We start from the raw sequence: 72,089 nt of genomic DNA on the forward strand, positions 1-72,089 counted from the left end.
AATTTGTCCTCATCTTGACATTTGAGAGGAGGTTGCCACCTAGAACAAATTTTTTGCCGAAACAAAAAAAACACGTATTTCTTCATTTGGGCCCATTTATTTACACACCTGCCAAGTGTCATGGAAATCGGAGGGACACAGGGGTCAGATCCTCACTTCAATTTGTCCTCATCTTGACATTTCAGGGTGTTTTGCCCCCTAAACCCGTTTTTTAGCTGAATCAAAAAAACACGCATTTCTTCCATTGGGCCCCACTATACACCTGCCAAGTTTCATGGAAATCGGAGGGACACAGGGGTCAGATCCTCACTTCAATTTGTCCTCATCTTGACAATTGAGTGGGTTTCGCCCTGTAAAACCGTTTTTTAGCCGAAACAAAAAAAAAACACGTATTTCTTCTATTGGGCCCCACTATACACCTGCCAAGTTTCATGGAAATCGGAGGGACACAGGGGTCAGATCCTCACTTCAATTTGTCCTCATCTTGACATTTCAGGGTGTTTTGCCCCCTAAACCCGTTTTTTAGCTGAATCAAAAAAACACGCATTTCTTCCATTGGGCCCCACTATACACCTGCCAAGTTTTATGGAAATCGGAGGGACACAGGGGTCAGATCCTCACTTCAATTTGTCTTCATCTTGACATTTGAGGTGGTTTTGCCCCCTAAAACTGTTTTTTAGCTGTAACAAAAAAAACACGTATTTCTTCATTTGGGCCCGTTTATACATACACCTGCCAAGTATCATGGAAATCGGAGGGGGACACAGGGGTCAGATCCTCACTTCAATTTGTCCTCATCTTGACATTTGAGGGGGTTTTGCCCCCTAAAACTGTTTTTTAGCTGAAACAAAAAAAACACGTATTTCTTCATTTGGGCCCGTTTATACATACACCTGCCAAGTATCATGGAAATCGGAGGGGGACACAGGGGTCAGATCCTCACTTCAATTTGTCCTCATCTTGACATTTGAGGGGGTTTTGCCCCCTAAAACTGTTTTTTAGCTGAAACAAAAAAAACACGTATTTCTTCCTTTGGGCCCCACTATACTGCCAAGTTTCATGGAAATCGGAGGGGGATACTTAGATAACCTCCCTTGTTAGTCTTACACTTTGTAATTATTTAACACTGCATATATTATAATGTTTTATTTTAATTTGTAGAACTGTAACTGTAGAACAATTGTATAATTTTTGTATAACATTTCTATCTTGTTATATGTGTTAAAGGTTTCATCCTGGAATGGAATGTCTCACATTCATGTGTGTTTTCATTTCCAATACATTCGAATGAATACATATTCTTTTCAATGGCATTTACAAAATCACCTCTGACATGTGTGCACGAGTGTGTTAGTCGATGCGTAGCAAAGTATTTTAGGAACAACACTTGAAAAAAATTCTTTTAGGACTAACGAAAAATTTCTTTGTAATCGAAGATCATAATACCTTTTAAGGTGTGGTAATATTATAATGGGATTGAGATACGAAACTCTCGGATCCGGATCCAGATCAGGAACTTTCGGATCCGGATCCAGATCCGAAACTTTCAGACCCGGATCCGGATCCGCGGATCCGGATCCAGATCCGGAGCTTTCGGATCCGGATCCAGATCCGAAACTTTCAGATCCGGATCCGGAACTCTCGGATCCGGATCCAGATCCGGAACTTTCGGATCCGGATCCAGATCCGGAACTTTCGGATCCGGATCCAGATCCGAAACTTTCAGATCCGGATCCGGATCCGGAATTTTCGGATCCGTAACTTTTGGATCCGGATCCGGATCCAAATGGATCCGGATTTTTCGGATCCGGATCCGTTTGGCCATCCCTAGTGTAGAGACGTGTTGTTTCCCGTGTTTCTTCCACAAACAATAACTCCGGCTGTAGGCGACGGAAATTCATGGGACTTGGACAGTCAGGTTCAAAATGTCGTGCCCCATCTTATGATGAACCTTAAAGTGGCGAGTTTTATGGAAACTTCTTGCGCGCAAGAAAAATACAGAACACGGCGTTTATCTCGCGCGCCGCAGTCTCCTAACTGTACAACGTTGCACTCCTGCCATTGGCTGGTCGCCACGCACACCCTCTGCGTCGCTCCGCCCGATATCGCTTCTAAAACCGTGCGTCGTATAGTTAATGTGAAATTGACGGTGTTGAAAAAATATTTCAAATCGTTTGTTCCAAACAAATGCTTTAGCACAGCCTTCTACCCCCTTTATGCGTAATTTATGAGGATAATAACGTCTTTGATACTACTACTACTACCACATGTAATAATAATAATAATCATTATTATTATTGGTACGTTTATCCTGGTACTTGCCTCCCCCCAGACAAAAATTCGTGGTTGCACTTCTGGTATTATATTTTTCCGCAAAATTTGCCTGACAAAAATATTTTGGGTAATTAATTCGGCACGGGAGGAGGGGGGCAAAAGTTCTACTTTTTGGTGGGGAGTGCATCATGGGACTTGGGGGATGGGCACCCCTGAGAAATCTCTCTCTCTCTCTCTCTCTCTGTGTGTGTGTGTGTGTGTCTATATATATATATATATATATATATATATATATATATATATATATATATATATATATATATATATCAGATGCCATAAACAGATGTATGTAATAATTTCAGCGAAAATTGGAAATTGGAAGCTCAACCAGGACTCTAAACCAGTCTCTCTGGCATACGTTTCAATTGCTCTACCAAAGAAGTACTGAGCCAGCCATGGTTTCGCCTGATTGTTCACTGAAAGTATTGCACATAGTACATCTCCAGTATGCAAATAGTAAGGTACATAATTTATAACTCTACGCTGGGAGAAACTAGGCACCATTGATGCCGTCAGTGTTTCAAAGGAACCAGATCCTGTTGCAGTAGCATTGAGACTGCTTCACACTGGTTAAACAGAAACTGAAAAATCAGTTTAAATCAGGGTTGATTTGGTAGCTTAGTTGGGCATGGTATGCCAGAGACCCAGGCTTGAGTCTTGGTTGAGCCTACATTTTTCACTGAAATTATTACATCTTATTTTTCATGTTTGCTTAAATTTACTATAATTACTAAAGCAGTTTAGCCTACAGTATTGCTTGAATTGTCAAATTTCTGAGTTTGACCTGGGTGGTTGATTTCTGTGATTTTAATTTGATTGCTCATATTTTTAAACCATGCACCATAGAGGTACATCTACATTTTAGAATGCCAGTGCTCACTATGACAAACAGATCAGTAGATCAGGAATCAGTAGGCAACCTAGTGTGTTCGACATCAGAATTAGGTTGATTTGGTTTATTTTATTTTGCTTTTCTGCCACTTTTTGCTAATCGCGAAGATGGAAAGGAGTGATATGATGAAGGGACACTCGCAAAGAAAATCCATGCCCAGGACAGGATTCAAACCTGGGACTCATGGCATTGTAGTGTGATGTGGTAATCACTATGCTACAGAGGTCGCCAATCAACTATTGCAATAAAACATGAGCAAATATGTACTTTCTTGAATAAGGTGAAAAGGCTTGTAGATGATGCTACAAGAGAACTTACTGGGTGATCCTAAATGAGTGCTAAATGCAGACGAAATCAATTTTCAGCTTTGTCCCAAAACTAGATCGGCATTGGGGCCAGAAGAGTGGAAGAAACTCTATGAAATAACACCAAAGGTTTTAACATCTTTAGTAGCCTGGAAATGGAAAATATAAAACAAGAGCAGACTAAAGTTATGAACAAAGTTCCATTTGATGTATCATGAGAAGAATGGACTAGTCAAGAAGGAAGTAGGAATTGTATATTTCCTGGCAACATGATTGGAACCTATGTTCTCGGGTTAGCAGCCAAGTTAAATCGTCATTAGCTTCCAACATTCCGAGCGCATACATTGCTCTCATCATCAGGAAAGACGAGTACACTTGAAACCTAAAAAGCTAGAAAGGATCCTTCTTCTTCTTCTTTCCTGGCACTACAGTCCATCACAGACACTGGCCTCCTTCAGAATGTTCCGCCATCCATCTCTATTCACAGCCTTTCTTCTCCAACTCCTAATTCCCAGCACACTCAGGTCCTCTTCCATCGAATCAACCCACCTTAAAGGTGGTCTTCCTACTTTTCTTCTCCCATCAATATTCGTAAATGTGATCTTCTTACACACCATGTTGTCTGGCATTCGGTATATATGCCCCAACCACCTTAGCAGTGTTAGTTTAATTTCCTTCACAATTTCTATATCCTGATAAAGCTGATATAGTTCATATTATATCTTCTTCTCCATAATCCAGGCCTCCCCGATGGCGCAGTGGTAGCGTCGTCGCCTTGTAATCAAGGGGTCCCGGGTTCGATACCCGGTGGAGGCACAAGTGGTTCGGATCCCACTTTAAACTATAGGTCCAGTCCCGATTAGCCTTATTGTGCATAAAGTGGACCTAAAACACCAAATCAATCCAAATTCTCCATAATCCATTTTCATGTATCGGCCCATAGATCCTCCTCAGAATCTTCCTTTCAAAGCTTCTGATCATTGACTCAGCCTTCTTGGTTATTATCCATGATTCACATCCATACATTAAAATAGGTCTTATTAATGTTTTGTATAGTTTAACTTCTGTTTTCCTTCTGATGTACTGAGACTTCATATGTTTTCAGAGTCCAAAATAGCTTCTATTTGCCATACTTATCCTGTGTTTAATTTCTGTCAGAAAATCTCCCTTCTCCGTTATATATGCGCCAAGATATTTAAATTTCCCGAACTCTCTCAAAAGAGAACATATTAACTTCCAAAGTTGCAGTATTAGTAGGCACTTCAGTTATTTCCATATATTTTGTTTTAGTTGCATTTACTGTGAGCCCCATTTTTTGTGCTGCAGTGGGAAGGTTAGCTACAGCTTCACATAATGCTCTTGTTGTTCTGGCTATTACTGCTATGTCATCTGCATATGCCATAATTTGCACTAATTTGTTTATTATGGTTCCACTAGTTTGTATATCTTTATGAGGATAAAAGGTGCCTGCTATGATCATTTGATGTCTACTTGCAAAAAAAAAAACAGTTTTATTCTGTTATCATTACTCTCATGGTACAGGCTTTGCATTCCAATCAATGGTCTACCCCAGGTTTCCTGGCCTACCTTTGCATTAAGATCTCAGAGGATTCATGGACGTCCACAGGATTTTTTCCAGGGAGGGGCAAGGAAGGTATTTTTTTCCAGGGGGCAAACTAGTCACGTTTTCCCCCAAAAGAGTGTTGTTACCTAAAAAAAAATGCTTAAATTTGAATTTATGGTGTTCATGCAATAATTAACACATATTATTGTGGCTAAAATGAAATTGTATGTGTGAAATACATAATTTTTGGTTGACTTTCATTTTCCAGGGAGGGGGGCACGGTCCCCTCTTCCGGACGCCCATGAGAGGATTATTTTAATATCATATCAAGAACAGGAATCATAGACCCTCTCCAATTTATCATAATAGGCATCCCTTTCATCCTCAGTTTTATCCTCCGTTGGTGCATGGGTTACAGGGACTGCGAACCGAATTTGAACTCGAACTGAAACATGCTCCAGTTCGACATAGTTTGCACTCGAACCTGAACTGAAATGTTTCGCTATATTCCGGTGCACCATAACCCTCCTTGTACTTTCAGTTTCAGTTCAGTTCTGGAATGAAACCTCATTGTCAACACTTTCGGTTCACACCCGAACTTGAACTGAAATGTTTCGCTATATTCCGTTGCACCATAACCCTCCGTGTGCTTTCAGTTTCAGTTCAGTTCCGGAATGAAACTTCATTGTGAACACTTTTGGTTCGCACCCGAACCTGAACTGAAATGTTTTGCTACATTCTGGTGCACCATAACCCTCCGTGTACTTTCAGTTTAAGTTCAGTTCCGGAATGAAACTTCATTGTGAACACTTTTGGTTCGCACCCGAACCTTAACTGAAATGTTTCGCTACATTCTGGTGCACCATAACCCTCCTTGTACTTTCAGTTTAAGTTTTGTTTCGGAATAAAACTTCGTAGTGAACAATTTTGTATTTTGGGGGCTGCCAGATCCGAATATTTGGAAATAGATAAGATCCGAAATGCCATTAAGGCAGTGTTTCTCAATTTATTTGCCTGAGAGTCCCCCTTGACATAATTGAATATTTCTGTGTACCCCCTGAATTCTCAATATTTTATATACCTAAAAATTGTATGAAATAAGTGTGAAAAATGACACCAAACACGAACTCATTGCTTCCAATACGCTACATAATAATATGGATACGTAGTTTTTACTTCTGAGTGGCAATATGTTTGTAATTCGTATATCTTGGTCGTGTTTGGTGTCATTTTTCATATTTTATAGCCCAGATTTCAATTATAACAAAATAAATGTAATATTGTTACAACATAAAAAAATAACATTGTTGATTCAAATAGTCAGTAGGTGACTCACTAGTCACTACGTCCGTCCGGTCCAGTTTCTATTGCGTCACCACGTGTAGGAAGGGAACAGGAAGTATGTAAGATTTTCCAACAGTGCCTTACATCACATTGCATTCCCGTTCCCAACCAATCACGTGGCCTCCTACCTGACTGCCATGCCATCAAACTGTTAAAATCCAGGTACTATAAATAACCCTGTTCATACAAGATATTAGTCAAATCCACATTGGAATCGTGTTTTTCACCACAACTGCAGCGCAATTCAAGAAACAATTCTCATATCGGCATTGTCCAAGAGTGGTGGTCATTGGTTCTGTGGTCACGAAAGAAGTTTGATCGACACACTGTCGGCTTAAACCACAATACATTTTCTTTCAATGGGTAACTGGGGAAGGCGAGTGCAATGCGCATTTTCCCCACTTTTCATTGTAGTTACTCTTGGGAGGGTGCATTTTTCCCACTTTTATTGCGAGAGCGCACTTTTCCCGGGTGCATTTTTCCCGACACCGGTGGTTTTGGCTGCACCAGCCAGCCACCCAGGTAAGCGTGGAGCGGTTGTTCTCAAGTGTGAAGTTTGTAATGTCAGATTTGAGGTACAACCTTTCCTCTCCAACACTTGATGATCTCATGGTCTTGCGGACGAATGCTTTATTCCAAAAGCGTTCTGATCAGCACTTGTCAGCCTTAAACCAAGATGAAAATTCTTTCAGTTTCTCTATTAGCTCCAGTAGCGTTTACGAGTTCGTCGAGGAGGAAGGTGAATAGTCATTGTCTTCCATGCTCACATGTTTGCTGTCGTTTTTCATAATTCTCGTTTGGAAAGACATTTAAAAGATTAACATTGTAAGATTTATGTATGACCTAATTTCCTTTTTTATTGAAAATTTAAATAATAGCTGTTAAAGTGCAAATACTATGTTACATACGAGGAGGAGGAACTCGTACTACAAAATTATAACATGTATCATTTACAATCAACCAAACTTTGTGAAGCATATTTTTAAGTGCTTTTTCTTTAATCCATGGTTATTTGTAGGTGTGAAAATATCCATCGAGGATAGATGCTTATTGCGTTTCTCATAAATTAACAGTTCATACACTATTTTATTTTAATTTTCTATTTTCAGGAATTCAGAAAACCAAACAAAATTATGTAATTACATACAAAAGAGTAAATGCTATTTTCCATGAATTGGAAAATTTGCTGCCATAGGAAAATCTAATGTGTATTAATCTTATTGATGTAGTTTTGCGGGAAAATGGACACACTTATGAAGCTAGCCACAGCTCACATAGAATTGTATCCGTTTTATTAACTACAATTTGGTTGCTGTACTGTGATGACATACGCTACTTTCATAAATGTATTTGTTTAACTACAATTTGGTTATTGTACTGTGATGTCATACGCTACTTTCAGAAATGTATGTTTGATTAACAACAATTTGGTTACTGTAATGAAGATACGTAACTTTTTCCACAGTTAATTTTCATCCCATTGTTTGATGCCATTTTGAACTGAATCAACTGAGGTAAAAGTGACGCAGCAGATTCATATAAACTTTTAGTTTTCATTTCACAGATAATTACAAAAAAGTACAATTGTCAGTACAATGTGAGATACAGTTCTTAAATGAAGAAAATGTAAAAGTTACTCAGTATTTTTCTCGATCTCAAACATAGCAAAACGCGCCCAGATCCTTAACATTTGGGTCTGGAAACGGTTTAAGTTCGAGAACTGAAACTGAACTGAAAACTTTCATTCCGGGCCAAACTGGAAGTGAAAGTTCAGACCATCCAATTACAGTTCGGGTAGATATACTCCGGTTTCGTTCCAATTTTAGTTCGAGAACTAAAAATGAACAGAAGGGTTTCATTCCGGGCCGAACTAGAAGTACAACCTCAGATCATTCTAGTTACGGTTCGGATAGATATGCTCCGGTTTCATTCCAGTTTCAGTTCGAGAACTGAATGTGAACCGAAATGTTTCATTCCGGGCCGAACTGAAACTAAAACCCCAGATCATTCCAGTTCTGGTTCGGACATATATACTCTGGTTTCATTCCAGTTTCAGTTCGAGAACTGAATGTGAACCGAAATGTTTCATTCCGGGCCGAACTGAAACTAAAACCCCAGATCATTCCAGTTCTGGTTCGGACATATATACTCCGGTTTCATTCCAGTTTCAGTTCGAGAACTGAAAGTGAACCGCAATGTTTCATTCCGAGCCGAACTTAAACTGAAACTGAAAGTAGGTTTCAACTGTAGTCCCTGGTGGGTTATCAAGCTGTAGTTATGAAATTTTCCTCTATTAAAATACAGGTTGTGTCATCTATTGCCTTAAAATCCATTACAAGATTTTTCAACTTCTTCTTTATTAAAAACCCTGTCCCAAATTCATGTCTTTCTCCACAGCTATAATATATTACTGTATCTTTTTGCTCCAAATCATCCTTCCCAGTCCACCTTACTTCCTGCGATGCAAGAATATCAAGCTTGTATTTTTTGAACTCTTAGATAAGGTTTCTTAGGGCCCCAGTTCTGTATAGGGACAGTGGCGTACGCAAGGGAGGGGTTACGGGGTTTAAACCCCCCCTTGAGCTTGTGAAATATTATGAAAAATGCTGTGAAAAAAAAATGAAATGGTCAATTTTTCACAGTCAAAGATCTGGGACAATAATATTACTATTACTACTTCTACTACTACTACTACTACTACTAATAATAATAATAATAATTTGAATTATTATTTCCATGCAGCATGGAGAAAAGCACATCATTCAAAACACAGGCGTCTTTCAGAGTGATGCCTTGAAAATAATCACGAGTTTATGAGGTTAGGTTAGGGTAACTATGATTTAAAAGAGAAAAAAAGTTGTTTTGTATCTCAGTTTCAACAATGTTCAATACACTGCCGTACGCAGGATTTGTTTTCGGGAGGAGCTGGAATAGTAAATGTGGATAGCACATGGCTTCGTTTTGGAGAGCAGGATGCATAATAAAATATTTCGTATTTTTGGAGCTTTTCAGTCTATTAAAATTGTATTCAAAGACAAAAATGGTAATCGGGATTCACTTTAAAAGAGGTTTCGCATTTACACATTTTGATTTTTTAAAGTTCTTAACGGATTTTTATTTGAAAATGCTGATTTTCTCAAAATTTCGGTAGGGGCTGGAACACCATCGGGCACCCCTCTACGTACGCCAGTGTTCAACGAACATGTATTTTTTTTGTGTGAACAATGAGAATTAACTAAATAAAGTTATTGGTACGTTGTAAGAGTCTAATGTATAGACAAAAGCTAGGCGGACAAGAATACAGTCACCAATTTGCCTTCCCATTGCATTGTTTACCGCAGCACGTTTGAATGTCTCTCTTTAAAATGTCTCACCTTGTTGACTAGACAATTATTCAAACGACAATAAGGTTAACTATTGTAAAATGTTTTATTGGTAAGAACAGGGAGACAATCCAGATGTGAACTATCGGGAACATTTATGCGGGGAAAAATCCGGAAAAATTCCAACCAATTCCGGGAATCGAATCCGGATCTCCCGCGTGATTGTCACTTGTCAGACGCTCTACCGACCAGATTACTGCAGCTCCTTGGATGAGTTCCATACTTTGATTATTTCAATTTATTTTAATATATTTCTTGTATTTATGGATCTTCTTCACGCGTGAAATGTCTCACCTCGTTGACCAGACAATTATTTCGTAACAAAGAAACAAAAAAATGCTCCCAGGATTTGATAAAAATCGAATGACTAGAAAGTAATTTCGTTCTAATGTTTTCATAAATACTATATTTATGTAGATCTCTACTACTTAATAGTAGTAGTAGTGGTATTAGTAGTATTATTAGTATTAATTTAGCTAATTAATTAATTATAAGTATTATTAATTAATTGTGATTATTATTATTTAATTAAAGTATAATAAAACAATGGTAATGTGAATTTGGAATTTTTTTTTAGAAATAACACCCCCCTTGATGAAATCCTGCGTACGCCACTGTATAGGGATAATATGTTCCATGTTCCTATTCTCATAACCTTTTTCGTCTTACATGTTCCAGTCTGGCACTCTGATTTGAAGGCTTCTCAACTGTTTGTGTTTTTACTGGGAGGAATGGTCAGTCCCATGCCAAATTCCCAAACTTGGGGGACCAGGATTTTCCATTGGGGTTTAGTCCCCTAGGAAGGCTGGCTTCACTACGCCTTAAAGAGTCCCCTTGGTTTTCTGTCAGGGTATCCCTCCCCTCCCTGCAAGTCAGCAGGGGCAGTGCTTATTTAATGGTGGTACTTCCTCGCCATGTCAGTGTTGTCAGTGGGCTTTTCTGCCACCAGCCAACTGCCCCAGACCCTGGTAACACTGCCACCTCAGTCCGGGACTGCTTATTTGGCATTGTCTTATTCGCAACTAACCACCATATCTCATGACCCCCCACGCACACATTTATTTACTTTAGATCCATGATGCGTATAGGCCTCCTTGGCTTCTCGTTTGGCAGATGCAATAGATGCCACTAGAGCAGCTGGCAGTGTGACAAAACTCTTAGATAAATGTTTTCACCTTCTCACATGCAGTATTACATAATGTTCCTATTGCATTGAACATTATGAATTTGTGGTGCTTCACAAGGTATATTCGAAGAAGTTGTTCATAACTTGTACAAGTGAATATACACATAAAATAAGAAAACACAAATAAATTTCATCTAAGATTTATTTCAAAATTATAAAATACATTTTACAACTTTTCTTTTTGTTGTGTAAATACACGTAATTGTATTTCATTTCAATAAAGACAAGTAAAATTTCTAAATGTAGGTTTTACAAATAATGAAATATGATTGTAAAATAATAATACAGAGGATTCCCCGACATTCGCTATGACACTCAGTGGCAAGCGGCCCTGCGTCAGCGATTGTCTTTCCCGGTGTACAGGGTCTGCGACAGTCGCACGCTACAGTCTCTTGTTTTCGCTCTCCTTCCTCTTCTGCTGACATTGCAGACTGACGCCAGTATAATCCTCCCTCAGAAGTTGTGTTGTGTCGTGTCCGTATGTTGAAGATTGTGGCTTAATGTGGCACCACAAAAGTTTACATTACAACAAAGGATTTATCTTGTTGAGTGTTACTTCGGAAAGAGGAATTGTGGAGAAGTGCGACGACATTTTGCAACGAAATTTCCTGGTGTTCCCATTCCACATAGGACCACTATATTAAACTTTGAAAAAAGTTTGGAGTAACAGAGTCAGTTCTGAATAAAAGTGAAAAGAAAAACCCACATGTACTTACTGAGGAAAAACTCGATGAGATAGGACAAAGGTTAGAACAGTCTCCTCGGAAATCTATCCTCCGCCTGTCACGAGAAACGGATGTTTGAAAAACCCTCTGGGTCTTCCAATTTGACAGCCTGCGACTTTTATTTATGGGGAAATCTAAAACATAAAGTATACAAAGACAATCCGTGCACCATCCGTGAGTTAAAAGAGAGTATTGTACGAGAAATCAGGAGAATTACAGTAGACGAACTTGCACGTGTAAATGCCAATTTTCTTCGGAGATGCCAGGAATGTGTTGCAGCAAAGGGACATCATTTTCAACACCTTCTGTAGTCAAGGTTAGTACACAATATGAAAACTGTAATTTTAATAGCCGACTCTACCGACTGTCGTGGACCCCGTTTGCCGGGAAAGACAAGTGCTGACGCCAGGCTGCTTGTTGTCGAGTCTCGTAACAAATGTCAGGGAATGCTCTGTACAAATAAATGTGTGTTAGTGTAGGATATAAACAGAAATGGTGAAGTGTTTTGTAAAGAATTAAATTTAAATTTTGGAAAAGAATAAATTTAAGACAATAAGAAAAATAATGCATTATCAATAATAAAAAAGAAAAATGCAATTCATTGTGAAATATCATACTGTTTCAAAGTGAGAAAAGGACAAAAAACCTGAACTGTCCACCTCAATATCTCTGTTCCCAGGTTTTAATGCTTATTAAAAGATTACACAAATACCAGGAACAATATTTTCACTTCAAATAATCTTGGTAAAACAGTAATCTTACAGTACCCCCAAAAAATTCATGCGTACAAATTGTTTGAATATTTCCATTTATCAAAGTCATTTCTTCCTTGCAGTGTTCCATCTGCAACTTTACTTGAAAAATCTGTGTTCATGTTCAGCTTATCCTGCAATCCCAGATGTGCAAAAAGGTCAAAATATGGCTGTGCACTCAATGAATCAACACTCGTGGAGTAAGTATAATTCACAAACACTACCGCTGGTCTTTTTCCAATCTGGCACCAGGTAAACACTGAAAAAATGTTAGATGAAATATAAATATAGAATATCTCTTAAAACTTTCTGAGTATCAATGAACAGTAAGTTCATAGCTTATAAAAAGGAAGCTCTGGAGATAATTTAACTTTCAAGAGCTATTGCCAGTTCCCCCATAATCTGAGCATTTGAGTAATAGCTCTCGAAGCCTCAGAATTTTCTCCAGCGCTTATCTTGTTCATAACCTGAAAGAAATTATTTACCAAAAATACTTATTAAAAGTAAATGGTAATCATGCCCTACACAGAAAGTTAAAATCTAATCAACCTGGCTAATATTTTCACAGAATTCAAAATACTGGGAATTATGCAAAATGTACATCATGCAATCTATGCTAATTTTGTGAAGGAAAAGTGGATTTTTACAATTCAATGACAGCTGTTTACCACATATGCAAATCTACATTATTTTAAAGCAAAGCTCTGAGAGATTGAAGTGGGAAAGTGAACTTTAATATTGTCCATATATCAATATTAATTTAATTCAGTAAAAGTATTGGCTTCAAAGTGATGATTAAGTACAATATATTGTACACTAATTTTTATTACCGCACACAAATCATGTGTAAAATCGTATGCTTATTTGGTATAAATGGCATATTCGCACAACTGTTTTAAAAAAATATTTATGTTAAAAGATTTTACTTTTTATCAGACTCTCCATTCTTTACATTACTTTTCTAAACAGTTTTGATATTTATACAACATTCATGTGTGACACCAGGGGTGCCCCCGGGGATGTTTTCGGATGCAGGTTGCATCCACCCAATTTGGGGGGGGGGGGGTAATTTTTAATTTGCTATTTTGTGATGGGAATTTGACTGAATAAAAATTCAGCATTGGACAGAAGTTGAACTTCGATAGCATGTAATAATCACTTATTTTACTGCTACCATACTGCTATGGGACAAGTAATAAGTATTATTTGTGGGGGAAGACAGTGCCCAGTTCTTATTAAGTTTTAAATTGTCAGGTGAATTCTTGTGGGGAGATTAAGCATTATTTTGGGGGGACACTATAAAATTCATGACTATCAAGGATAACTCTTAGATTATCACAGAAATACTACTAGGGAGGGGGGGAATGAGCAATACATTGGGGGGAATATCTAGATGTAGATATCAATGTTAGGTCTTAGATTGGCACAGAATTTCCAAAGGGGGATCAAACTTTGAAGTTTGGGGGTGGGGGGGGGGGGGGGGCAACATTTAGCACTTTGGTATACAATTCGTATGATGATCATTATTTAGACTGTCATTTTTCTATACCATTTGGAAGTCGTATGAAGTGGATTTTACTCTGAAAGCAGATTGTCGGTGGGTGTCATAACCATCCACCTTTGTTCCTGCTCTCCTAAACAAACATGAGATACATGAAAAAAGTAGTAAAGTAAAATATAGCACAGACTACTAAACAAAAAGTCCAGGCTAACTATTTTTGTTATTTTACGTCGCTTTTCTGACACTTTAGGATAATGAGGATGAGTGATGATTAGACACAGCATTAGCTGAGCGCAGAGGCAAAGTAGGTGCTTAAGGATCAGTTGGAAGGAGTAAAGGCCTTGCGAAAATATTGACTCCTTATTCCTTATATCCAGTTTTGTGATATATACCCTAAAACTTTTTTTCCTCACTTTGCTTCAAATACTACTCATATTGTACTAGGGCAGACTGAAGGAAGGGGGCATAGGGCATGGAAGTGACCTCTCCTGAAAACCTGTATAATTTTCACGGTTCACATTTTGTGATATTATATACAAAAAGATTATATTTTTATTGACCTTTAGAATGTATACACACATACATATTCATTCACATATACATATACATATACATATCTAAAGGGGGAAACCTCCCGAAGTAGCCCGCCTCCACCCACGTACTTTCGAGGGTATGCTCTTAATGTCCTGGTACCTTTAAATAAACCAGGACGTCAGTTTCCTGGATTTAAACGGTTCCCCCGCCTTTTTATCCTACTTCTTCTCATCTTTATTTTCATACATAAAATACAATTACAGAAAAAATAATAATAAAATACATGGAGATTCTATACATAGCTACATTTAATAATTTTTAGTTTGTATTATTTTAATAGACCGTTCTGGTGACCGGAACAAGTCTTAAAGATGTCTTGTAAATTTACTGTGAATTTGTATGATTGGTAGTTAATTAAACTTGTTAATAGTAGTTATGGATTAGTTTATGTTAGTTTATTGGTTAGTTTTAGTTATCTTATAGATAGTACTATAGGAAATGCTATGTACAGGAGGGACAACCATTCTGGTATCCAGAACTGTTTTAAGCTTGAGGGGAGAGTATGATGGGGTGAGAGTTTAGATTGGGGTGAATGATTGCTTGGATTAGTCTGCACGGACGCAAGTTCCCTGTCTGGTTTCCAGATCAGGCTTTATTGTAGTGTGTGGGGAGAATTTGCTATTTGGAAGTTAAATGCACTGAAATACTGGGCTAGTTCATTAATTTTAGTGGATGTCGATTCCTAATATATACTTACTATAAGAGGTTTTGTAGTTCCTTATTTATCTCGCCGTTGTTGCATTTATGTGTTGAGGACACACGCCCGATAAGATACCGGCGTCAGCACTCCGTGTCAACTTGGTTATGCGACATGAAGCTGACTCTGCATTCCACGCGAGCGACAGTGGCCGTGCGAGGTTCAATGTCCGTGCAGACTGAGGCTGCTATGAGATCTCAGAATGAAATCACAGCCGCACAATTTAACGTGAATTAACGGGTACTAAGTTTTGATAGAATGCTAATTATGCGGAAACTGTAATTGTTAGATATGTAATAGATAAATAAATATGACATAAAATACGCAAATAATTATATGTAGACTTGATAATGATAATAATAATAATAATAATACAAAATTTAAAAAAAGGGAAAAGATAAACAAACTTTTATATTAGATTATATTAATTAATAATAAGTATATAAATATATGTCCATGGTTTTTACTACACTTACATTGTTAAAAAATTAATTTTAATTTAATTTGTTTGTTCGAAATTTCCTTTTATATTAAGTCTCTTTGGTGCCTACTGGATTCCAGCAGATTCCAAGTCTAGCAATTTTCAAGTTAAATTTTTAAGAGTTTATGGCCCCTCATCTTGGATGTATTATTAAAGAAACTTTAGTCACGATTTAATGTGGGGTTCTGATATTACTTTTAAAGTTGTTGTTTTTTTGTTTTTTTCGTTATTATGCTATTGTATTATTTTATCCCTAGAGATGGTTTTTATGTCATTTTCATCTTCGACGACTTCTCTCTGGGCAACCTTCATGGCTCTCTCCAGGCTGATTGGACGGGGGTAACCCTCTCCTGGCGGCGGCTCCTCGTCTCCCAGTGGACACTCTGAAGTTTCTCCTTCGGGTTGAATCTTCCGGTGCCGACTCCTCTTCTTCCTGTGGTATCTGCTCCCGACGCGATTGTGACGGTCTCCGGGGAGGGGGCGTGGGGACTTGGTTTCGTATCCTGCTGCTTCTGCGGGGCTCCTGTTGAGGAGGGGAGGCTGGTGGGCGCCGGGTTTCCGGTTCCGTCAGGTACCTCCGCAACTCGATATTGGACACTAAATCTGCGAGGTCGCATAACTTCTTTAAATGTTCGCTCCTTATCAGTTCGAAGATGTTGTTATTCGGCAGGTCTCTTCTGGCCAATATTATCTGTTCATCAGAGGCGGGGCAGGAAAAAACTCTATGTTCTGGCGTGTCTCTTTCCATCCGGCAGTCTCGGCATACGTCGGTTTCCCTTTTACCTATTTTTGTGAGGTAACTCCCGTATGGTCCGTGCCCTGTTAGAAGATGTATCAGCCCTCTGGATGGCGTGACGTCCCTGTTAAAGACGTTCTCCAGCGTGCAGGGGAGGAAGTTATACAGTCTTCTACCCTTCTCGCACTCATCCCATTCTTGCTGCCAGTCTCGATGAATCTTCGCCTTGATCTCCTGGACGGTGGGGAGGAATTCTCCCATTTGTTCGGTTATCTCCCTCTCGTTCCCATGTTTGACGTGATAAGTCATTGCCCTCAGCTTAATTTGATAATCAATTGGCAAAGTTCCCATCATGACAAACAGCGCTTCCAACGAAGTAGTTTTAAAAGCCCCGGTAACTCTGAGAATTACTTTCCTGTAAGAAGATCTTAGCTTACGAACGTACGTTATTTTATGCAATGACGATGAGGCCCACGCCGATGCCCCGTAAGTGATGATTGAAAAGTAGATGGACACTAGATAAGTTTTAATAACTGACGGAGGAAGTCTGTAGCTGTTGGATGCAATGGTAGCTATTTTGTTCATGAGAGCTTCCCCTTTGGAAGTTATGTTCTCAATGTGGCTTTTGAAAATTAAGCCCTCTTCCAGCGTCACTCCCAAGTATTTAATCTCAGTTACCCTTTTTATTGATTTGCCTTTCATTCTTATTAATGGATTCCGATGTTGGCTAAATTTTCCTTTCAAAACTATGTATTTGGTCTTTGTATCCGATAATTTTAATTTAGCTTTATCACACCATTGTGTCAATTTTTGTAACGCGGTGGTAGTATTTTTCTCGATTTCTGCTCTTGAGTTTCCTGTGGTGATAATTATCAGATCATCGGCGTAGGCTATGCACTTAACTACTTCCAGTGTTTCTTGCAAGGTCTTGATGCAAGGTTCAAAGTTTACGTTCCATAGATGGGGTCCCAAAACGGAACCCTGTGGGCAACCCTTTGTCATTGTTTTAGCGATATCTTGGTCCGGAATATGTAGGGTGACTTTTCTATCCCTGAAATAGTCCTCCAGAATTCTATACAGGGTGCCCGGGCATTTCATTTCTCTGAGAGTACAGAGTAAGTGAGGCCACCACAGATTATCAAACGCCCCAGTTATATCTGCCAATGTTGCCACCACATATTTGTTTTCGTTCGAAGCAACCGTGTTTAATAAAGTATTTACTGCATCCTCCGTGCATCTTCCTTTTGTGAAGCCGTATTGGAGTCCTGTATTTGGTTTCAAAGCAAGGAATTCTAATAATCTTTTTGTTATCATTTTTTCAAAGACCTTTCCCAGAACATTTATGAGACAGATTGGGTGGTACTGCGTTTCGTCACGATCAGCATCCTTTTGTATTACAATAACGTTAGCCTCCTTCCAGGGCGTGGGAAATTTTTGAACTTCCAAGCATCTGTTAAAAAAGGACGTTAGGTTTGGAATGAGCTTCTGCACCGCCATCTGGATTATTTCTGCTGGAATATTATCTGGACCCGGCGATTTTTTTCTTTTCAACGTCATTATCTGGAGAGCTACTTCTTCCTCCGCGAAAGGCAGAATTGGATCGTTGTTGTAAGTCTCCTGGAGTTTCAATCTTGTATTTGTGTGGTAGTCGTCCTCATTCTCCATCGCATCGTCCGGCAGGAGTCCATGCAGTAATTGTTCTGCCGTCTCTCGCAAATCTATTGTGTGTGTTCCATCTTCATTCTCTAGTGTTGAGAGAGCTTTTCCTAATTTAATTTTCCCAGATGTGATTTTATACGGCAGTCCCCATTTATCAATTGTTAATTTGTTTGTAACGAAATTTTTCCAGTGTTTACATTTGTAGGATCTTAGTTCATTTTCATATCTTTTTTTGGCCGCCCTGTATAATTCCAAGTTTTTAATTCTCATTTCATTAATGTTTGTTTTTTGATAAATTTTCCGTGTTTTTCTCATGAATGCTCTGAGCTTAGTTAGCTTTTTATTCCACGGCTTGTTGTTATGTTTAATCTGTTTTTTAGGGGTTGCAATTTCTATTGCGTTTTGTATAGTTTCTGTCACCGCTCTTGCCCATTCGTTTATCGTTTTCGTGGAGTCCGCCTGTTGGGGGAGGTGTATTGATTCAATTAAAAGTTGTTGATTTGTTCTTCCCCAGTCATATCTTATTTTTGGTGATCTTTTTTCTTCAGTTGAATTTTTGGATATTTTAAAAGTAATCACATTGTGATCGCTGGTAGTTTTCATGTCATTCACTTTCCATTCTTTTACTTTTCCCAGTAATCTATTGTTGGACAAAGTTACGTCGATGTTACTGGATGCCCCCCCCCCCCCCCCCTTCCTCTATAAGTTGGAGGATTGTCTGGTAGATTCTCCACAAACAGATTATTTCCTGCCACGAATTCCTCCACCAGCTCCCCGTTGGGATTCGTCTCACGCCCGTGCCACCACGGGGAGGAGGAATTCGCATCCATCGTTATTAGGAGACCTTTGTTGCTATAGACGTTGCACGCATCGCCCATTTTTTCCAGAAACTGTTCGATATTATGGTTATATTGGCAATAGCAGTTTATAATTATGAATGATAAATTTTCCAAGGATAATTCTACACAGTTAATGTGACTGGTAGAAAATTGAGCGATTTTAATTGGTACAATCTCTCTGTTTAGAATAACTATTGCAGATTTGGCATTTTGATGATGCATTATAATTCTCGCCCCTATCGGTGCAGATGGAATTTTGTTTTTAAAAATATATGGTTCCTGCAAGGCCAGAATATCCAGTTTTTTGTTTTTAGCGAAGTCAAAAATTTCCGCGGTTGACAGTTTTGCCCCCATTAGGTTTGCCTGTGCAACGCTTACGTACCTTTCCATTAAGGGTGTCTCGCTATCTGAAAGCACTGCGGCCATTCTGTTCTTGGGATAAACACCACCCTCCCGTGAGCCCTTGCGAAGTCTGAGTAAATTTCGTTTATATCCAGGGAGACGCCTCGGCGAGCAAAAACTGTTTCCAACAATGATGATAATTCCTCCGTTTCAGTAGGAATATTGTTAGACTTTAGAGTTATCATGTAGACCGCCTCCGGGTACGGGAAGGTGATAGATTTTCCCTTTTCGTGCTTATTTCTAATCAAAATCCTCAAAGCCGTGACCAAATTTTCTTTTTCCTCGAGCCTGCTTAGTCTCAGCGCTTCTTCAAAGTTGTTGTAGATTTTTGCTGGATTTATTTTACATTTCTCTTCGACGACCAGACCCGAAGGCGGTTCAGCACTCGCCGGAGAGAATGGCGGATGAAGAGTCTGCGGTTTACTGAAATTACTATACTTGATCTCCGGATGAAAGGCACGGGCGTTCGGATTTAATTTCGTCGTTTTCTTCTCTGACATGTTAGTGTAAGTGGGGCCTGCGTCGCTCACTCCTGGATGTTGATCTCTCTCTGTGCTTGTTACTATTATTTCCTCTTGTATCCCACTTTCAATTTCGTTATTGAGCGGGAAGGGTGGTTCGGGAACTACTGGGTATCTAAAGAGTCTTTCATTAGGAGGCGATTCTGGGGGGGTTACAAAGGGGTTGTGCAGAGTTATGCCATCAGGTAAATAGGTAAAAACACTTGGGGGAAGGTTGGGTATTTTTGAGCTAAGTAGAGGCTGTGATGGCTGTACTGGTGTTTTAATGTGGTTCGAATCTAGATATATTTTGTTCTTTAATATGAAGTTTATGGTTCTTTCATTTCCCTGCGTCGTGAAGGCAGAAGATTCTATATGTTCGAAAAATGTTTCTGGTAGTTTTATGTTTTGATAATTGTCCATTTTATTCTTCTCAATTTTGGCTAGCAGTAGCTTAATTTCCTTTATTTTCCTTTCCCTGTAAGCTGCCGCTCTAGCCACGTCGCGGCGAAGACGGCTGGGAGTTTTCCTATTTTTGTTTTTCTTTGTCATTCCAAAATTCACAGTCGATTTACAATCCATAATCTGTCCTTTCTATTAACCTTTGTAACTGTAACTTGTAAGTGGGGCAGTCCTTGCCATTACATTCTTTTTTTCTTTTCATGCAAGGAATGCATATCTTTGGACCATCTTTTTTAGGACATTGCTCCTCCTTAGAATGGCTTTCCAGGCCACACTGGGCGCAGATTTCCTTTCCTTTACAAAACCGGCTCAAATGTCCATAGTCACAACATTTATTACACTTTGGGACGACAATGTAATCTTTAAGGGATAAGGACAGGAATGCGACGAAGATTTTTTCATTTTTCAAAAGGATTTTTCTTAAATCTGGAGCCACCTCGAAAACACAGTGGCAGGTTGCCCTATTTCGTGGACCAGGCTTGAACTTCAAGTGAAACTTTTTAATGAACTCCTCCCAGGACATCTTGTCTTTTAAGTTTAATAAATATATCTCCTCGTACAGATCAGTTTCTTCCTTTTGTGCAGGGACTTCGTACAGTATTAATAATGGGTGCCTTTTTTTGGGGAGCTCTGCCCTGATTTTATGTTTGGCTAGTTCCCCATGGTTAATTATTTTGTCCGCCTCCTCTTTTGTATCTGTCTCCACAATCAGCATTTTGTTGGTTTGTCTCATTTGTTTAATCCTTATCCCGTCTCTGATGGGATTTATCACTTTTGTGAATGTTTCTTGAACCTTTTTTGTATCTTTATTTCTGTTCTCATCTGAAATGAAGACAGTGTAAGACAGTGTAAGACAAAAAGATTATTGAAGTTTTTGATTCTCTTGACATTTTCTTGTTATTGTACCACTTTTGCACATTTCTTGGTGATGCACCCTTCTCATTGTTGGCAGCCAAGAGAAAATAATGAAATAGTTGGGAAAGAGTAAATATCACGGCATCCTGTGAAATTATTGACGCCAAATTAAATTGAATTAATATTCGTGTAAGTTTGCAAAGAAATAGATATACAAATTTTCCTGCTCGCAATTATCTGTATTTCATGTCTTCATAAGAATATTGTGAAGGATTATACTATAGAATCATTACAATTTGATTTGATTTTTCTTATTTAGCATCTTTTCTTCCACTATAGGCTGGTTGCGATGATGAGAATGAGTGATGAAGGAACTCTCACAAAGAACACCAGTGCCCAGCCCAGAATTCGAACCTTTGACCCCTGGCATCGTAGCACGTAGGGCTAACCACCCCACCACGAATTTCGGCTGTTGCATTACCAGACACGAAGAATATGCAGATGCAGATGTTTCCACCTAATTTTCAAATTAATATTGACATTTTTCATTCGGTTGTTAAATTAAACTATTTCCCAGCAGAACGAACACATACTCAAATAATATGCCGCTTGGTGCTACGCACGTGAAGAGTTCGTCGTAGCATAAAGAAACCAAGGGCAGATGCCGCCAGGTTGCGGAAGACTTTATCTGGTTGTCATGGCAATGGTGGCGTCAAATAGCGTTGGCCTTGAACGGGTGTCGCCTTGTAGGTGCAGCATTTCTCTCGTCGACAGAAAACAGTGCATCCAGTGGTTGTGGCAAAATCGTTGCGTTCTCGCGAGATCTTGTTCCGCGTGTGTGTTTCGCATTTCCTATCGTGTGTTGTGTTCATGTGTTGAGCTGTGGTTTGTACAATGAACCCAGTAAATGACTTAGTGTGTAATTTGTTACAGACACCATTTTCCAGATGAATGGATGAAGACAAAAAAGATGTTTTAAATTGTGGGTGGCACACTGACATTCTTCAAATATCAGTTAAGCGAGAGAACAAAAAGACAGGGAAATTGTACAACATTAAATTTAAAAGTTCCTGGTTTGTCGACTTCCCTTGGTTGCGTAGTAGTTGATACAAAGATGGCGGATGGTAGACGTAGTATGTTTCTTCGCTCAAGTTTAGCCTGTGTTCTTGTAGTGTTTTGTGCCATTTGTGTTTTTCAACGTCATGAGACTGTGAAGTTACACCCTGGCTCGTCAATGTGGGCTAGGGATCCTGTAATCACGAACTGGATACATGGTTACAGAAGTTACTTTATTCCTGCTATTCAAATTGTTCCCAAGCTCTCCGCTGCCATGTCTCGGCCGCCGGTACAACGGGACCCACACCCTCGAGGTAAGTCAACAACCCTCGTCAGCTACCGTTACTTCATGTGCCTCGCGCTCCTGTGTGGTGACGTTCATCTGAACCCCGGGCCCCTCCAACGGAACTCTACCTCCCTCTCAGTTTATTACCAAAATGATCAAAGCATAAAAAATAAACTCACTGACTGTACTACTCACCTGACGGAGCTGTTGAATTACGATTGCTTGGTGTTTACGGAGACCTGGCTGAACAACACTGTTCCAGACAATGAATTGCCTTTTGTGAGTCACTTCCAATATTTTTCGAAATGATCGGCCAGTTGGAAGAGGAGGGGGTGTGATGGTGTGCGTGAATGTGAAGTGGAAAAGCAAAATTCAAAAGGATCTGAACCGTGACTGTGAAATCGTGTGGGTTGAACTTAACATTGAGAAAGGTAGAAAAATTTTAATTGGTTCGTATTATCGACCGAACAGAAACTCTCCCGTGCAAATTCTGGAAGCCTGCAGGGATTCAGTCTTGGCAGCCTTAATGTGTGGCGACGTAATGCTTTTTGGTGACTTTAACCTTTCCATCGATTGGAACACCCCCACGTCTGGTACTCCAAACTGCCCGGCTGATCAATGGTTCATAGACACATTCGTGAATGGCTTTGGTTTGAAGCAATTCAACATGCATAAGACACGCGGTGATAGAAACTTAGATTACGTCCTGGCAACCCTGCCTGATCCAGAAATAACCCCGGAAAGAAACATTTTACCATCGGACCACGACTCGCTAAATGTCCTTGTGTACCTGCCCCCCCGTGGAAAAGAGAAAGTCTCGACCGCAAAAGCAGCCTTATCGCCTGTGGCAGAATGCACCCTGGGAGGACATTCGCCGAGCTCTTCATTTCTACCCCTGGTGTCTGGTGCAGGATGATGACGTCAACAAATCAGTGGAGATGTTTGTGGACGTACTGCATGCCGTGATTGATGACTTCGTGCCGACCAGGAAACCGAAATCAACAAAATATCCGGTGTGGTTTGACAATGAAGTTCTCCTGGTGTTAAAAAACAAAAAAGAAGCCTGGAACCTGTGGAAACAATGCCCCAATGTGCATACACACCAAACCTTCTGTAGTATTAGACGTCACTCCAAATATTTACTTAAGAAAAAATATAAGGACTACGTAGAGAACGTAACAGCACAGTGCCTTACCAATCCAAAGAAATTCTTTACTTTGTTAAATTCGAGAAAGCAGAAACCACGCGTCCCCATGGAAATCAAGTACAAATCGGAATCAGCCTGTGGAGATAAAAGAGTGCACTTATTCAACAGTTTCTTTCACGAAAATTTCACCTCGCATGCTTCAACCAACCCACTTCCCGACGTGCAGTCTGTCTGTTCACACTCTCTCTCCACTATCAATACCTCTTCTCATGAAGTTAAATCTCTCCTTGCATCATTACCCAGACACCGCTTTTTAGGACCAGATGAAATTCCCACGATTTTTCTCCGTAACACTGCTAACTTCTTTGCTCATCCTCTCTCTCTCTTGCTAAATAGGTGCTTCTCTGAAGGCGTGTTTCCTCAGATGTTCAAGAAAGCCAACGTTGTACCCATTCACAAATCTGGAGACAAAAATAGTGCTACATCATACAGACCAATATCACTCCTGTCACCTCTGTCTATAATCTGTGAAAAAATCATTAAGGACAGATTATTCAGATTCACATCTTCGCATATCAGTACTGCCCAACACGGGTCTCTTCCAGGTAGCTCTTGCTTGACTAATCTTTCAGTTCTCCTTTCACATGCCACTAGGGCTATTTCCAAAAATTCCCAGCTAGATGTGATATACTTGGATATTTCAAAAGCCTTTGACAAAATAAACCATGCTCTTCTTATTCACAAATTACGAACTAGATTTAACATACATGGCAAATTTCTCTCCTTAATCCAGGATTATCTACACTCACGGACACAGCGTGTCACCCTTTCAGGTGCCTCTTCTGATTTTCTTTCTGTCTTGTCTGGGGTGCCACAAGGGAGCGTCTTAGGCCCTCTCTTGTTCATCCTATACATGGACGATCTCCCTCAAAGACCTTCCTCACTTCCTGTCAAGATACTCATGTTTGCTGACGACTATAAACTTTTCAAAGAAATCTCAACCACGCAAGATGCTGTGATTCTCCAGAATGCTCTTTCCGAACTTGTCACATGGTGTAAGCAGTGGAATCTACAACTTAACCCACAGAAATGTTCCTCCCTCACAGTCTCTTTAAAAAGGAACAAAATACATTCTCATTATGTTCTTGGAAACAATTATATTACTACAGTTGCGACCCAAAAAGATCTAGGTGTTATCATAGATGAAAAACTGAACTTTAAGGAACACATCGCAGCTACAACTAAAAGTGCAATGCGCCTCTTAGGCCTCCTCTACAGATTCACTGAAATTGATACTCCAACTTCTCTTAGCCTGTTTTTCAAGTCATTCATTTCTCAGATTCTCGAATACTGTTCTCCAGTCTGGGCCATGGCTTCCAATACAAATCTTTCTAGCATGGATTCCGTCCTCGGCTTCTTTACCGCCATTGTTCGTCATAGAATTCCTTCTTGGCGGCATCTTCAGAAACCTGACATCCTGACTACTTTGAACATTCAGTTACTGCAGACCCGACGCGATATGGCCGATATGATTTTTTTCTATAAAATCATCAATGGGAAATTAAGATCTGAATTTCTTCTTACAGAATTCAACTTCAGAGTTCCCTCTCGATCCACCCGAAACACTGAATTGTTGCACAACTCTACCGCTAGGCTTTCCCTTATACAGCGTGCTCTATTCCACGGGCTGCCCCAGTTCTACAATAAACTACCCACAAACATAGACATTTTTGCCCCTGGAAGCATTTTCCGATCTTCCCTAAAAATGAATATGTAAATCTTTGTTTGTTTCCTTGTTTATGCCTTATGTTTATATTTAACTTTTCTTGTTTTTACCTTAAACCATCTTGACTTGTTCTTGTTATTTGTTAGAGTTTTCAGTGTAAAATGGCTTTAAAAGTGCTGTATCTGAAACTTTGAATAAATAAATAAATAAATATTTGCAATCGTTGTTCTGATGGCCTTGTTTACTGTTTAGCAACAAATACAATGTGTGGAATAAAGAAGGGTATAACGATTCTGTCAATATAACACGTTCTCTGTATAAGCACAATGATTCGGTGGAACATTATAAGTGTAAGTTATAATTCAAAGTTTTTTTCATTTTTTTATTGCCTATAAATGTACTTCTTCACCTGTTATTTTAGGCACGAGCCGCTACTGACGTGTGCGTGTGAAAATTGTATTCATTCTTCTTTTGTATTTTCATTTTGCTTTTCTATTTTATTAGCAAACAGATGTAATGCAATATCGAAGTTGATGGCTCAGTGGAAAAAAAAAGGCATCGCAGCCTTAACTTTGCCATGTACACAAAGCCAAAATAAATAAATAAATAAAATAAATTCTGTCTATATTACTATCAATTACAAACTGCTGTAAATAGGCTTTTAAGCTGCTTTTTGGCAGTCTAAACTGTTATGAAAATAGAAATTGATAGTATAGGGTAAAATATAGAACTCTCTTGCCTTCCTGCCAGAAGAGCAGATGATGTGAGTGCACTGACAATAGTATCCACATGACTTAGTGGCAAGAAGACAACACAATTCAACAAAGCCCAAAATATTACTTGATCTCTATTGAATCACATACATACACTTCCAATAATGAACAATAAAAAAATGATGGTACGTACTAGTAGCTGGAACACCTTTCACTATATTTGGCAGCCGCAATTTTTCGCAAGGTAGGTCCTTCTTGTAATAACTAGTCTTCAAAGCTTGCATGAAGGAACATGACTTTTCATCCAGCGTGTAAGGCCCAATGTACTGAGTTGCTGATTCTGATGTTAGTATGATTACTTGTTTGGTGCTTTGAAACCACATCCTGAGCTACAAATAGCAAGATAATGGAAGAAACTGTTCAAAATCTACACACATCTATAAGCATGTTTCAAATTAAAACACTATGTAATGTCATCATTAATCACACCAATGGAATGCTAATAAAAGTATAAAATTGAAAATATTCTTTGGCCCTCCTGGTTTAGTGTATATTTTTCTTGTGAATATTTTTTTTGAACAAACAGAAAAAAAAATGACAGTGGCTACCCAAATTTAACGATGTCCCCACTATCCATATTTGTTCTGTTAAGCTGTCTGTAAATATACCTTAATCTATGCTGCATGCCTGCACACCAAAAAATGCCACTTCTCGAGGGTTTGTAGTAATGATGAGCATAATGATACTAAGGATAGCCGTCTGTCTTGATATTCTCTATGTACTGCGAAATATGTTGGTGTTGTGTACAATTACTATGCAAGTTATTTATGTATTTATAAATAGAAAATAAAAGTTCACTTAAGGTGGTGGCCACTTAACCCTTAGTACGCCGCGCGGTCTGACGAAAGTAAGCCCAGTGTCGCCGAGACTTTGAGCGGGAAATTTGAATTCGTATACATAATGGAGAAAAATCGTAATAACTCTGGCACTATGGGACCAATCTACTTCGGATAACTTTTGTTTTGCAGGCAATACATCGGTGCATGCAACCATGTAAAATTTGGATGCCCCAAACGTAGGGGGTTACGGGCGGGGGCTGCATCCCCCGAATTTCAATGAAAAAACATAAAAATGTGGAGTTTGCCCCCTCTTCTCCAGCTACTTTGGGGAGAAAACCGGAACTTTTGCTTTTTTTTTTTTTTTTTTTTCAAAGAATAGACATTCCGCAACAGAATGAAACTTGATTCATGTTCGTGGGTGCAATACAATTTGAATAATAAAGGCAAAACTTAAAACTCGATCGAATTTTAGCCAATTTGCATATTATTCATAAATTTTTTATAACTGACACCATGGGACCAATCTACTTCGGATAACTTTTGTTTTGCAGGCAGAAGATCAGTGCATGCAACCATGTAAAATTTGGATGCCCCAACCATGGGGGGGGGGGGTTACGGGGGGGGGGGTTACGGGCGGGGGCTGCATCCCCCGAATTTCAATGAAAAAATCATAAAAATGTGGACTTTGCCCCCTCTTCTCCAGCTACTTTGGGGAGAAAACCCGAACTTTTGCTTTTTTTCGTTCATACTTGCATCTTGTGTAGCTACTGTGAATCTTTCTTCCCTGTTGACTCGGCTCTTTGTGGAAATATGTCCGGAAGGAAAGGATTGTGCGTTAGGGAAATCGATGACCTGTTATATGATACGAACTGTTTTATGGTGAGGCCTTTCCTAACAGAGGAGGGAAGGGAGCCTTTGCAATCGTTTGTTTTGTCTATACTTCTGGATAGACGCACGCTTTAGACTCATGCTTCTGGCCTCTGGCTATCGTCAAGCTTCATTGCATTTCTAACAGAGAGGCGACAGAAAGCTGACACCTGCCAAACCTCATCCAATCCCCTCTCTCCTTGCCCCCCCCCCCCCCCGCCACTACTTCAGCTGGATCACCAGAAAGAAGAATGTGTGCCTTATCAGTACTAAATCACAGCGTTGGAAGCTTGGAGGAAAACAGCATCGTAAATACCAAGCATTTATTGTGTCTGTCAACTGAAGAGCGAACACGTGTTTGGGTGAGCCCAAACACGTGACATATTCCGAGAAAGGAGGGGGGGGGGGGAATTTGAAATTTTCGAAACAAGATTGCAAAACAAGTTCCCCAACGAACTGTCAGTGTTTCAACCTCAATATACAAATATAAGTGTGGCAAACCCTCGATAATTGTATCTAAAGCTGTTTGTAACATATGTGTTACAGTGGCTACAAGGGACATACTTTTTTTGTAACATATGTGTTACGGCGGCGAACTAAGGGTTAAAAAAAATCAGTGATGGACACTGTTTCTGCATTTTCGTACAGTAACCTTAATTACTAAAGGCAAAAAGAGATGGAAACATGGGATGCAAACAGTTAAATGATACATGTTGAAATTTAACCTGTAAGTGAGGCCAGCATCCTAATACTTCCATACCCTATCATGTACTAACCTGCCACCAGTGTATGCACATAAAAAATAAAAAAAAAACATGTCTGTTTGATGGTTGAAAGTTTCCAATATTTAGCTTTGAAAATTTGATGTAGATCATCACCTGGGAAAACAACCTTACTTAGTTGAAAATTTTCAATTTATGGACTTGCTTGGTTTAGTTACGATGAAGCATAAAAGATCAGATTTTTTTAAAATGGTTATGCAAGAAATTATTTCAAATGTGGGTAATTAATTCTACATACAGTACTGGCATGGTATGCTAGACACCCATTTTCTGATGAAGGCATATTTAAGATGGCTGTTTTTTTTCTCCCACACAAATCCCTTACCATTTTCACAAAGTAGAAGCTCTCCACATCCATCACAGCAGGACTGCAAAGACACAGCACCACATTTTGAGGCAACTGGTACAGAACAGTAGGATGTGTCTTCTTTCTTGAATATTCTCTTTCAGGATCAGGAATGCATTTACTGTGCGTAATTATACCCAAACGCCGGGCACCTGAAAGACATCTTCTGCCAACACCTAAAAAAAATAACCCAGATTTAAATGCATCCAACTTTAAGTAATATTAAAAGGAAATTGATGAATAGGCTTTTCTCAGGATATCAACCAGGTGATTTCCAGATAGGCTTCCAAGCTTTCGAAAACTAACGCCACTCTCATCATCAGGGATTGAAGTGCAGAGATGTGTAAGGGTAAGGTTATATGCATTTAGTGTGGGAGGGGTCCGGTGTAGGTGGTGGGATCGTGGACGTAGGAGAGACAGCACTTGATTGGAAACTTTACACTGAAGGAGCCATGGTCGCTTGCTGCTTTGGTGCGAAATCTTCATGTCAATTTGGTCTGAAATCTCCATAAATTAAACTACCTTGCACAACAGCTTTTTGGGTGCGAAGGCTTGCCAAGCAGCTTTTGACTGAGTGATCAATTCACAGAGTTCCATTCCTGCTGCTTTCAGTATACTGTGGTGTAAAATGTTGGTGTTAATTGGTTTGTTCCCAAGCAGCGTATGTTGCATATTGCTTAAGTTGACTTACCCACTGCTTGCAGATTCGAAGTAAACATGTATGTATTTATAATATGCATTTAGAGATAGAAAGATGAAGTGAATATTAACATATACTAAAACTTGTATAATGTTAAAAAATTCAATATAAATACTAAAATTCTTGCAGCTACACCACTTACAGGGTGAGGGTGTGACACATGACTTTCCATTAGGTATTTCATAATTAGTGCATAAAGTCCTCTTGTCAATGTGATCTGAAGTTCTTTACTGCAGACCACTATCTCTTTGAGTGTCCCCAAAACACATTTAGAAAAGGAAACTGAGATTTAATTACTTATGCATTCCTAAATGCAATTTAATCAACTATGAAGTTACAAGTGTAAGATACTCAAAGCGAAAAGTAAGATTCTGATCTGAATTATACTTACCAAGGGGTAAAATCCCATGAAACACAATTAACACATCACTTGCGATGGGCTTGCAATTTGTAAGAAATGATTTGGATACCCTGTAACAAAATAAAATTCTTTATTAGCAAATAATCACAGTAAAAGATCAATAAGTTGGTTTGAAGTCACAAGTAGCAGTGATAACGAAGAAATTGGCAACTGGAACTGTGTTTTCATGTTGAAATATGTTTTATATATACATTCAAAAGAATAAATCTTTACAGAAATAAAAAGGGAATCTGCAAATTAAACTCATTTTAATTGTACAAAACTAAAAAAAAAAAAAAAAAAAAAAAACTACTCTGAGAAAAATAAATGTGAAATTCAGCATAACCTGTATGTTATGTGCCAGTTAGTGAATGGTTGCTATGTGTAAATAAATATATGGAAGAGAAAAAATTGTTCTACAAGATGAAGTTAAGTATTTATGTGATGTCGAACAGTCACATGTATAATGACAAGATTAGCATCCAGCAATCAGAGATGAGCATCCAAACACTTATTCCAAAGAATATACAGGGTGTCCACAAAGTCCTGCTACCATTACAATGAAACATAGCTCCTAAACTATATGAGATAAAGACATGCGGTTTTTTGGAACATGTTTCAGCTCTCAAAATTTTAATAAGTAGTGGTATTTTATTATTATTATTTTAATTTTTTATTGTTTCTTTGCAGATTATGTTGTGAGCGACAATGACGACAGCACAGGAGAAGACACAATGTGTGTGGTATGCTGAGTCTGGTAATTGTAAATAAAACTTTAAGAGGCTGTAGAACACGTTGCAAAAAACGGCATGTCTTTATCTCATATAGTTTAGGAGTTAAGTTTCATTGTAACGGTAGCAGGACTTTGTGGACATGCTGTAGTACAAGGACATGGAAAAATAGTAGTCTATTTATGACTGTTTACATTGAGAAGTTAACGTTGTAATGAGTGGCGACTCGTGGCTTTCTTAAGGTGTAGGAAGTTATGGTAAACAGACCGAGGAAAGACTTTCAATTAAACAGGCACATGTACTATCCACTAAGCAACATTCGAGAATTTCACACATCAAATCAATTACAATGGAAAAACCAACCAATTAAATGGGTTCTAGTATAGTGCTTGAAAAAGTTGGTGAAAATTCACGATTGGAAACGGCAGCTTGTGTTTCATTTGTGACCTCCAACTTTCTACCGATTTCATTTGATAAAATGTTCATTTGCTAAATCGTGGAGGATAAAGAAAAGATGAAAAGAATAGGATGTACCGAGATGTCATTGTAAAAGCTTGTCCTTTGGTCATCATACGAGGGTTGCTATTTATGTTACCTGGCAACACAAATGTTGATAGGTAACATCTAATATATCCATCATAAAGTTGGACATTTCTATGGTATATGAATGCAAATGGTCGCCTGTTTTTTTTGGGAAAAATGGACATGTGGCTACAGTGCCTCTAGAGAATCGGAGAACCGTCAATTCTGAATGGTACACAACCATTTGTTTGCCAGAAGTCTTTGGGGAAATCAGAAAAAACAACCAGCGACGCAGGATCATTCTTCACCATGACAATGCGAGTTCTCACACATCGGTCCAAACAACTCAGTATTTGACCGGTGAAAACATTGAATTGATGGGTCATCCGATTTATAGCCCTGATTTAGCACCCAATGATTTATTTTTGTTCCTGTCCGTGAAGAATAAGCTACGTGGTCAACGATTTTCGACGCCGGAAGAAGCGATTGATGCGTTCAAAATGCATGTTTTCGAGATACCTCAATCGGAATGGACAAAGTGCTTTGAGAATTGGTTCAAACGTATGCAAAAGTGCATCGATCATCGTGGAGAATATTCTGAAAAACAATAAAACCATTTTCAATTATACATATATTTTTTTCTTTGTTATTCTGGATACATAAATAGCAACCCTCGTACTTCCTTTTGTTTGAAACACGTTCGTTGGAGAAGTACAAATAAGGTATAACTTTTAAAAATATATATCCCTTCAAAGTATCTTCCATTGAATTCGATTTAACTGTCTCCCAGGGATGCGCGCTTAAGAGATGACGCTAGATTTTACCCTTGTGCCAAAAACAGGGTGCTAAGTGCCAACATAGTTCAAATTATGCTAGATTTAGAACCACAATGCTAAGGTTGGATGGTTGACATCACTGAATGAGAAAGAGTCTGCTTCTTCCTTGCTGGACCATATAACCGAGCAACCCCCTCCCTTAATAACCCCTCACCTATCACGCTGTAAATGGAAGACTGATATACCTCCTCAGTGGGGAAGACTCGTCTTTGGCTGGCAGCTGGAGCAAGCAAGTGAAAGCGAACAGTAGGAAACTTGGTCAAGTGTAAATACTGGTATCTGGTGTTGTTCTCTCTATTTTCTCAATTTTCACACACATCAATTTTCTCTATTTTGTCTGTATTATCATTGGGATAAACACAAACATCCACGTCCGAACCAGGATTCGAACCCGGGACCCCTGGCATTGCATCATGCTGTGCTAACCACTCCGCAATGGAGGTTGACTAAACCACCACAGCTATCAAGTATTAGTATAGTATTGCAATGCGCAACTCTGGTTACTTATGACTGATGTACCATTACCATCGGTCTTTCTTCGCACTTCCCCAAGATCTCATTCTTCTGCTCTCTGAGAAAATGACAGCCTTCTCAAATGAACTAGCATTCTTACCCAAGAAGCCCGGCCTATATTTGATATTCAAGGGAAGGAAGCCAGTGTGTTCCCGCAATGAACTCTGATATCCATCCAGTCCACATTCGGCTCATGTCACCATCAATTTACGGCTTGATGGTTGAAATTTAGAGAAGCAGAATAGAAAAGCTTATTTTACAACTTCTACACGTTAATGAACAATTTCTACGGCTCACACCATGTTAAAATCATCGCAACTAATTATTTTGTGAGTATAAGCAGTAGCATAGAAATTACAGAAGGGTCCGGTATTGTAAATTCTTGCCAAAATTAATTATTCTTTTTGTATATTTTGACAACCTTCCATGATTGCTTTTTGCAGAAAATATTTGGAGATTTACATTTGAACCATGTAGTATGCAGAGGAAAAAATCCCGTGAACGGTCATGTTTGTGACACCTGAAAACCTCCACACCAATATCTCATACCCAGAACACACAAAGTTTTGTAACGGTGTAGTATCATAGAGAATATATCCAAAATGGATAATACCTATATAATTTACACTTCAAGCACAGAATAGATGGAATAGGGTATTAGGAACCGGATCATATTTCCCTACAAGATTTCTGAACAGCTACACAATATTTGCAATATATGACATTTGGACTTTTGGAGCTAAAATAAAGTAGACGGTAAATGTCTGTTATATCGGAGACACATTTCTATTGGATTTTTTCAGTTCTAAATGGTTCGTACTTACCAATTGTGTATTGCGGAACATAGTTGAAGGTGCCATTATGCTTTTTACACGAAAATAACTTCGATTTTTCACATTACTAGTAATTCTTTTGGGTCCTTTCTTCCGTTGCGGAACATACAATATGGTGCGCACAGCTGTGGATCATCGCGCGTTGTGCTTGTGTTTTGTCGATTTGGAGTGGGTATGCAGTGTTGCAACCTTCTTAACCGAAAAATACCTACTTTCGTGTTCATTATGTCATCACAAACCATTGAGGGATAGCCCCAAAAACCATTCCCGATAGCCCCAAAAACCATTCATGACAGCCCCACGAACCATTTCCGGCAAGGTTTGGTTAAGTTGGGTTAGGTAAGCAGGTACTATTTTAGTAAGGGAGAGACACCTATAAATCATATATTTCGCACTTTTTTACATTGCTAACGTACTATTTTGGAATGCGAAACATTTCCTAAGGTGAAATAATGCAATTTCTAACTAAGATAATGTCTATTTCTTTCATTTACGAGTACTTACTGTTACTTGTTATTTAAATTCTGTAACACATTATGGCGGGCGATAGCGTACTGGTTCAGTACACGTTGTGCTTGTTTTTTGTCGATTTATGCAGTGTTGCAACCTCGTTCACCGGAAAATACCTACTTTCCTGCGTGGATTTGAAATTATGCTAATACCTCGCAAACCATTGATGTTAGCCTCACAAACAATTGACATTAGCCCCACAAACCATTCAGGTTAGCCCCAAAAACCATTCACGTTAGCCCAAAAACCTATTTTCCGTAAGGTTAGGTTAGGCAAGCATAGTTAAAAAAAAAAAAAAAAATAATACAATTACTCGACACGTCATGTTCTAGTGAAAACACGGCGAGTTTGAAACACTGACTATGGGGTTACGTCATCTTTAACACACGGAACATTGTGCTCTCGTGCAGAAAGCAAATGGCGGCAGCAGAAACAGCGTGTCGCACAGAGATTTTCACAGAAAACAACATGTATTCGCATTAAAATGGATCAAAACTACATTCAAGAACTTCCACAACGCTACAGAAAATGATTTCCGTAAGTGCTTTCTCCTGTAAATTTGAAGAAATCCGTCTCCCCTATGAAAAAAAATAAAATTCTGGTAAACAAAAAAAGGCATGTTTGGAAACACTGGCGAGACCGCGTGACTTTCGACGCTCGCGCCATCTGCAGGTACATAATGGAAACAATGGCATAATGTTGTTGCTTTGCACAAAATGCAAGTTTATTATATCAAAAGTGCTTATTTCTTGTTGTGCAGCATTGTACGGTGAGAAAATACCTCCACGAACTTTCAAAATACTACAGAAACTAATTTCCGTAAGTAGTTTCTTCTGTAAAAATGAAGAAATGTGTATCTGATATAACAGACATTTACCAGATCACATATTTTTTTAAGAGAATCAAGTGTTTGCCACCATAATTGAATGAAAAAAAATCGCACCTTGGTTGCAAATTCGGTAACGATTAGATAAAGCGGAAACACATTTCTTGAAATTTACAGGAGAAAAGACGAGAAAGTACTTACAGAATTTAGTTCTTGTGGACTTTCTGAAGCTGGGAAAAGTGTTTTTTCGAATTGTGCAAGTTATTCGGCCTGTAAATGAGGTATTTTTCAACATTCATGTATCTCTGTTGCACGATAGCTCATGCCACCATTACCATCGACTACGTGAATCAAATGTTCTGTGCCTTCGATTACGTAACCCCCTGTCAGTGTAGCAACCACGCAGTAGTTTCACAAGATGACGTGTGAGTGGGATTTTTTTTTTCCAATTTAATTTTAGGTTTGCCTAACCTAATTGAACCTAACCTTCCGTGAATGGTTTGTGGATTAAAAACAATCATTTTTCGTTTAATAAGTGTTAGTGTACCAACCACGCGATAGTTTTACAAGATGACGTGTGAGAGTTGTTTTTTTTCCAATTCAATTTTCTGTTTGCCTAACCTAACTGAACCTAACCTAACCTTCCGTGAATGGTTTGTGGATCAATTTTCGCTTAAAAACCTTTTGTGAATAGTTTGTGCAGCATTTATCGGTTCATAAGTTTGGAAACACTGCATATCAGCTGACCACAGACAACGTGTCAAAATTTGGGTACTATTATAGTATGGGGGTGACACCTATAAATCATATATTTCGCACTTTTTTACATTGCTAACGTACTATTTTGGAATGCGGAACATTTCCTAAGGTGAAATAATGCATTTCTAACTAAGATAATGTCTATTTCTTACATTTACGAGTACTTACTGTTACTTGTTATTTCGATTCTGTAACACATTATGGCGGGCGATAGCATACTGGTTCAGGACGCGTTGTGCGAGTGTTTTGTCGATTTATGCAGTGCTGCAACCTTGTTCACCGGAAAATACCTACTTTCGTGCCCAAATTTGAAATTATGCTAATAGGTCGCAAACCATTGACATTAGCCTCACAAACCATTGACGTTAGCCCCACAAACCATTGACGTTAGCCCCAAAAACCATTGACGTTAGCCCCAAAAACCATTGACGTTAGCCCCAAAAACCATTGACGTTAGCCCCAAAAACCATTTTCCGTAAGGTTAGGTTAGGCAAGCATAGTTAAAAAAAAAAAAAATACTCGACACGTCATGTTCTAGCGAAAATACGGCGAGGCTGAAACACTGACTATGGGGTTGCATCATCTTAACACACGGAACATTGTACTCTCGTGCAGAAAGCAAATGGTGGCAGCAGAAACAGCGTGAGGCTAGAGTCTAGTTTACGTCCTTCTTGCACACCCCTTCTTGCCCGTTTACAAAACCGTGCTAGCAGACAGCCGGCGCTGCTTCATCCGTAGGGTAAGTAAGTTTTTATTTTTACACTTTCTGTCACTAACCATTCACGGGAACGAGGTATGCCTACGAGGTTAGGTTAGGCCTGTTAGGTTAGGTTCCATTAGCACTCATTTCACCCCTAAATATGTGCTTCATCATCGAAAAATATCCTCAGTACGTTCAATCATGCATATCCGGACAACATCGGTTTTTCTCGATTTTCTCCTCCAGGAAATTTTTTCTCGCCTTGGGATTTAGTTTGTTGAATTCCTTATACAATAACCTTTTCAACGATATATGACACGTATTCCTTGTGAAAAGGACGTAAACTAGACTCTTACCCAGCGTGACAGACAGAGATTTTCGCAGAAAACAACATGTATTCGCATTAAAATGGATCAAAACTACATTCACGAACTTCCACAATGCTACAGAAAATGATTTCCGTAAGTACTTTCTCCTGTAAATTTGAAGAAATCCGTCACCTCTATACTATAATGTTACCAACATTTGGCCGCCAATTAGCAATGACCAATAAATACTTATAATGTTAAAAATAACGCTTTTTTCATTGAAAAAAAAGTAATCCCTAGTTGAAAAATGTTCCGCTATGCATATGAGGTAAGTAGAAATGAATTTTATTTCAAAAGAAACGAGTTAAGTGTGTTTCCGCTATATCTAACTAGTACCACAAATTCAATAGAATGAGCCTATTCACTAAGATTTGAACATGTAAAAATGACTGTGTAGCACGATTAATTCGGAATTATACAATCGGAACTTGGGCCGAGAATTCACTCCTGAGCACTACCATGTAAATACCTGAACACCCTAAATAACATTATTCATAAAAAACACGGCAATTAGCAGGAAAGAATTGTAATGACCTATCTCATATCATAGTGCTATTTGTACTCATATGATCAAGTGGATGGAAATAAATCTTATCTTATTTAAGATTTTTCTTTGTTACCTCTTCACTCCGAATTCATCTGCATAGTCGTCTTCATCATCATCACCATCATCATACATTTTCATTAATGATGATGATGAGGTATTTACATCGCCAAATGCCATTTCAATTACTATTAGGTTTTTCTATTTTTGCCAAAACAGTAGATTTTTAACAATCAGCCGTCTGCACTGCTAGCGCCATGTGTTTAGATATTCCCCAACGTTCTTGGATCTCGCTTATCCCACAACGCTTGAGCAACCATGCGTTCTGATGCAAAGTATCTATTTATAGGTTAAATGCCTAAATGTGAGGTTAGGCTAGCTAGGTTTAGTTCTCTTAACATAAATAATAAATTTTCAGTGTATTTATGCTAATAGAACTAAACCTAGCAGACCTAACTTAATAATGTAGGTATTCATCAACTGACGTCAGAACGCAGCAAGCGTCGTCAGCTACGGCAGCAAGGTTGCTCAAATGTCGTGTGATAATGGAGCATTCATCAGTCTGTTTTCCTTAATGCGCAATTCTACATGTCAAGCAAGGTTCTTCTTCTTCTTTTACATGACCCTGTCAACAATATCCTGTAAAATTTGGACATCGTTTCTCGGGACGGGAGAATTTTTTTTCAAACAGCTATGCTATAGCGCCTTGAATAACGTAGTGTGGAAAACGGCACGGTTCTGCGCTCTCTGGCTGGTTCCACTCGAAAATGATACCGCATTACATGAAGCATTTCTATGAATGTGATAATTGCTATGATATTTGGTACAGTGGTCGCGATGATATTAACGAACATTCTAGACAGTCGACCACGTCCTGTTATCGTCATACTTTCGTTAATAATACGGGAGAAAAAATACGCGTGGAGTGCTCTTGGCAACTAAATTTTTGTGTATGAATTAGGTTCATTATTATCATCATCATTTCTTTTAAAGATATACACACTGAAGCATTTGTATTTTTTTATATTTACTGTCTCTTTTCTTCCGCTTTAAACTAATCGCGGCGATGATGATAATGATGATTGCATGAAACGACAAGGGGAACCCCACAAAACTTTCTTAGTGCCATCGACATGAGTGTAAGGAAACTTTCAAACCAATGGGACAAGCGACACGGGATGTTCAAACTGTCACACTAGTGACACACACTTCCAGACTGTAAAATAGCATTCATTGCACATGAGGGTCCAAACAGCAAACGACACGTTCATATGGCGTATTCGTGTGCTACTTGTTACTTCGGTCGGAAAGCTCCTTAAAGGAAGGGTGCTGAGACCGAAGCGACGCGCTACAGGGGGAGTTCCCAACTAAGTGACAAGCGACATGGTGCCTTCAGTCTATTAGCAAGCGTTGCTTGCGAACAACAGATAGGCGACACGATAAACCGCACAATACAACAACAGATCTAGGCGACACGATAAGCCACACGTGTCGCTTCTGCGTCGCTCAAACTGGGCCATTTCCTCAATAGCTTGCAACATGTTGCCGTGGTTTGTTGTTCGCGCATACGCGATGCTATGAGTGTCTTGCTTTAGTAAGATTGCGCACCAAAGCGACAAGCGGCACGCGACACTTATCGCTTGAAGATTTCACCAACCGAACGCTGGCCTGTGATTCCCGTCATGCCGATACGATGTGAAATGTTGCTCCTGATTGGCTCGTTTGCAAGCAACATGTGTCGCTTCGGTATGAAAGTTGCCTTGGACCGAAGGACCCGTGTCGCTTTGGTGTGAAATCCTCGTATCGTTTGTCGCGCGCCGATTTGGTGTAAAATCTCCTTGAGGAAACGGTGCAGTCAGACCTTGTGTCCCTACGGTTCGAAAGGCTGCATTGATTACCGACAGCTCGCAGTAGTGGGGTTGGTGCTATTATAAACCCAACTTATAAGTGTAGAAAAGAAGAGGTTATTTGATTGAACAATCCGATTTGCCTACACTTAAAACAATGCCAAGAGGGGCTTATACCCCAATTCTTCAAGTGTGATATGCTTTTAAATCCCATGAATTCTGAATTCTAGTGTAGAAAAGAAGAAGCCTCAACAGACAGATTTGCCTACACTTAAAACTATGCCAAGTTCCCATATGATCTTATTGTTTACAGTGTATTTTTCTGTCAAAATCCCAGGAATCTTGAATTCTAGTGTAGAAATGATGAGCCCCCCCTCAGATTGATTCCGCCATGTGTACATTGATATAAAGCTCATAGCTCCTGGGTTCTGAGACCCAGTAGAGTGTAGTGCATAGCCCCATGGATTTTATTGTCTTGTAAACAAGAGGCTCGGGTTTGAGTCCTCATAAAATGTGAAGCCTCCCCTGATGGCAAAATATTAATATTGTTGTTTTGTAAACAAGAGGCTCGGGTTTGAGTCCTCATAAAATGTGTAAGATTGAAATACATGTGGCAAAATAATATCTCCACACGTGAGATTTTGAGAATAATTACTGCTAGTTGATATACAACTGATAGCTCCCAGATCTGAAACCTGGTAAAAAGTGTTGTACAACAGCATAAAAAAAGCAAAATTATTTTATATTGGGGATCACCAGAGCCTAGTTATTGCTGTTGTCTGGGTATAAAAGCACCAGCTCAGCCACTCACTGCTGTTATAATTGTTTCGGCATATTGTCCATAGTTCTGTTTTTTGGACCAGGAAATTTTATATAAATAAACAACAAAAATGCCAAAACAAAAATATTGCAATCAGTGTAATAAAAATATATCTAGTTCTAATTGGTCTAGGCACCGGCATAATTGTGATCGTAAGAAATGCAGAAAAACCACAAAAATATGTCCAAGATGCCATAAAATATTAAGCAAGGCATATTACAAAAGGCATAAGTGTAATTCTTATGTACAGTCATCAACATTGCCCTCACAACCATCTACATCTGGTCTGAAAAGGAAGCATGAAGCACCTGTTAATGCTGGACCTGCAAAACAGCCACGCTATGAACCACCTATCCATAGCAGTTTTAATGGCCAATTAAGGGATTACCGGTTTGAATCAGAGCCAAGATGTGGTATTAAGAATTTTTTGAACACTATAAATCCTGATGTGCAGGCAATTCTAAATGCACAAAATGGCTCTTATAAGCTGTCCCTCAAATTGTATACACAATATAAGAAGCCAAATGGCACAAAATTTACACAGCCCCACAAAACAGAAACTGTACCTGTATATTCAAATGCAAATTCAGACAAAATAATAAGCAGTTTGATAGATCAATTAAATATTAAACACTCTGAATTTGCTGGAAAAGAGTCTGGATGGAGCCTATGCGGTTCTCCACACAAGTTATATGTTAATATTTCTGAATTCAGCCCATTACAAGGATCTACATATTTGCCATTACCTGCCAATATTAAAAACAAAAGAGCCGTGGTTAATATTGAAAATAATGATGATAAATGCTTTTTGTGGTGTATTTTAGCTGCTTTGTTTCCAGTTTTAAGGAATCCTGAGAGAATAACTTATTATAAACAATATGAACACAATTTTGATGAAGCAATGGAGGGTTTAGAATATCCAATGTCTGTTCAGAATATTGATAAATTTGAAAAAAAAGCCAGGCATATCAATGGCAAACAATTATCTATTAATGTATTTATTTGTTCCACTGGCCGTGGCAATTGTTTGATAGCACCTCTCAGAATCAGTACATTTGATGATGATTCTGCTGTTCCGATTGATCTGCTCTTAATTGAAGGGGATGGCATATATCATTACACTCTGATACATAATCTTGAAGCTTTAGTGAGAACACAACTAGACAAATCCAATACAATATTCAAGTTGTGCAGAAGATGTTTAACTGTATTTTATGGTCAAAAAATGGTGAATGGGGTTCGGGAAGAGAATGCAGAAATTGCCAAAAACAAGTTAATTGAGCATCTGAAATACTGTGGCAACTATAAACCTGTTCATATGGTGATGCCAATGCGAAGTGAAAATGCAAAATTCAATAAGTTTGAAGCCTTGTTGGAACACCCAGCATATATTGTCTGTGATTTTGAATCAAATCTCAAACCTCTTGCATTCTGCAATCCAGATCCTGAAGAATCTTCAATTACACCATACCAGCTACATGAACCTTCCAGTTTTTATTATGTGATTGTACAGGATGGTGTAGTTAGTAAAAAAGATTCATACATGGGAGCAGATGCCATCAAAAAATTTGCACATAAAATAGAAAATGAGTGCCGTGACATAGCATCTAATGTCTTATTAAAATCAAAACCCATGTTGCCTTTAACAGAGAAACAGATTGAAGATTTCAACAATGCAGAAAAATGCCCGGTATGTGATTCTGAATTTTCAGATACAAAAATCAAGGTGAAACACCATTCTCATACAGATGGTAAATTCAAAATGGCCCTGTGTAATAGCTGTAATATTAAGATCCAGAGACCAAAATTTATCCCTATATTTTGCCATGGAGCATCCAATTATGATTTTCATCATCTGATCAGATACGAGGGTTTTGACAAGCAGAATTTAAATATTTTAGCAGAAAATGATGAGAAATATATTGCTATTAGCAAAATAATTAAAGTTAATGGTGTTCCTATTCACATAAGATTTCTTGATTCTTACAGAATTTTATCGGCTAGCCTGGCTACACTGGCCACTCAATTATCTGATGATCAATTCAAAATCACATGTGCTTTGTTTCCAAATCAGGACCTGAAATTAATTAGGCGGAAGGGGGTATATCCATATGACTATGTTACAGATTTTTCTAAATTTGATGAGTGTGCTCTGCCACCAAAACAACAGTTTTACAGCAAAATCAGAGGATCTGGAATCACTGATGAAGATTATCACCATGCCCAGTTGATGTGGAACAATTTAAAATGCCAGACATTTGGTGATTATCACATGGCATATTTAAAACTTGATGTGACCCTCTTAGCTGATATATTGCAGGCATTCAGAAAATCTTCTATGCAAAATTATAAACTGGATCCAATATATTTTTACAGTGCTCCGGGGCTAGCATGGTCTGCAATGTTTTTGAAAACTAAAATGCAATTGGATCTGATCCAGGATCAGGACATGTATCTGTATATGGAGCAATGTATAAAAGGAGGCATGGTGCAATGCTCTCAGAGATATGCCAGAGCAAATAACAAATATATTCCTGATTATAATCCAGCACTATCATCAAATTATATACTGTATGTAGATGCAAACAGCCTGTATGGTTATGCCATGATGGATAAACTGCCATATGCAGGGCTTGAATGGATCGAAGATTTTAATATTGAAGATCTTCAGGACTTTGATGACAGTGACTATGGCCTCTTCTTAGAGGTTGATCTGACAATTCCAGATAATTTACATAACAAATTTTCTGATCTGCCCCCAATTCCCGAGGTTCAGTGCTCACCTGGCTCTAAACAGAAGAAATTGATGATGACTCTAGAGCCAAAACAGGGTTATGTCATATATTACAAAAACCTCCAGTTCCTGATGCATCATGGTGTTCAAGTGACCAAAATTGGAAAAGTTTTGAGGTTCAGGCACTCAAAATGGTTGGAGCCATATATTAATACAAATACAGAGCTTCGAACATCTGCAAAAAGCCAATTTGATAAGGCCTTGTTTAAATTGATGGTCAATTCTGTGTATGGCAAAACAATTGAAAATGTCAGAAAACATACCGATGTTAAAATAATTACTGACCCCAGCCTGAGCAAAAAATTGGTTGCAAAGCCTAATTTCAATTATAGAAGAATTTATGATGAAAATATGGCACTTTTCAACATGAAAAAAACAAAAATTAAGTTTGATAAACCTATTTATGTAGGGGCTGCGATATTGGAATTGGCAAAATTACATATGTTAATATTGTATTATGATGTGTTGAAACCTTTTTATAAGGATCATGTAAAATTGATGTACATGGACACTGATAGTTTTGTTCTTGATATTCAAACAGAAGATGTTTATAAAGATATGTCACAGCCTGCATTGCTTGAATATTTTGATACCAGTGAACATACAAGAATTCAACCCCACAACAAAAAGGTGCCTGGCAAGTTAAAAGATGAGACACTTGGTGATGTTATTGTGGCATTTGCTGGGTTAAGAGCCAAGATGTACAGTTTTGAAACATGTAGTGGTGTTGTTGCCAAAAAAGCCAAGGGCATTGGCAGAGTAACTGTTGAAAAAGAGCTCCAATTTGAAGATTATAAAAATTGTCTCAAATCATGTAGCACAATCAAAACATCAGAATCCAGAATCCAGAGTGTGGATCACTTATTGACTACAAATGTTGTAAGAAAAGTGGCTCTGGACCCACATGATGATAAGAGATGCATTTTATCATGTGGCATACATACTCTATCATGGGGTCATTGTGATTTGAAAAATGGCAATCAATGCCCAAGCACAGAGCATGATTTGAAATAAATAAACATGCCTATGAACTTATTTGGGTTCAAAAAACAAGGTATTATGGACCTGCCAACACCACAAGCCTCTTCTGATATAATATCTAAACTGAGTGGCTTGTTAATTATTCATCTGAACAGCATACTTACAGATATTGATGATAAAACAGGTAAAACATTGTACATATTTAACAATAATTTAAATCATTACCAATTACCTGTAGGTGGGCAATTGCAATTTATTACAACCCCTGAGGGTGATGTCAAGATTTCAATAGGGAGAAATATTTACAGAATTAAGCACTCAAACATGATTTCTGGCACTGTATATACTGTTTCTGCTGGTGACTGCTTATATATTGAGGTCCCTGGATCCTATGACAAGCTTATACCCTTTTTTATAGAATTAAGAATCAGATATTCAATAATAAATAACCGCTAAAACAAAAATGCCTAATGATATATTTGGCCATACAAGACATGAAGATCACAGTGATGAGATTTTGATGCTTGATGTCAGAGTCAAGAAATTAAGAAGTGATTTACAAGCTTTACAAACCACACTCAATGCCAGTCTTCAATTAGAAATTACAAATTTACAATCACAATGCATGGACCCTCTTCTTAAAATTGATTCTGAACTCAAATTATTGCTTCAGAAATATACTGATTTGGCCACATTGGATAATTTTCAAAGTTTAGAAGAAGCTGTAGCAGCTCTTCAAGCCAGATTTAAGACCCAGGCTAACAACTCTGAGCAATTGAAACAACAATTGGAAGAGCAAATAAATAATGTCCAGGCACAGTTCCAAACAATTGTCAAAAGCATAAAATCACAAGAAGATTTTGATCTAGTGATTTCCACTCTAAAGTAACAGATTCAATCACTCCAAATACCTAATCTGGATCCTCTGAACAATGCCATAGCCGAGGTTAAAGAAAAAATTGAGACACTTGAAAATTTTATGAACAATTTGCCATCTTCTGATGCTTTGAGTGCAATAACTCGGAGTGTAGCAAATATTAAGCTGCAACTTGAAACATATGAAGATTTTGGAAAAATTCAAAGTTCCATAACCCATCTTGAAGGTACAATAGCAGCAGTGCAAAGTGATTTGGCAAATGTACTAGAATCCCGATTGCCTGGGATTGTAGATACTCTTGTCAGTGTCCAGCACCAAATCACAAAGCTTGAAAACCTCAACACTGAATCTGAGCTATCTCATTTTCATCACTTGATCGATGATATCCAAACAAAACTTGAAATTTTACAACAATCAACACCCTCTCAGGCAGATATAGCCCTGCTCCAAAATGCTATGCAAAATTTGGCTGATGCTTCTGAATTAAACAATGTGAAATTGGCACTTGAATTTTTACAAAATACTGTATCAAATCTGCCTACATCACAGGAACTTAAAAATATTAAGAGAGCAGTGAATCGCATATTGAAATCAGAAGATATCAAGAATATCCAAGCAGAGATCAAACATCTCACTCAGATAGTGGCCACTCTACCAACTAATCAACATATTAATGAACTGCATGCCCTGTTTGAGGATATCAGAAGACAGGTCCATGATCTTACTGCTCAAAATTCAAAATTGGCAGTTGTTGAAAATTTGCAGCAAATTGTAGCTAATATCAAGCAACAGCTAGGGACCATGGAATCCAATCAAGCAAATGCTTTGTCTGTTTTTGCCACCCAGCTTCAATAAATTGTGCAACAATACAAAAAACTTGTTGTGGACATAAAAATCAAGCCAGGCCATGATGATGTTGTTAGGACCATCAATGAGCACCTTGAAACTGTAACAAGTAGATTGCTTACAGCAGAAAAAGAAATAACAGGCATAATTGAAAATCCTAAACATACAGTATTCTTGAATTGTACAGCATCCCCAACAAAGAATATGATTCACCATTTACACCAGGCGGCAAAATATATATGCTGTCCCCTGCACAATTTTATTACCAGTTTTTTGTTGGGGGCACATTGAGACCAATCAAGATCAAATATTGGCTTCAACCACAGGCACACCACTACCCCACCTTATCAATAACAAATGCTGATAACGAAGTGAAAATCACCAGTGTAGAATTGGAGGATTTTACAGACCCCAATACATTAGAAACAGCCTATGTTGAAGATGATGGCTCTCTGGAATTTAAAATACAAATAGGGGACAAATTATATTTAGAAAATCCTGTAGTATCAGCTGCTGAACACCCCATAGTTGCAATATTCTTGTTTACATATTATGTCTAGACAAATTATTGTTGATGAATTACACAGACAAGCCCGACATAATTTTAAGAGACTGCCAGTAGTCACAAAGGGCATAGATGATTTATGGCAGAGCGACTTGATTGAGATGGCAAGTGGACAGTTGAAAAACTTAGACAAAATCAACAAGGGCTACAAGTATCTACTCACTGTAATAGACACATTTTCAAAATTTGCCTGGGCTGTGCCACTCAAATCCAAGACTGGAAAATGTGTTACAGAAGCCATCAGAACAATCATCAATCAGAGTGGAAGATCACCGCGCTATTTGCAAACAGATAATGGCAAAGAATTTTATAATTCAGTGTTTCAACAATTTATTAAAAGCCAGGCAATACAACATTATTCGAGTTACAGTGACCTCAAGGCCTCAATTGTAGAGAGATTCAACAAAACCCTAAAAAATCTTATGTATAAACAATTTACACTTCAAGGTAATTATAAATGGATTAATATTCTTCCAGAACTTCTACATAAATATAACAACTCGGTCCATTCTACAATCAACATGAAACCCTCTGAAGTAACTTCATCTGATGAGCAAAAATTGATCAGTACTGTTTATTATCCTAAATATCAGCCAACAACAAGAAAGGCCAAATACAGGGTGGGTGATCAAGTAAGAATCAGCAAATATAAGCACTTATTCAAAAGAGGCTTTACAAGAAACTGGAGCACTGAATTATTTACAGTGGTTCAAGTTAAACCTGGGACCCTTAACACATATATAATAAAGGATCACCGAGGAGAAATTCTCAAAGGCAGGTTCTATGAAAAAGAACTCAGCAAAACTAAACAGCCTGACACATATCTCATAGAAAAAATTATCCGCAGAAAAGGCAACAAGTTACTTGTCAAATGGCTAGGACTTCCAGAACACAGCTGGATCGATGCAGACAAAAAATAATATGAACACCTGGGATGTTATAAAAAGGCTGCCAGAACCTGAACAGCAGAATAAGAGAAATGGCAACTTGTTACCTGATAATATTAGGTGTCTTATTGTTGGGCCATCTGCTTGTGGTAAAACTACACTAATGGTTGATAATTTTTTATTGGCACCCAACTGGTTAGACTGGAAAAACAGGCACTTGTATATCTTCTCTAAGAGCTTGGAACAATTAAAATATCAGCAGCTGATGAAGCTATATGATGGATTGGATATAGCCACTTTTGAACCAGATGTTAAGCCACTTCATGAATGTCTCGATAATTCTGTTGTTGTGTTTGATGACATTATACTGGATAATCAAAACAAGGTTAGAAATTTCTTCACACAGGGCCGGCACAAAAACATTGATTGCTTCTACCTGGCACAGACTTTTTCAAAAATACCCAAGCAACTGATCCGAGACAACAGCAATTTTATATGTGTGTTTCATCAGGATCATACCAACCTCAAACACATACATGATGAATATGTAGGTGGGGACTTGAGCTACAATTATTTTTCCAAGTTTTGCAGTAAGTGCTGGAACCAGGACAGTTATGGGTTTGTCACAATTGATATGACAAGAACACCTAATAGTGGCAAATATAGAAATAAAATCAACAATTTTCTAGACATTGAAACATAAATAAATAACCATGAAAAGGCCAATCATTGATGATCTTAAATTAAAAGATTATCTTGTAAAAAGATTTAAGGGATGGAAATCAGAGAACCGAGGAATATATGAAAAACACAAACAAACAGAACAGCCCATAATTGATGCTATTGGTGAATTAGGTAAGAATATCAAAACTGTTACAGAGCAAAATCAAAATTTGATCACAGAGCTTGTACCTGTAGCTGCAAGAAACATATTAGATTATCCATTCACCCCACTTTCCAGTATTCATACACCTAGTCCTATTGCTCCTAGAAGAATTGAAGCTACTCAGGATCCTATTGAATTGGGTCTTCTTGCTCAAAAATATTTAAGCACATCTAAAGACAACAAAGATGAGGTTTTTGGCTTATATGCTGACACAGAGCGTGATGGTAGCATCATACATAGAATTGGCAATTTCAGAGTAACATTTATGGGAGATGATCTGATTGTATATTCAGAATCTCATCTTGGAGAAAAAGGTGCTTTTGTTAAGTACCCCGGCACACCTGGATTGTGGGAACTGATGACTAGGAAAAGACCTGGCAGCTATACAGATCAAGATTATGAATATTACAAAGAAATATTAATAAAATCAGATGCTCTATACCAGAACAATGATCCCACACAAAAAAGAGTCAAGTCGAGCAGTGGAGCAAAATACAATAATTTAATCAAGCCCATATGGTCTCAAATCAAGACAGGCAGTGGAATCAAACAATACAACACCCTGCCTAAAGAATTTGTGTGGGTTGATGATGTCAGGAAACTTGTAGATAGGTTATTGGTGATAGCTGGGGAGGAAAATGCTGGCAACCACAATTTTTACAATGAAAAAGTTGGAATTATGTACATGATAAGCACCAAATTGTCTAATTTTATAGTAAATGACACTAAGGGGATTGGATATCTCATAAAAATTATTAATACTCTACCACCTAAATTTTGGAATATTTCTGAGGGTCGGGGCCTTGTTAATGATATTATAAACAAGCTGCCATTTGAACTACACATTCCAGGCTATCAGTATTGTGGTCCAGGTACAAAATTGGACCATAGATTAAACAGAGGTGATCCTGGTGTTAATCCCCTAGATGCTGCTTGTAGAGACCATGACATAGCATACAACACACATTCTGATCTTGACAAGAGACATGTTGCAGACAAGAAATTAGAAGAGGCTGCATTTGGTAGATTTGTAAGCAAAGATGCTTCTTTAAGTGAAAGAATAGCAGCATTGGGAACCACCATAGCTATGAACACCAAACAAAAACTGGGGTGGGGGTTGTGAATATGTATATAATAAACCTACAATGAAGGCCAAGGGTGTTATGTATCAAATACCTTATGCAGGTCTTAAATCTCTTAAAACTATTGACAGTCTTTTAACCAAAAAGCAGCGCAAGAAAAAAAATTCTTGTCTTGCAAAGGGGCATGGTATGAAATTGTTGCTTAGTACCCCCCAATTAAAAAAAAATACAGCAATCAAGAAAAAAATCACATGTGGGGGGATTCATATTTACGATCCCTGCCATCTTAGCTGCTCTCGGGGCTGTGGGGAGCTTGGCCGGGGGATCAGCCGCCATAGCAAAAACAGTAATAGATGCCAAGAAGAATAGGGCAGAATTAGATGAATTGAAGCGCCATAACCTGGCCATTGAGAAACAAGGCAAAGGTGTTAAGAGAGCCATGAATAAGTTTAAAAAAAAACAAGAGCCGCTTACAAACCAAGATATTGAAGCTTTAATCAAGCCACTGGGCATCAAACATTTTAGAGGTGTGTACATGTCTGATTCTTTGCCAGAACAACCACTCAACAAAGAGTGTGGCATTGTTAATTTGGATAAGTACAAAAATCAGGGCACTCACTGGATCTGTTATCTTAAATATTTAAAAGATGAAGCATTTGTGTTTGATTCATTTGGAGGTGTTCCACCTGAAAATTTAATAAAATATCTAAATTCAGCTAATCTTTATTACAATAATGCCCGTGTTCAAAATTTCAAAGATGTTAATTGCGGACATTTGTGTTTATCTGTTCTTAGATATATGTCTCAAATAAATAAACCATCAATTGAAGATTTTCAAAAAGCCTTGTGGTATTTAAAACATCATGGGGGTATTCCATCTCACCAGCCAAAATTCAATATTGAAACTCAAATTACATGATGACATAGTGTATCCCAAAACAATAGCTCTCAGAGCATTTTATGGCATGTACTTGATCCCTAATATTACACACCACAACAACAAAATTGCAGTTGGTGATGAAAAAATTGTCATCACTCCAGGGCAGTATAATCTGTCCACTCTAAATGCTCAATTACCCAGAGGTATAGTGTTAAGTCAAAATTCTGTCACTAACAGAGTAGAGATTGTATCTGCTACAGAAACAGTGGATCTGGGTACTATAGGAGAGCTGTTAGGCTTTGAGAACAACACAAAACTTGAACCGGGCATCAAACACACTGCTATTAATATACCTAAATTCTTAGCCATAGAGACTCTGAATATTCACTGTAATGTAGCTGAGGGTATGATCACCAAATCAAATGGCATAGGCACTCACAAACAAACCGGCATCATTGCAACATTCAAACCTAATTCTGAATTTATGGAGCCCATCATCTACAATCCATCCTTAACATTATATTTTCCTGTGTGCCATAATAGAATAGATTATATTGAATTGATGGTCACTAATGAAAAAGAAGAATTAGTTGATTTTGCTGGAGCCACAACAACTGCTATCATAGAGATTAATATTTAAATAAAAATACATACAAGAAAAAATGGAAAATATTGAGAGTTATGAGCTACTATCATTCCCTCCAAACAGGAGGACATTTGCAAATTTAAATCAACCCAACACAGAGATTGAGGTTGATCTTGATATAGGGGATGGCTTTATACACCCCCACAGAGCAGATCTATACATCAAATTTGATGTTGTAAAGCTCGATGGAACAGATTATCCGGCAAATTCAAATATAAGATTGGTTGATAATTTTGTGCCGCATCTTTTCTCTGAAATTGAGATCAGAAAGCACGGTGTTGTTATAAACAGAATAGATTATCCCGGCATTACCTCCACAGCTTTGGCACACTAAAATTATCCAAAACCGAGGCTTCTTACTACAAAATAGGTGGATTTGAGGCTGGTGATAAAATTATATCTAAAAGCCACACAGTGCTGTTCCCCATGCGCCTGTTGCCAGGATTCTTCTCAGATTACAAAGATATTATGTGGAAGGGTGGTTTAAGAATCACATTTAGAAGAGCTGCCAATGATAATAATGCTTTGATGAGGTACAGTGCATTAAACTCTACAGGGGAAGCTCTGCCTAATACCCTACCAGATGCAGGCAAATGCATTATTCAGACTATGGAGCTAAGAATCCCAGTTGTTGAATATGAAGCCAGTTATGCTCTTAAATACAAAGCAGATATAATAAAAAATCCACAGGTTTTTTTACAATTTTATACATATCAATGTGTACAGAAGCCCGCAACTGGTACTTATTATGAGTTTGATGCTACAAATTCATTCTCCAGTATACAATACGACATGCCAGATTTTGTGGTGGTACTGTTTCAGACTGGAAGACACAATAATCAGGAAAAAAATTCAAGTAAATTTGATACCTGCAACATCAAAAACATATATCTTAAAAATGGCAGAAATGAGGTATTTCCTAGAGAAAATTATAATTTAGACATGTCCAAGGATGATTTCCTCAAATTATATGAGGCATTTTCAGCATTCAAACGGGTCACCACTGGCAATACTGACATGTATTACACACCAGATGAATTCAAAGCACAGAGACCCATGTTTGTAATCAACACCTCAAAAAGGAAACAAGTTGTGGTGAATGACAGGACAAACATTAAAATTATCTGTGAATTCCATGAGGCATTACCTGATGACACCATATGTAGTGTTATTCTCATAGGTGAAAAATCATATGTTTATGATGTAAGAAATGAGAGAGTCACGGAGCAATTCTAGAGGGCCGATTCAAAAGCCTCTTGATTACAAAGCAATAATAGCAACACTTTGCTGTCAGAGAGGCCCAGACACTCTACCAGCTTTGAAACCTCAACTGTATATCAGCTAGCAGTGAATATCTCATGTGTGGGCATATTATTTTGTTGTATGTATTTCAATCTTACATATTTTATCAGGACTCAAACCCGAGCCTCTTGCTTACAAAGCAACAATATTAACACTTCTCCATATGGAATATATCCACATTTTACTGGGTTCTGAGACCCAGAAGCTAATACAGACAAAATTGGATTTTGAACTGTCATAATATTCTCTAAGCCTTGCCTATGCTCGTATTATCAGAATAAGAATTGGTTTCAGCATGAAAAGCAGTTCATTGCCACTGTGTCAGAAAATATGTATCTTTATCTCAATAATCTTTGTTACACTTTCCCCTGTTGCACAGAAAGATTAATGGCCCCTTCAGTGAATCACACAGAAATATTATTAATGGCCCCTTCTAGCTGTGTAGATTATATCTCTTGCGTGCCGGCAAGGCATGTAAGCAAAACATTAGTCTTTTGATAGATTAATATCAATTCATGCATTTCCGAGCTAAATAATTGCCTACCCCGAGCAATGGAATTGATCAGAGAATAGAAAAAAAAGCAGGCAACAACTCAAATTGTATTGAATTAGATCTGTAAGTTGTAGAGCATGGGAATATGTCCAAAAATAATATTAAAAGGGCCATATTTTTGACAAGTTTATGAACAACAATCACACAGATATAGCTTTTACATACATGGCCGAATCTGTCTGAGGAGAGGAGGAGGGGGGGAAGCTTTATATTTTATGAGGATTCAAACCCGAGCCTCCTGATTACAAGACAATAAAAACCATGGAGCTATGCACCACACTCTACTGGGTTTCAGAACCCAATAGCTATGAGCTTTATATCAATTCAAGATTCCTGGGATTTTGACAGAAAAACATACTATAAACAATAAGACGATATAGGAACTTGGCTTAGTTTTAAGTGTAAGCAAATCTATCTGAGAGGCTTCTTCTTTTTCTACACTAGAATTCAGAATTCTTAAAAATAAGAGCATATCACACTTGAAGAATTGGGGTATAAGCCCCTCCTGGCATTGTTTTAAGTATAGGCAAATCGGGCTGTTCAATCAAATAACCTCGTCTTTTCTACGCTATAAGTGCGCTCATTATATCATCAATCCCACTACTGCTCGCTTTCAAGCGACACTTGTGGTTTGTCCCCTCGGTATGAAATATCTCTCAGGATACTATTTATATTCTAATAACATAGAAAAATAAACTCTAATACACAGTCCAAGACCTGACGTCCGGAATCACATTGCGATGTTTCTTCTTGTGTTACGCACGCATGCTATTTATTTATTCATTTATTTTACTTTTCTTTCCAAATTAATGCCATTTCGTGACTGCAAATCACTCCACAAATATAACTGTTTCCATCAATTCACGTATCGCCTTTCAAGACAAACAAATCTACATAATATATTCCAAAAACTAACAAAGCCGCATTAATTTCATAAGAAAATTAGCACCGATTCTGATCGCACTGCCATCTATGTTCTCATCAGTCGCGGGAACCAGTTTCTTGGGTCGTTTTCCACACTACGTTATTCAAGGCGCTGTAGCTATGCCATAACTAGCTTCAGGGAAATAACGCTTGGTGGCGCAGCATTCGTTCGTCCGTCTTTTCGTCTGCATGCAGATGGCAACGTCACGTGGAAGAGAAATTTACATGTGGAATGAACATACGTCTCTTTTTGGTTTGTCGTAGCTTATGAAATGGAAAAGTAAATATGACAAGTTCGATTTCGGTGATTGTTTTCAAAATATTTGTGGATGATCGTTTTCCCTTTTTGGTATACACTTAAGAAATAACCGTAAATGTTATGCAGGTGAGTAGGTTGTATGCTACGTTCTGGCTGGGCCCTTTGACCTACTTTTTATTTTACGACGTTTTACGGACTAAACTAACCTACAATGAGAGAAAAGTGGACAGAAAAAGCTCTGGCATCACTTTTTAAGCTATTTTTTACCTCCTGCAAATTTTGCTCTTATGCTAACTCGCCCTTTGACCTACTTTTGAAATGACTTACGATATTTTCCTATAAGGCAGCTGTCTCCCCTTACTGTAAGATCCCTCAGTGTAATCTACTACGACCTTGCTCTCAGCGTAGTCCGTTTTTACGGACTAAACTAACCTACAATGAGAGAAAAATGGACAGAAGAAAAGCTCTGGCATCACTTTTTAAGCTATTTTTTACCTCCTGCAAATTTTTGCTATCACCCTTTGACCTACTTTTGAAATGACTTTCCTATAAGGCTGCTGTCTCCTCTTACTGTAAGGTCCCCTCAGTGTAATCTACCACGACCTTGCTCTCAGCGTAATCTGCCACGATGTTTTGTTTTTTAAAACTCATGTGTGATCTTCTACAATGTGTGTGTGTGTGATAATCAAAATTATTTTTGTTAAGGTAATCCCTGGCCCCTGCTACGACCTAACGGGGACCTCTCCTACGATGTTTTGGGCCCTTGCTACGATGTTTTTCTCCTCATGATGCAAAAATTGGTATTGTAGCGTAATTTGAAATCGAGTGTGCTGCGTGAAGGGGGAAAAATCTCTTCATGTTCACTGAACAATAGGAGAGCGGAAGAGTACTTCCTGGCTTTTCATCGAAAACGTGGGGTGATGATCAGTTCAGACAATGGAATTGAGGGACTATTTTCTGATGCGGATTACGCCACTTTGCTCAACATATCACTCCTCGCATCCCCTTATAATCCGAAGCTCTGCCATGGAAACTTCCATATCATCTAGAGCGACTGTTCTTGCGAGTTGATTCTTGAAACTAGCCAAATAGACGTTAAGGGATTGTGGATGGGACTCCCATGAAACAAGCCAAACAGCCCTTAACGTATTGTGGAAGAAAATACACTCGCAGAACACAAAGTATAGAAAGTTTATTTTTCCTGTTGAGTGTGTGTTCCAGAGAAAAGTAAGTACCTTGCATGATATGTTTTCTTATGGTGTTTTGTTTTGCGAGTTGATTCTTGAAACGAGCCAAACAGACGTGAAAGGGATTGTGGATGGGACTCCCATGAAACAAGCCAAACAGCCCTTAACGTATTGTGGAAGAAAATACACTCGCAGAACACAAAGTATAAAAGTTTTTTTTTCTATTGCCAGATAAAAAGTTTGTAGCTTGCATGATGGTGTTTGTTCTTGCGAGTTGATTCTTGAAACTAGCCAAACAGACGTGAAAGGGATTGTGGATGGGACTCCCATGAAACAAGCCCAACAGCCCTTAACGTATTGTGGAAGAAAATACACTCGCAGAACTACACATACATTATGTTCAGAGAAAAAACTGTAGGCCCATTTCTGCTCAGATAAAAAAAACAGTAGGTCCATTTCTGCTCAGATAAAAAAACTGTAGGCCCATTTATGTTCAGAAGAAAAAGAAAGTGTACACCCATTTTTTATGTTCAGAGAAAAAACTGTAGGCCCATTTCTGCTCAGATAAAAAAAACTGTTGGTCCATTTCTGCTCAGATAAAAAAAACTGTAGGTTCATTTCTGCTCAGATAAAAAAACTGTAGGCCCATTTATGTTCAGAAGAAAAAGAAACTGTAGACCCATTTTTTATGTTCAGAGAAAAAGTGTAGGCCCATTTCTGCTCAGATAAAAAAAACTGTAGGTCCATTTCTGCTCAGATAAAAAAAACTGTAGGTGCTCAGAAAAAAAACTGTAGGCCCCAATTCCTGCTGAGCTTATGGCTTTAGAGGTACTACGAAATGGTCGACTGTGCCGACTATAGATTTTTTTTTTATGAATGTGAATTTTCAGCTCAAAGGCTATGACTATGATTGCAGGGGCTGTCTGCTGTGTCTTGAGTTGCTGTTTTAAGTCCACTTTATGCACAGTGAGGCTAATCGGAACTGGACCTACAGTTTAAAGTGGGATCCGAACCACTTGTGCCTCCACCGGGTATCGAACCCGGGACCCGCCGATTACAAGGCAATGACGCTACCACTGCGGCATGGGGGAGACCCTGTCTGCTGTGTCTCTCTTGGCTAATGACCGGTTGCGTGGTGCTGACCACATCACATATGCGAGTTGTTCTGAATCCAAAATGCGAGAGAGTTAGGGGGAGAGATTCGTGAAGGCAATAGACCGAAAGGTTATATTGTTGTAGGTCCCATAGGAGACGAGATACTTAATGTCTTAAGACAATTATCTTAATCTTTAAGAAAGTCGACTTTCGGTCTGTCAACATGTTACTTCCGGTCTATCAAGAAAATTTTCTTAAGACAAATATCTTAAGACGTTTTCCAAGACATTGATTTTCTCGGCTCCTAATTGAGCTAGGATGACGATTGTGGGTTTGTTGGATAGGTTTTGATGATAACTACTCAACTAGCAAGCGCCCCCTCAATTTTTTTTTAATTTTTTTAAAGAAATTCGATTTGATCCTAAAACTCTGCAACCTATTGGAGTGCTTGGCGTTTTAGATTAAAAAATTTTGTAATGGGGGTTGTAGAAAAGCCATTCTTGCTCGACGAAGGCAATATATTTTAAAACTGCTCTGTGACCCTCTCGTTCTTCACGTCGTACGCGAAAGACTTCTTTGCGACCAGGATGACACTGCATAGAGTATCCTCGGGCAACGGACTGTTGAACTCGCAGACGACCTTGATGTTGGTGCGATCATTGACCACGACCTGCTTCCGCTTTGTCGTGTTGATGACGGTCATGGGTCTGTGGGTTTTGAATTCGCTGGGCGTGTAGTACATGTCCACGCTTCCCTCGGTCACGCGTTTGTAAGCCGTGTAAGCTTCGTAAAGTTTTAGGTAATCGTCTTTGGTCATGTCGAGGTTGTAATTTTCGCGCGGGAACACTTCGTTCCTACCGTTCTTCAGATAAACGTTCTTGATTTTGCAGTCGTCGAACTTGCTGGAATCTTTTTCCTGATTGTTATCGCGCCCGGTCTGAAAAAGCACAATGACGAAATCTGGCATGTCGAACTGTATGTTGTTGAACTGAGTCGTGACGTCGAATTCCATGTGACTTCCCGACGCCATCTTCTGCACGCACTGGTAACCGTGAAAGTGAATCGGCACCTGTGGACTTTTCAAGATCTCCGCTTTGTACTTGAGGGCGTAGTTCGTTTCGTATTCCACCACCGGTATTCTCAATTCCATGCTCCGGATGACGCACTTGGCAGCTTCGGGTAGTGTTGGGCAGTGGCGTGGTGCCGTCGGGACCCAAAGTAGCGTATCGCATCAGTGCGTCGTTGTCGTTGGCCGCTCTTCGAAACGTGATCCTCAGTCCTCCCTTCCACATGATCTCCTTGTAGTCCGAGAAGAATCCCGGAAGCAGACGCATGGGAAAGAGCACCGTGTGACTTCTCGTCGATATTTTGGTCCCCGCTTCGAATCCTCCCGCTTGATAGTATGCTGCGTCCGTTTTGGATAATTTCAATGTTCCCACTGCCGTCGACGTGATGCCTGGATAATCAGTTCTGTCGATGATGGTACCGTGTTTCCTCACCTCCACCTGCGAGAACAGGTGAGGCACGAAGTTGTCCACGAGTATCAAATTTGCATTGGGCGGGAACGCTTCTCCGCTTTCCTTCTTCACCACGTCGAATTGAAGGTAGAGGTCCGCTCTGTGAGGATGAACGAACCCATCGCCTACGTCCACGTCGTATTCGATCTCCCGGTTCGCTTCGTTCAAATTTGCGAACGTGCGACGGTTGGGAGGGAAAGATTGCAATTCGTAACTTTCGATTTGCTCCATTTTTTTTCCACTATGTGTGTTATTTATTATACGTTGATCTCCACGATGGCCGTGGTCGTGGCACCTGCGAAATCCACCACCTCTCCTTTCTCGTTCGTCACCACCAACTCTATGTCGTCTATGCGGTTGCGACATACTGGAAAATAGATCGGCGTCTCGATGGCCAAGAATTTAGGAATATTGGTTGCTACGTGTTTGATGCCAGCTTCGAGTTTTGTGTCGTTCTCGAAACCTAAAAGTTCTCCCATGGTGCCCAGGTCCACGGTCTCCGTCGCCGACACGATTTCCACTCTGTGCGTGACCGAATTTTGAGAAAGGTACGTGCCTTTGGGTAATTGAGCTTGCAAAGTGGAAAGATTGTATTGGCCTGGCGTGACGATGATATGTTCGCTTCCGACGCTAATTTTGTTGTTGTGCTGCGTGACGTTAGGTATGAGGTACATGCTGTAGAATGCACGCAGAGCTACGGATTTAGGATAGACGATGTCGTCGTGCAGCGTGAGTTTCAAGATCGAAGATTCGCTCGTGAGATGGAACACGCCCATCGTGATGCTGTTTCAGGTTCCACAGTGCTTTCTGGAAATCTTCCACCTGTGGCGGCTTATTTATTTTAGAGAGAAACGCGAGCATGGAGAGGCAGAGATGACCGCAGTTCACGTCTCCGAAATCTTGAATGCGTTCGTCGTTGTAGTATATAGAGGTTTTGTTCGTTTTCAGATAATGAACTAAATTTGTAGGTGGAACACCTCCGAAAGAATCGAAAACGAATGCTTTGTTATTGTCGTTTTTGTGGTAACATATCCAATGCGTGCCTGGATTTTCTTGACTGTCCAAGTTGACTACGCCACATTCTCTTCTTTTGACGGTTGAAGGTAACGAGTCGGACATGAAAACTCCTCTGAAGTTTTTGATTCGTAACGGTTTGATCAGAGATTCAATGTCTCGGTTGGTGAGTGCTGCTGTTTCTTTTTTTTAAACTTCCTCATGACCCCCTTCCCCCCTTTCTTCTCCATGGCCAGGTTGTGACGTTTCTGTTCTTCCAATTCCGCCTTGTTCTTCTTCGAGTCGATGACGGTTTTCGCGATGGCGGCACTTCCGCCAGCCAAACTTCCAACGGCCCCCAATGCTGCCAGGATGGCCGGGATGCTGAATATGAAACCTCCGATCTTTTGCTGTTTCCGCGAACGCTGCAACCTTCTCAATTGAGGTGTGCTGAGAAGTAATTTCATTCCGTGTCCTTTCGTCAAGCAAGAACGTTTCTTCTCGCGTTGTTTCTTGGTGAGTAACCCATCGAGGGCACCTAGATTTTTTAGATTGGAGTATGGTATCTGGTACACGACACCCTTGGGCTTCATTTTTTTTTGATGCTATATGTTATCTGGGAAAGAGAACAACTTTTTTTTTTCCGTTAGGTTTACGATGTGTGTTATTTATATTGTCTCACTCAAAACAACTGTGGCGATGTGTTATTTATATATATGTATTCTGGGAAAGAAAAAAAAGTTTTTGCTTCGCCTAATGCTATCATGTGGTTTACAAGATCGTAAGTTTCAATGTTCGACGCGTACCAGTCTTCGGTAAATCTTCTTCTCCCCTGCCTCCACTCGTGCAGCTCGTCTAACCTATCGTCAATTTTTTTGTTTGCGGCTCGAAAGAGAGTCTCTGGGGATCGGAACATTTTTTTCATTCCGCTTATTTCTCGGAGGTGATCCATGAAAATCATTTTGCACGGTGAACGAAATTCTGGCGTTACTTTACACAAGTCTATGAGTTTAGTTACATCCCCGTCGAACGTGAACGTAAATATTTTGTGCAACACTTCGGGAGGAAGTTGAGTTATACAAGTTGTCATTTTTTTCATGGTATGTTATTTTACATATATATTCCGGGGGTTGGGGTGTCTGTGATTAAACAAATTCTATTACGTGCTTCGTTTTCTTGCCAAGAAGTTCCTTTGTCCCCTTGTACACGATTCGAGTTTTGTTCTCGATTAAAATTGATAGCTTCTCGTCGGATAACATGATAGCGTATCGATCTGGTAAAAATAGACTGTATTGTCCGTTGAGCAACAGACGCACCTTGGGACCATACTGGGTAGAAACAATTCAACCGGAAGTTATCGTGTAAGGTTTGTCGACTTCCAATTCGTGAATTTTTACATATTCGACTGACAAATTTAGCATTTGTTTTAATGCTTGGAGATCACTCATTTTTTCAGTCGTCATATCGAAGAGAAATTTCAGGGTGTGTGTGTTAGAGAATTTTAATTTTTCACAATGTGTGTTATTTATATATACCGAAGAATTTCTTTTGATCTCGTAGATTTTTTTTCACGATGTGTGTTATTTATATATCAAGTTTTTTTTTTAATTGTACATTTTTTTTGACAACTTTTATTTTTTTGACGGTAATAATTTTTCCGTCAACTTTTTTTTGACGAGACAAATTTTTTTTTTGACGATAAAAATTTTTTACGATAAGGCAACTTTTTTCTGACGGTAATAATTTTTCCACGTCAACTTTTTTTTGGCGTGACAAATTTTTTTTTGACGATAAAAAATTTTTTACGATAAGGCAATTTTTTTCTGACGATGTCCACGTCAACTTTTTTTTTTTTGACGAGACAAAATTTTTTTTGACGATAAAATATTTTTCCATGGCAATTTTTTTTTGACATGTACATTTTTTTTGACGTATATTTTTTTTGTCTCATATTTTTTTTGACACGTACATTTTTTTTGACACGTATATTATTATTTTTTTTCACAGTGTGTGTAAGACGAAGAAAGCTCGTGCTTGGGAAAACGAGATGATGTGCGTTATAATATCTGCCGTCTTCTGTTCAGACTTGCACCAATCATCCGTGTCCATCCTGTCGTTTAATTTTTTCCCTGCGGCAGAAAGAAGTGTCGAGATCGCCGCACCTCAGGCCGCTGATCTCCCGAAGATGGTCCTTGACAACCATTTCACAAGGGATGCGAAATTCCGGCGTTGTTTCTGCTATGATTACAAGTTTCCCTACATCCTCACAATCTCCGTTTACTGCGTGTTTGAATATTTTACATAGTAGCTCGGGCGGCCAATCAGTTATACGAGACATGTTGTTATTATTTTTTACTGTATGTTATTTATATACCCCACCCAAATTTTTGTTTCGTGTTCATGGCGATGGTAGTGCCCAGTGCTGCAACTCTTTCACCCAGCGATGCGTCTCTGCTGACGAATATTTCGAAAGCGGCATGTTTCAATTTCTTGTCTGCTTCGTGACGTGCATCCAGATCCGTGCGAGTGTTGTTGTAAGCGATGTCGTGATCTTTGCATGCCGCGTCCAACGGATTCACACCCTTGTCTCCTCTCTCCAATCTTTTCTCGAGTTTGGTACCCGGTCCGCAGTACTGGTAGCCAGGTAAATGCATCTCGAAAGGTAACTTGTTGATGATGTCGTTCACGAGTCCCTTTCCTTCGGCCACGTACCAGAATCTCGGAGGCAGCGTGTTGATAATTTTAATGAGTTAGCCGATGCCCTTGTCGTCGTTCACGATGAAGTTGGAAAGTTTCGTGCTGATCATGTCCACGATGCCAACCTTCTCGTTGTAGAAATTACGATTGCCTGCATTCTCTTCGCCGGCTATCACCAACAATCGGTCCACGAGCTTCCTCACGTCGTCCACCCAAACGAATTCTTTGGGTAACGTGTTGTAGCGTTTGACGCCGCTGCCTGTTTTGACCTGGTTCCAAATCGGTTTGATGAGATTCCTGTACTTCTCACCGCTGCTCGATTTCACCTTATTCTGCGAGGCATCGTTGTTTTGGTACAAGGCATCCGTCATGATCAAAATTTTCTTGTAACTCTGGTAATGTTCCTCGGTGTAATCTTTAGGATATTTTTTGGCAACGAGTTCCCACAGTCCCACCGTACCCGGATACCTGGTCCAACTATCCTTCTCGCCTAAATTGACTTTAATGTCGTTGCCTTCGAAGGTCACCTTCGATTTTCCAATCTTCCACACGACGCCACCCTCGTTGGTTTCCATGCTGGGATACAATCCGAACACTTCATCCTTGTCGAATTTCCCCGTGCTCAGGTAGTCTCGTGCCAAAGGTCCCAACTCGATCTTATCCGAAGACGTCGTGCTACCTATGGCTCGACGTCGTGGTACGTCCTTCAGTTTGAACGGCGTCGAAGGAATGCTCGAAATGGGCGTGGGTACAGCGTAACTTTTAGCTGCGAGTGGTACGAGTTCGTTGATCAAATTTTTATTTTGCTCCGTGACACTTTTAATTTCTTTACCTAGACCGCTGATGGCATCGATCACAGGTTGATCTTGACGTTTCTTCTCTTCGTAGAATCCGCGATTCTCGGATTTCCAATCTTTGAAGCGTTTCGCGAGGTAATCGCGAAGCTTGAGATTTTCGTCTTCGATTTTTCGTTTCGTCATAACGTTATTTTATACACGTCGTTTCTCACAACGTTGCAACGTTTAAAAAGTAATTGATTTTGTTTCTGTATTTTCCGTCGTTGGGTTTCCTCGTCATGTCGATCGTCGCAAATCCGAAATCGTCACTGTTCCAGCAAGAAGAGCAGCAGCGTTCCGAAAATTGATTGTAGTTCATATCTCCGCCTACGTAGTCATCGTACGCATGCTTGAGGTTGGTGTGATCTTGACGAAACAAACATATGAAATTAGCGTTGTCGCGTAGTAACTGTTTTGGAATTTTGGAAAACGTTTGAGCTAGGTAAAAGCAATCCATTCCTTTGTGACGACCTTGCGTGAAAAAGTTGCGAATTTCATTTTGATTTTCCAGGATGACATCGTCGAACACAACGACTGAATTTTCACGACAATCGTCGAGTGGTTTTATTTCCGAAGCGAACGTTGCAATGTCCAGACCATCGTACAGTTTCATCAGTTGCTGGTATTTGGATTGCTCCAAACTTTTCGAGAACACGTACAGGTGCCTGTTCTTCCAATCTAACCAATTCGGTGCGAGGAGAAAATTGTCCACGAGCAGTGTCGTTTTCCCACACCCCAAAGGACCTACGATTAGACAACGGATGCTGTCGGGAAGCAACTCGCCGTTCTTTTTTTTCGTTTGACTTTCCGAATCCGGTAGACGCTTCACCACATTCCACGTACTCACAAGATCACTTCGTTCGCGTCGATCCAACTCTTTTCCGGAAGTCCCAGCCATTTCACCAAAAGTTTGTCACCTTTCCTACGCAATACTTTCTCGATGAGGTACGTGTCGGGGTGTTTGGTTTTAGAGAGTTCCTCTTCGTAAAATCTTCCTTTCAAAATCTCGCCGCTACTATCTTTTATTATATATGTGTGTCGGTTTCCGGGTAAAACTCGAACCACCGTAAAAAGTTCCGTGCTCCAATTTTTTGTGAATCCCTTCTCGAAGGTGCGTTTGAATTTGCTGATCCTCACCTGGTCTCCAATTTTGAATTTTGATTTCTTGGTAGTCGTGGGAGTGTACTTTGGACAGTAAACTGTAGAAATTAAACGCTGCTCGTCAGATTTCGAAACGTCAGCTGGCTTCATGCCTATCGTTCTGTGTACCGTATCATTATAGGTGTCGACGAGTTCCGGCAGGATGTCGACCCATTTGTAATTTCCCCGAAGCGTGAATCGTTTCCACATGTGTGTTTTCAAGGTTCGATTAAATCTTTCCACGATGCTGGCTTTGATGTGACTGAAGGTCGAATAATGTCGAATGTCATGTTTTTGAATAAACTTTTGGAATACGGCGTTGTAAAATTCTTTGCCGTTGTCCGTGTGCAGAAACCGAGGTCGTCTGTTGCTTTCGCGAAAAATTAATTTGAATGCTTCCGTGACGCATGTTCCCGTTTTCGCCTTCAAAGGTAGAGCCCATGCAAATTTCGAAAATGTGTCTGTGACGGTGAGGAGGTACTTGTTGCCCTTGTTCAATTTATGTACGTTTTTTAACTTGCCGCTCCTCATCTCCACGAGGTCACTTTCCCAGAGGTCGTCGATGCCCTTGGTTACCACCGCCAAACGTTCGTAGTTGCGGCGTGCAGGTTTATGCAATTCTTGGACGATGGCTTGCCTAGACATTTTTTTAGAGATTACGTTTGAAGAGAAGCACCAGCGTGATGGGATTCAAAGAGGGTGGCACCTCGCTCGTGTTTTGAATGATCAGCTTATCGCCGGCACTCACGTCGAAAACGGTAAGATCTTCGTCTTCGTGTATTTCATATATGTTGTGCGTTTCGTTCCAACGCGCCAGAGGAATGTTTCCTGCTTTCTGGACACCAGGATTCGATATCAACGTCATGGTGGGAACGCTAGCTTTTCTGCTGTGAGACCAGTACGAAAATTCGTTTACCTGAATCGTGCCATCGAGGAGAAACTTGTAGTACGGATGATAAGGATGCAACATGTACAGTTTGTTACCTTCGACGAACGTGGAGATTCTCTGCTGATTGGGTACGCTGTTGATTTCGATGGCTTGCAAGGTGAACAATTTGGCGAATTTAGTGTCGACGCCGAGCAGATTACTGTGAACGTGTCCGAGTTTATTTTCGATGGGCAGCAAATGCTCGACTATGGTATCCGTTACGGCAGAAAATGACGGTTTGATTTTCACCTCCACGTTCAACTGCTTGTAGTTTTCCTTGAGTTCTTGCAACTTGGCACCGAAAGAGGCGAGCGTCGATTCCTGCGTGGATTCCAACACTCCAACTTGATCTCTGATGTTGACGACAATGTTCTGAAGGTTCTCGACTTGATTCAATTTCGAACTTTTCTCGGTAAGATCGTTCACGATGCTTCGCATCTCTGTAAACTGCGTGTGAAGATCCGCGACGCTCTGCGAAGTGGGCAGCGTCGACACCAGCGAACTAATTTCGTCTCGAATCTGTTCCACGTTTGCCGTTTCCGTTTCCAGTCGTTTCAGCATTCGAGATATGTTCCTTTTCAAAGCGTGTAATTCTTTGGAGGTGGGGAGATTGGCCACCCTACTCTCGAGATCGCTCAATGAACTTTTGATGTCGCTCGATTCGGATAATGCCGTCACTGCCGTTTTCAATTTTTCCAAATCTTCGCTCGAAGGCACGCTCGTCCGTAACGATTCCAAGTCACCCTGTATGTTGTCCAGTACGTGATGAAAATGAGCGAGGTTGGATTCGACGTTCAAATTTTCTAAATATTCCATCTTCTGCTGAACCGTGCTCAACGTGTCTTGAATGCTCGTCAACGCACTCGCATGAACTCTAATATTTTTAATTTCTTCGTTGATCAACTCCAGAGACGCCTGAAAGTAGTGGAGGTGGGCCGGTTCAAGGACAGAAAATGGGGCTCGGTGGGGCTCGCAGTGTTGCCAACGCCTTACTCGAAAAAATCACCAAAGTTTTTGTGTTTGGGTATAACCTAACCTCAAGCAAGGAGCTGGCAACACTGCGAGCCCCATTTTCGGGCGCAGTGTTGCCAACTCACCCCAAGAAAATTTCACCATGTGATATTTCACAGGCGAAGCTAACCTACAAATGGGAGTTGCCAACACTGATTAGTGGAGGTGCACGGGTTCTGCGCTATTATTTGTGATTCAGTGTTGGCAACTCACCCCAAGAATATTTCACCATGTGATATTTCACAGGCGAAGCTAACCTACAAATGGGAGTTGCCAACACTGACTAGTGGAGGTGCACGGGTTCTGCGCTATTATTTGCGATTCAGTGTTGCCAACTCACCCCAAGAATATTTCACCACATGTTATTTTACAGGCGAAGCTAACCTACGAATGGGAGTTGGCAACACTGGCAACATCAATTGCGGTTCAGTGTTGCCAACTCACCTCAAGAATATTTCACCATGTGATATTTTACAGGCGAAGCTAACCTACAAATAGAAGTTGACAACACTCTTAACATCAATTGCGGTTCAATGTTGCCAACTCACCTGAAGAATATTTCACCATGTGATATTTTACAGGCGAAGCTAACCTACAAATAGAAGATGACAACACTGGTAACATCAATTGCGGTTCAATGTTGCCAACTTACCTGAAGAATATTTCATCATGTGATATTTTACAGGCGAAGCTAACCTACAAATGGGAGTTGGCAACACTGACTAATAGAAGTGGCCAGGGCTGCGTCCGAATCAGCAGCAGATGTCACCTAAAACACTATTCCATCCGGGACTCAACCAATCTCTGTTGTCCGAATTTACGGTAGACGTGGAGTCGGAGGGAAGAGCAGAGAGGCGCGACAGATGCACGCTTGAACTCGCTGTGACGCTACGCTTGGCAGCCATATTCTAACTTTCACTTTGTACAGACAACATTTACTGATTAGAGGATGTAAAACTCAGTTATATTTTAATATTTTATCGATAATGAATGCAGAAAAATTGTAAATGATGAAATAACGTGTTATATTTTTAATGTGAGTAGTAAATAGGTGGAAATCATTGTCATGTTTGTTTGCGCCCCAGAGCGCGGTGGGTGAAGTTCGGGCTGACACCTGGCGGGAAAAGTGACAGTCGTACTACAAGGGGACATGCAGATTCGGACGACTTGGACGTGACTTCGAGTGCACGCGAGAGCAACGGGAGAGAACAGGATGGAGCGCTTGCCAATCCGGACACGGCTTTTGTAAACCTCTCTCGGGAACGATGTGCCACACACACGTGCGCGCGCGCCTATCTATCGGTAGATCACGTTCCGTGCATTTATTCGTTGCGCTGACACAGCGTGATGAGTAAATAATGCACTTTCTATATATATACTAGTGGGCAATAAAATCTGAAGAAGATTCGTGTCTAGCAAAAATAAGCTAAATAGAATTACACATGCATACAATATTTATTGTGCTTTTTCTATCTACAATCATATTTTTCTTATATATTTTTTTTTATTTTTTTTATAGAGTTGATTAAAACACATATTTGAGGAAGACAACACTCTACCACCAACAGATCACATATAAATAAACATACCCCAAAAAAAAATGCGCTCCATGAAAAATTGCCCTGTGTGCAAAACAACCATATCAAGCAAACATTTTGCAAGACATTGTCGCACCTGCGTGCCAGGCAAGCATTTGGCTGCCACCGAACTGTGTTCCGGATGCAATAAACACATTACAATTGCGTATGCCAAGAAGCATAAGCTTACTTGTCTAAGCAAAAATACATCTGGAGCCCAGCCTTCGACCTCCACCAAGAGGAAGGCAGAAGCAGCCTCCATCAATGCACCACCCGCCAAACGCGTCAAGCCTGCGATAAAAGCGAGCCAGTCTGCTTTCGAGCGTTTGTTAGAGGACTTTCCCCTTACTTCGGAGGACTCATGCGACGTGCGTAGCTTTTTGGAGAACGTGCAAGCCCAAATTATTTCCATCCTCGGCGATGCGCTTGCAACGCACTCCATCAAATTCTACGCATCGCTACGTTGCCAGTACAAGAAGCCGTCTGATGAAATTTACAGCTTCTGCCACAACACCAAGGCGAAGACGCTGCATCTGGCGGATGTCGACAACCTCGAGGTTATTTACAACAAGTTTGCCGAGGAGCTGGTGGCAAAGCAGGAGGAACATCAAGCCAAGGGCTCGGGGGGTTCGCTGTGTGGTGAGCCTCACGAACTGCGCGTCAAACTTTGCAAGTTTGTACCTCTCTCCGCCTCCAGCTACACCCCCTTACCAAAAGCAATTGTGGAAAAGAAGGCCGTCCTGAACATTCAGAACAGTGACGCCAAGTGCTTTCTCTGGTCGGTGCTTGCAGCATTACACCCTGTTGAGCCAAAAAACCAACCAAAACGCGTTACCCACTACCTACCCTACGAGCCAGAGCTGGAAGATGCGATGGCTGGGATCGACTATCCGGTGGCGCTTTCGGACATTCGCAAGTTTGAGGCCCGTACACACAACCCTCGGTTGGCCATCAACGTTTATGGCCTCATCGACGAAAATGTGGTGTACCCCATTCGGGTGAGCGACGTAGACGACGACGGTGCACAGGAAATTCACCTTCTGCTCATCAAGAATGAAACTCACCATCACTACACTCTTATTCGTTCCCTCTCTCGGCTTGTTTCGAGCCAGCTGAGCAAAAACGAACACCACATAGAAGTTTGTCCCAGGTGCTTGTCTAAATTTCGTAATCAAAAACAGCAGGATTACCAGCGCATCAGAGGTCCCAACATCGCTGCCGAGAAGCTCGCTAACCACAAGCTCTACTGCAAAGCCAACGAACCGGGGGTGGCAGTCTTGCGCAAACCTGGCACCGTGGAGCGTTTCCACATGCACGGTGCCATGGTGGAGCACCCTGCTATCATCATCGCGGATTTCGAGGCCTTCCTCAAACCCCTGTCCACTTGCGATCCCGATCCTGAAGTTTCTTCCACCACCCCTTACCAACTCCACGAGGCATCCAGTTTTGCATATGTTGTGGTGCGACGAGATAAACACATCGCCCCCGAGCCCTACGTGTACCGTGGTCCCGACGCTGCCAAACACTTCCTCGAGAGGATGGTTGTGGAAGCCAACGAGATAGGGAAGGTATTGTTGACCCCCAAGTCTATGCTCCCACTGTCCCCCGATGATCAACGTAGACACGACGAGGCCATCACTTGCCCTGTCTGCGTTGAGGAGTACACCGCCAACAACTATAAAGTCCGACACCACGATCACTTTAACGGTAGGTACGTTGGTCCTTGGTGCAATGATTGCAACCGTATGGCCCGGGACCCGCGCTTCATCCCTGTGTTTTTTCACAATGGCTCGGGGTACGACTTTCACCACCTGATCAAACATCTTGGATACGACAATGCAAGAATCAATGTCCTGGCACAAAATGAGGAGCGTTATATTAGCGTCAGCAAGTGGGTGCCGATCCCCAACTCAAAAAGCAAGAGCATCGAGCTTCGCTTCCTCGACTCCCTGAGGTTCCTCCCAGCCAGCCTCGATGCTCTTGCAGGGAAGTTGAGCAACAAACAAATGCTTATTACCTCTGCAAATTTTCCAAACTTGGACGCCGGTCTCTTCAGGCGTAAGGGGGTCTACCCCTACGAATACGTCACCGACCCTACCAAGTTTGCGGAGACGTCGCTACCTCCCCAGGCGAAGTTCTACAGTCAGCTACGAGGCTCGAACATCACCGACGAAGAATATCATCACGCCCAGTCCATGTGGCGCGAGCTAGGTTGTCGAACTCTCGGAGACTACCACGATGCCTACCTCAGACTTGATGTGACGCTCCTCGCCGACGTGTTCCAGACGTTCCGGGCGACCGCAATGAACATCTACCACCTGGACCCCGCCTACTTCTATAGTCTCCCCGGACTGGCGTGGTCAGCCATGTTTCTGGTGACGAAAATCAAGCTGGAGCTTCTTTCAGACGTAGACATGATGCTGTTTGTGGAACGCGCCGTGCGGGGTGGAATGGTCCAGGTGTCGCAACGGCACGCGCGCGCCAACAACCATCACATGGCTACTAGCTACGACTCTACCCAACCGTCCAGCTACATCATGCACACGGACGTGAATAACTTGTATGGGCACTCCATGATGCAGCCACTCCCCTTTAGAGGGTTCGAGTGGGCTGACCCTTCCAACTTCGACGTTGAAGGTTTCGACGATTCGAAACATGGGTTCTTCGCCGAGGTGGACCTTGAGTTCTCCGAGAAGCTGCAGGATTTGTTCTGCGATCTTCCCCCTGCACCCGAGTTCAAGTGTCCACCCGATTCCAACCAGAAGAAGCTCGTCATGGATTTCGAACCCAAGAAGAATTACGTCCTTCACTACCGGAATCTCCGGTGGTTGATGCAGCAAGGGGTCACGGTCCATGCAGTTCACCGCATCCTCAAGTTCGAGCATTCTCCATGGTTGCGTCCATATATTGAAGTCAACACTGAACACCGCACCGCAGCCACGTCCGAGCTTGATAAGGATTTCTTCAAGCTCATGAATAATGCGGTGTTTGGCAAGACCATGGAGAATGTACGGAATCGCGTGGACATAAAATTGGTGACGAGGAAAGAGCAATGTCGTCAGCTTGTCGCGAGTCCATTGTTCAAGTCTCGAACAATCTATAACGAGCAGCTGGCTCTGATTCACATGAGGCAAGGTGTGGTGAAACTCACCAAGCCCATCTATGTTGGAGCCACTGTTCTGGATCTGAGCAAGCTCCACATGTTCGAGACATACTACGACATATTACGTCCACACTACGGCCACAACATCTCGCTTCTCTACACGGACACGGACAGCTTGGTGTACCACGTTCGCACAGCCGACGCATACGGGGATATAGCCACAGTTCCAGCTCTTGAAGAGCTCTTCGACACCTCGGGCTATCCCCAGCCGAACCAGTACGACATCCTGGCCCGCAACAAGAAGGTGCCTGGCAAACTCAAAGACGAGAAGGACGGAGACGTGATTCTTGAGTTTGCAGGTCTTCGCGCCAAGGCCTATACCATCAAAGCCGAGGGTAGCGTTACCAAGAAGGCCAAGGGTGTCGGCAGACAGGTGGTTCGTGAGCATCTCACATTCGAGGACTTCGTGGATTGCCTCAAGACCAGGTCGTCGGTTCTAAGAGCAGAACAGCGCATCCAGAGCGTCGACCATGTGTTGACCACCAACAAAGTGAGGAAGATTGCCCTGGATCCCAACGACGACAAGAGGTGCGTCCTCGAGTGTGGAATCCACACACTGCCGTGGGGGCACTATCGCTTAGCAGAAAGCAAAACCTGCAACATATGCCCTTCTTCAACAGAAGATTCATAAAACAAAACAAAAAAAAACAAAAAAAAAAACAAAAAAAAAACATTTTGTTAGTTATTACAAAAAAAAACATTGTCTGTTATTACAAAAAAAAACTTTGACCGTATTTTAAATAACCAGCATACCTATGAATCTTTTTGGTTTCCGAAAACAAACCAACATGGAGACTGTACACCGCGCGACGGCAGATCATGAATTTCTACCTTCCATGTTAACTAAACTCAACGGTCTACTGATTGTTCACCTTAACAGCATTTGGACGAAATTGGATGACGATGTGGGCAAGATGTTTTACGTCTTCAACAACAATTTACATTTCTACGAAATTCCGATCGATGGAAAACTTCAAATCGCCGTGAATCCGGAAAACGTAGGCGAAATCAAAATATCTACCGGCAAGAACATTTTTCGAATCAAGCACGACAAGATGCTTTCTAACATTACGTACGATGTTTCTGCAGGAGATTGTTTATACGTGGAACTCCTAGGAGATTACGACAAACTCATTCCTCTCTTCGTAGAATTACGAATCGTCTATCCTATTATAAATAACCGTTAACCAAAATGTCTAACGATATTTTCGGCAACACCAAACGTGTAGACCACGCAGAAGAGATTCTCATGTTGGACGTCCGAATTAAAAAGTTGAGGAGCGATTTGATCGCTTTGCAGGAGACCTTAAACAAAAGTTTAGAGTCCGAGATCGCTACGCTCCAAACGCAATGTCTCGACCCCATTCTGAAAATCGATTCCGAACTGAAAACGCTCATAAAAAATTATGTCGACGTACCTTCTTACGACAACGTTCAAAATATACAGTTGAGCGTGGATAAGCTTCAAAATGATTTGGCCAAATTACAGCAATTTCAATCGAAAAATGAAGATTTGGAAAAATTGAAACTCGAAATCGAAGAACGAACTTCGGCAATCGAAAAGAATTTCTCTGAACTTCAAACCGTCGTGAAGGATATTGATGTAGAACGCTTGCACGTTGTCGTTTCCAAATTACAAGAAGAATTCGCAGGCACGTTGGAAGAAATTAAATCCAAGTTACAGACTTTGGAAGATACCATGACGAACCTACCATCGTCAGACGAACTGCAGGTCATCAGCAAAAGCGTCGCGAACATAAAAATTCAATTGGAGGCTTATCAAGATTTCGAACACATTCAAACCACCATCGCTACGCTTCAGGCGTCTCTGGAGTTGATCAACGAAGAAATTAAAAATATTCACGCTGAAGCCAGTGCGTTGACGAGCATACAAGACACGTTAAGCATGGTTCAGCAGAAGATCGAATATTTAGAAAATTTGAACGTCGAAACGAACCTTGCTCATTTTCATCACGTACTGGACAACATACAGGGTGACTTGGAATCGTTACGGACGAGCGTACCTTCGAGCGAAGATTTGGAAAAATTGAAAACGGCGGTGACGGCACTATCCGAATCGAGCGACATCAAAAGTTCGTTGAGCGATCTCGAGAGTAAGGTGGCCAATCTCCCCACATCCAAAGAATTGCACGCTTTGAAAAGGAACATATCACGTATGCTGAAACGACTAGAAACGGAAACGGCGAACGTGGAACAGATTCGAGACGAACTTGCTTCGCTGGTGTCGACGCTGCCCACTTCGCAGAGCGTCGCCGACCTTCACACGCAATTTACCGAGATGCGAAGCATCGTGAACGATCTTACCGAGAAAAGTTCGAAATTGAATCAAGTCGAGAACCTTCAGAGTATCGTCGTCAACATCAGAGATCAAGTTGGAGTGCTGGAATCCACGCAGGAATCGACGCTGGCCTCTTTCGGTGCCAAGTTGCAAGAACTCAACGAAAACTTCAAGCAGTTGAACGTGGAAGTGAAAATCAAACCCTCATTTTCTACAGTAACGGATACCATAGTCGAATATTTGTTGCCCGTACAAAATACACTGGGACAGCTTCACAGCAAC

The 72,089-nt window shown here is 40.0% G+C and overlaps 1 protein-coding gene across 1 annotated transcript; it reads right to left on the reverse strand.

Annotated features, from left to right (window-relative positions):
• Positions 1-11,138: 11,138 nt before the first annotated feature.
• On the reverse strand, positions 11,139-37,716 carry LOC145988846 (proteasome assembly chaperone 1-like). The gene is made up of 5 exons (XM_083124081.1): positions 37,292-37,716; positions 30,065-30,144; positions 28,953-29,149; positions 26,333-26,528; positions 11,139-12,744 (listed from the first exon to the last, which is right to left on the reverse strand). Exons 1-5 carry the CDS (start codon positions 37,393-37,395, stop codon positions 12,512-12,514), a joined length of 810 nt encoding a protein of 269 aa, XP_082980207.1. The 5' UTR covers positions 37,396-37,716; the 3' UTR covers positions 11,139-12,511.
• Positions 37,717-72,089: the final 34,373 nt, after the last annotated feature.

Source organism: Lepisma saccharinum, chromosome 6 (assembly GCF_977018435.1).
Source record: "Lepisma saccharinum chromosome 6, izLepSacc3.1, whole genome shotgun sequence".
NCBI lineage: Eukaryota > Metazoa > Arthropoda > Insecta > Zygentoma > Lepismatidae > Lepisma > Lepisma saccharinum.

What these genes read in the sequence shown, in the direction of transcription:
- LOC145988846 (XM_083124081.1), bottom strand. Translation starts at nt 37,395, where the DNA reads ATGGCATTTGGCGATGTAAATACCTCATCATCATCATTAATGAAAATG. An exon ending in GATGAATTCGGAGTGAAGAG is followed by an intron (nt 30,145 to 37,291) that starts GTAACAAAGAAA and finishes ATTTTGTTACAG; the next exon opens with GGTATCCAAATCATTTCTTA. An exon ending in GCTTCTACTTTGTGAAAATG is followed by an intron (nt 26,529 to 28,952) that starts GTAAGGGATTTG and finishes TGCTATTTGTAG; the next exon opens with CTCAGGATGTGGTTTCAAAG.